Below are 72,089 nucleotides of genomic sequence, written 5' to 3'. Positions count from 1 at the left end.
TGTCTGCAGATGCTGGAAATCCCGAGCAACACACAAAATGCTGGAGAAACTCAGCGGGTTCGACAGACTCTAGGGAGGGGAATGAACAGTCGATGTTTTGTGTTGAGACCCTTCATCAGAAGATGAGGACAATAGCCGAGTGGGTTGACACAGAAGGTGCCAGATGGGGGTCTTAGCTTTAGATGACCTGATAATTATGAAACCTAAATGATAAGATGTTAACCAAATAAATCAACATATAACTGGCTGTAGTGGTGTTTTATTAAGAGATAAGCCAAAGTGTCACACCTGCCCGTTCACGCCCACCCTCACCTCCATTCGGGGTCACAAACAGTCCTCTCAGGAGAGGAAACACTCCACCTGCATAATCTACCTCTGACACACCTGCTGGGGTCATCTCTTCTGTCGGGTGCTCCTGTTGCAGCCTCTTCTACTTTGGAGAGACCCATCATAAATCAGGGGACTGCATCGTTGAGTACCTCCGCTCCATCTGCCAGAAGTGGAGCTTCCATGGCCAAATATTTTAATTTCTATTCCTGTTTCTGTTCTGACATGTTGGTCCATGGCCTCCTCTTGTGCCATGATAAGGCCACCCCCAGGGTAGAGGAGTAACACCTTGTATATTTCATCTGGGTAGCCTCAAAAGTGATGGCACGAATAACGATTTCTCCTTCCAGATACAAAAAAATTCCCACCCTCTTCCCTCTTTAGCCTCTTGCTACTTCTTACCTGTCTATCACCTCCCTCTGGGACTCCTCCTCTTTCCTTTTGTCCTTTAGTCCGCTGTCCTCTCCTAATCTTTTACCTTTCCTACCTGGCTTTACCTATCATCTTCGAGCCATCCTCCTTCTCTTTCCCCTGACCTTTTTTATTCTGGCGTCTTCCTCCTTCCTTTCCAGTCCTGAAGAAGGGTCTCAGCCCAAAATGTCAACCACTTATTCATTTCCATCGATGTTGCCTGATGTGCTGAGTTCTTCCAGCAACTTGTGTGCATTGTTTTCAATAGGATAGAATAAGATAGGTGGGGGAGTAATATGAGCATGATCCAGTAGCTCTTAGAGAGAGGAGCTTGTAGGATGATCAGTACTAGATGCTCAATAATCCTGGTTATATGGTTTTCCAAACAGGCCAAAAAGGAAAGAAGGTAGGATAACTTCATGAATCAAGGAAGGCATCAAAGCTATGTTGAGTCATGATATAGAGGTGATGAATAGCAGTGCACAGTTGGTTTGGGTTGAAATCATGAATAGCAGGCGAAGGAAGACATGGGTGGGCATAGTCTATAGTACTCAAAATGTGATCTCTTGGAAATATCTGGAGCATGTCTGAAGATAACTACACTTGTCATATGTGAATTTTATTTTGCAAATCGAGCCAAACTGGTTGGAAAAATTTGCGGCGTGCATCAGAAATGGCTTCTTGGAGCAATATATTATGTAACCCTCCCAGGAACAGGCTATTTTATATTTGGTTTTATGCAATGTGAAATAAATAATTAAAGCTCATCTGTTAAAATTCGCAGAAAGATATACCGATCACAATTTGTTACAATTCCAGATGAAGTTTGAGGCTGAACGTGGCAGAATTTAATTTTGACTTTAAAAGAAAGTGTTCATATATCAAAACAAACGAGTTTATATGGATATGGAAGTAGGAAGAAGGCGATTGAAGTAAGCAAGGGGAATCTAGAGAATGAGGCTGGTGAATTAATAATAGGAAACAAAGAAATGGCAGGTATGTTAAATTAATTTTTTACTACTGCTTTCACCATGGAGAATACTACAAATATCCCAAACTTAACAGAGGCTACTTTCAACAGGAAGGAACTTGCAAAAATTCCAATCGCAAGGAATAAAACAATTGAGAAACTCATGAGGCTGAAGGCAGACTAATCTCCAGGACCTGATGGCACACATCTAAGGGGTTTAAAGGAAGTGGCTGCACTTATAGTGTCATGGTGCCGACCATTAATTCCCCATTTTCTCCTAATTTCCTTTGATTGTGCCACAGTTCCGACCGTTAATTCCTCATTTTCTCCTAATTTCCTTTGATGATGGCACACCTGGTTTTCATCAAGACCTACAGCATAAGACCCTGGCTTTGCAACCACTAGTTACCAGATCATTGGTTTTGCCTGTGTGATAATTAACATTTCCCGGCCGCTGAGGACCGTGTGTTCTAAGTTTTGCTTCGGTACCGAGAATTACCTGTGAAACTCAGTCTCTTCGTGTCAAGGTAAGTCTTTTAAGTTTTCCCTCAGCACCGAGGTTTACCTGTGTAACTCCGCCTCTCTGTGCTAAGAAAAGTTTTGTCTACCGCTTCCCTTTCTACGCTCCGTGTCAAGATCAGTTCTGCCCGTCTCCTGCCTTCCTGCACTCACTCCTGTTTGCCGTTCAACGTTCACGCCCATGTCTGCATCCTAACTCAATCTCCATGTTTGTGTGCTGCGTTTGGGTTCGCCCCATTCTTTGCAACATATAGTGGACCCATCGATTGAAAATTGTCAAAACTTGCTAAATTTCAGGAAGCCTATGTGACTCCTGTGTTCAAAAACTGGGGAAGACAGAAGACAGGGGAAAATAGACCAATTAGTTTAACATTTATTGTAGGCAAGGTGCTAGAATTGACAATTAAAGAGGACACAACTTTTCATTTAGGAAAACCGAATATAACCAAGCCTAGTCAACATAGTTAAAAAAAACCCAGCAAATATAGAACGTTATAGCACTGATGATGTGCCACTCTTGATGCCAATTTATACTAAATGTCCACCTCTTGTGTATCATTCATATCCTCCTATTCCCTTCATATTCATGTGCCTCAGCCTCTCAAACTTTACCAAAATGCTTGCTTCCTCTGCTACTCCAAGTAACCTATTCCACCTATTTACCATTCTTTGTGTTTAAAAAAAATTGACCCTCAAGTCACCGTTAAATTCCACCCCTCCTCCCCCAATCTTAAAAGCATGTCCTCTAGTGTTTGATATTTATATCCTGGGGAAAGGATTCTGACTGTCTCTCATAATTTTTAAAAGCCTCCATCTGGTTTCCCCTCAGCTTTCGATGCCCTAAGGCTAACAACACAAGCTTATCCAAATTGTCCTTAGATCTCATTCCTTCTAGTCCAGACAGCATCCTGGTAAATCCATTCTGCAACTTCTGCACATTTTCTGCATCCTTACTACAATGAGTCAACGAGAAGCACATGCCACACTCCAAATGCAGTTTGACTAAAGTCTTATACAAGGTGCAGCATGATTTCCTCATTCTTGTGCTCAGCACCCATTCCAAAGAAGGCAAGAATGCTATATGCTTTTTGTACTGCTTCATCCACTTGAATAGCCACTTTCAGTGAACTATGGACCTGGATCCCAATATCCCTCTGTACCTCAATGTTATTAAAGGGTCTACTATAACTGTAAAATATCTCCTTTCACTTGATCCCCCGAAATGCAACACTCACACTTGTCTAAATTAAACTCCATCTTCCACTTCTCTGCCCATTTCTGTAACTGCTTTATATCCTGCTGTACTCTTTGATAGTCCCTTGCACTGTCCACAACTCCACCAATCTTGGTGTTAACTGCAAACTTACTAATCCACCTACCTACATTTTCATTCTAAATCACTGACCTACATTTTCATTCTAAATCACTGACATATATCACAATGAACAGAGGTCCCAGCACCAATCCTTGTGGAACATGGATCTTGGACCTCCAGCTGGAATAACAACCTTCCACCCCCAAGTCCTGTCTTCTATGGACAACCATTTTTGAATTCAAATTTCCAACTCGCCCTAGGTCCCATGCATTTTTATTTTCCGAATCAAACTATCATGAGGGACATTATCAAATGGCTTACTAAAGTCGATGTAAATAATGTTGACTGCCTTACCCTGTCTTTTCCTCAAAAATCTCCCTTTTCAACTCAATCAAATTTGTAAGTCATAACCTACTCTGCAGAAAACTATGCTGACTGTCCCTAAGAACGCCATGTCATTCCAAATGTGCATAATTCCTATCACCTTGTATCATCTCCAGTAGCTTTCCTATCACACATGTGAAGCTCACTGGTTTACAGTTACTTGGATCATCTCTATTTCTTGAACAAAGGTGCAACATTCACTAATCTCCAGTCCTCTGGGACCTTGCTTGTTGTTAGAGAGGACACAAGGATCTTTGTCAAAGCCTCAGCAATCTCTTTACTTTTTTTCTTTCAATATTCTAGGATATATATCATCAGACTCTAGAGAGATATCCACCTTAATGATTTTTAGTAGACTCAGCCCTTCTTCCTCATTAATGTCAAACTGTCCCAACCGTATGTCCCATTCTGCCCTCACTTTCCTCCAAATCCTGAGCACCGAGAGCTCAGCACAAGGCCTTTAAGTATAGACTTTTCATGCAGGAATGTGGCAGGCAATAATTGGCTGTCTGAGTTGTAAAGGGACAATGGCAGCTAACCATACTCTGTGGAATTGGAGCACCAAAATTTGGATGCCTGCCACTGTTCAGTTGGGACCATGACAGTGTGTCACAAAAACACAGTGACAGCTTAATGATAAAAGTATTCATTAAATAACCATTATAAACTCAAATAAATGATGTTCAGGGTCATCAAGATCTCCCACTACCTGATGCTGCTCACCGATCCAAAAGGTTCATGACAATACACTTCTGGGGGGTGAGGGTTGTAAGTTCCTTGCAGTTCAGAAGAATGAGGGTTGAGCTCATTCAAACATGTAACAGCAGAAGGTGACTTCTCAGGGTGGATGTTGAAACTTTTTCTTAAGTGGGAAAGTCACAAACAAGGGGACATACTGTGGTTGCAAAATAATGAACTGGTTATTTAAAACTACTTCACTCAGAGAGGAGTACGTCTCGGGAATTCTCTGCTCCCAAGGAAGGTATGTTCGTAGGTATTCACAACATTGTCAGGGACACCTCCCGTCTGTCCCACAATCTCATTGTCCTCCTATCATCAGGCGGAGGTACCGTAATATAAGAAGGAGGACTGTCAGGCCTTGTAACAGCTTCTTCCCCAAGGCTGTACCCCTTCCCCACATGAAGCCACCATGGTGGGCTTCACAGCTGAACAGGTGAGAAGACAGCTGAAACGTCTCAACCCAAGCAAGGCTGCAGGACCGGATGGAGTCAGTACCAGGGTGCTCAAAGCCTGTGCCCCTCAGCTATGTGGAGTACTTTGCCATGTCTTCAACCTGAGCCTGAGGCTCCGGAGGGTTCCTGTGCTGTGGAAGATGTCACGCCTTGTCCCCGTGCCGAAGACGCCGTGCCCCAGCGGCCTCAATGACTACAGACCGGTGGCATTGACCTCCCACATCATGAAGACCCTGGAGAGACTTGTTCTGGAGCTGCTCCAGCCTGTGGTTAGGTCACACTTAGATCCCCTCCAGTTCAGCTACCAGCCCCGACTAGGAGTTGAGGTTGCCATCATTTATCTGCTGAACTGTGTCTACGCCCACCTGGACAAGCCAGCGAGCACTGTGAGGGTCATGTTTTTTTGACTTCCCCAGTGCGTTCAATACCATCCGCCCTGCTCTGCTGGGAGAGAAGCTGACAGTGATGCAGGTGGATGCTTTCCTGGTGTTATGGATTCTTGATTACCTGACTGGCAGACCACAGTACGTGTGCTTGCAACACTGTGTGTCAGACAGAGTGATCAGCAGCACTGGGACTCCACAGGGGACTGTCTTGTCTCCCTTTCTCTTCACCATTTACACCTCGGACTTCAACTACTGCACAGAGTCTTGTCATCGTCAGAAGTTTTTTGATGACTCTGCCATAGTTGGATGCATCAGCAAGGGAGATGAGGTTGAGTACAGGGCTATGGTAGGAAACTTTGTCACATGGTGTGAGCAGAATTATCTGCAGCTTAATGTGAAAAAGACTAAGGAGCTGGTGGTAGACCCGAGGAGAGCTAAGGCACCGGAGACCCCTGTTTCCATCCAGGGGTTCAGTGTGGACATGGTGGAGGATTACGTATACCTGGGGATACAAATTGACAATAAACTGGACTGGTCAAAGAACACTGAGGCTGTCGACAAGAAGGGTCAGAGCCATCTCTATTTCCTGAGGAGAATAAGGTCCTTTAACATCTGTCGGACGATGCTGAGGATGTTCCACGAGTCTGTGGTGGCCAGTGTGATCATGTTTGCTGTTATGTGCTGGGGCAGCAGGTTGAGGGTAGCAGACACCAACAGAATCAACAAACTCATTCGTAAGGCCAGTGATGTTGTGGGGATGGAACTGGACTCTCTGACGGTGGTGTCTGAAAAGAGGATGCTGTCCAAGTTGCATGCCATCTTGGACAATGTCTCCCATCCACTACATAATGTACTGGTTGGGCACAGGAGTACATTCAGCCAGGGACTCATTCCACCGAGATGCAACACAGAGCGTCATAGGAATTCATCCCTGTCTGTGGCCATCAAACCTTACAACTCCTCCCTTGGAGGGTCAGACACCCTGAGCCAATAGGCTGGTCCTGGACTTATTTCCTGGCATGATTTACATATTACTATTTTAATTATTTATGGTTTTATTACTATTTATGGTGCAACTGTAATGAAAACCAATTTCTCCCGGGATCAATGAAGTATGACTGACTGTGAGACTTCTGAACACTCTGCTGTTGCAAAGTACACATTATTTATCACAGCACCAGTAACAGTAATACTGTTGTATATTTAACTAGATGTACTGTATACACACTCCATGTCAACTTGCACATCTACAGAATACTTTTTTATCTGTTAATATTATGTTCTGTACATGATTCATGTACTGTGTTTTGTACCTTGATCCCCGAGGACCAATGTTTCATTTAACTTTTCAGTATACTGCATGTGCCTACAGTTGAATGACAATAAACTTGAGCTTGAAATGGAGATAGATAAGTCTGTGTAAGATAGAATTTTTAGGAATTATGGGGAACTGGCACAGACGTTGTTTTAACGATCAATCATGATTGTCACAAAATGTAGAGTAGGCTTGTCCCAAAAGCAGAGGAGCAGAGACGATTTAGCGGTGAGCGACAGCTTTAATAATAAACTTCAAAATGACAAGCCACAAGGGGAAACAAAGATAAAAAGAGAACAAGTACCAAACACAACAAGGTAACTGAAGGTTAGGAGCAACTGATTCAATGCATGAACAAGGACGGTGGATGACCACAGGGTTTAAATAGGCTGCAGGTGATGTGTTAGAAATGAGTTGCAGGTGACTTCTATTAGCTGGATGGAATCTACATCTTCAGGCCTGATAATAGTGGAAGGTAGGGCAGGTGTGAAGGGTCTGGTAGCCTTTTCCTAATTTTATTTGCTTCTGTTCTTGAGAGTTCAAAACACTGTTTTATGTGATTCAAGTTCTGGGTTATAGTAGTCAGTTTCCAGATGACAGTCATAATTACTAGCCTGTAGTCATCAAAGGGAGTCAGCAATGCAGAAAATGTTAGACTAAGAAAAAATGTAGCTTTAGGTTAAACTTATGGTTGCAATGAACTTGTGTGTGTGTGTGTGTGTATGTATATGTGTGTGTGTAACTGATCTAATTATGAAAACAAATGATAGGATGTTAGCCAAATAAATCAACACATAATTGGCACTAGCTGTGTTTTGTTAAGTGATAAGCCAAGATAAAGTGGGAGTGACTGATATTAAGGAAGTGAAGAAAGACAGTCATGGAGAAAATGCGTTGGGTAATTTTCACAGAGTTGTTGAGGGATCAAGTGTTCAGAACACATTGGTAAAATTAAGAGTGAAATCAAGTCTTATTGAGACAAAGGAATAGATTCCTGCAGGATGAGGTTATCTTGTAGTCTGCCAAAATGCTGAGGAGAATAAGAGATAATGCAGAACCATCTTCATCAGCCAGGCAACATATACAAAATGCTGGAGGAACTCAGAGGCCAGGGGCATCTATGGAAAAGAGTATAGTCAACGTTTTGGCCAAGACCTTCAGCTAAAGCTTCTCTGCCTGAAACATCGACTGTATGCTTTTCCATTGGTGCTGCCTGGCCTGCTGAGTTCCTCCAGCATTTTGTGTGTGTGTGTGTTGTTTGGATTTCCAACATCTGCAGATTTTCTCTTGTTTATCATCACCCAGGGCATGATTTGAGGCCTGAATTAGGATGACATGGAATATTTTGAATGGTAGTAGACAACAATAAGTTTTTTCTGTGAGAAGAGAGATCTGGAAGGGATAGGCAAATGTGAGTGATGGCAAGGAGCTTTGGAATAAGTAATAAAAACGTCTAATGATGAGAAGTCACAATGTAGAGGATGAGAAAGTCATGAATCTCAGGTAGCAAAATAGAGATGGAGTTTGACAAAGTAATATTGATAACAGTCACTTCAAAGAGATCGAATATCATGAGGCACTTAGAGCAGAAGTAATAATATACGTTACAGCAATAGGCCAAGATGTAACTTGATGCTTTACTTTGCTTCTGGTTAAACATTACACAATCTGCCCCAGCTAAATATGTTGGGTATCAAAATCAACAAAACAACTTGTATTAATCTTATTCTGCTAATGAACTTGGAAAATCTCAGTGTAGCTTGTTGTAAATAAAGTGCTGATGATGTGTCATCAATATTGACAATAACATAAAAGAGGATACCAAAAGTTTTTACAGATACAAAAAGAGTAAAAGAGAGATGAGACTAGATATTGAACCACTGGAAACTGATGCTGGAGAGGTAGTAATGGGGGACAAAGAAATGATAGATGAACTTAGTAAGTTTCATTTTGCATCAGTCTTCATTTTGGAGGGCACTAGCGGTACACCAGTATTTAAAGAGTGTCGAGGCAGAAATGAGTGTAGTTGCTATTACAAAGCAGAAGGTGCTTGGGAAGCTGAAAAGTGTGAAGGCAGAAAAGTCACCTGGACAAGGTGAACTACAAATCAGGGTTCTGAAAGAGGTAGCTAAGGAGATTGTGGAGGCTTTAGTAATGAACTTTCAAGGATCACAAGATTCTGGAATGGTTCTGGAGGACTGGAAAATTGCAAATGCCACTCCACTCTTCAAGAATGGAGGGAGGTAAAAATAAAGGAAATTATAGGCCCTTGGACTTGACCTCAGTGGTTGGGAAGATGTTGGAGTTGATTATTAAGGATAAGGTCTCAGGGTTCTTAGGCGCACATGATAAAATAGGCCAAAGTCAACATGGTATTGGAACTCTTTGAGGTAATAATAGGCAGGGAAGACAAAATAGTGTCAGTGGATGTTTACTTGGATTTTCAGAAGGCTTTAACAAGGTGCTGCACATGAGGCTGCTTAACAAGTTAAGAGCCCATGGCACTATTTATAATAAATAAATAAATAAATAAATACTAGCATGGATAGAAGATTGGTTGACTAGCAAGAGGCAAATCATGGGAATAAATGGGGCCCATTCTGGTTGGCTGCCAATGACTACAGGTGTTCGGCAGAGGTCAGTGTTGGGACCATGTTTTTTCACATTATATATTAATGATTTGGATGACAGAATTGATGGCTTTGTGACCAAATTTGCAGAAAATACAAAAATAGGTGGAGGGGCAGGTAGTATTGAGGAAGCAGGGAGTATGCAGAAGGACTTAGACAGAATAGAAGAATGGGCAAAGAAGTGGCAGATGGATTACAGTGTTGGGAAGTGTACGGTCATGTACTTTGGAAGAAGGAATAGAGTGGGAGAAAATTCATAATTCAGAGGCGCAAAAGAACTTGGCAGTCCTTGTGCAGGATTCCCTGAAGGTTGACAGTTTGAAATTGCTGGTTGAGTTGATGTTAAGGAGAGCAAATGCAATGTTAGCATTCATTTCAAGAGGACTAGCATATAAGAGCAAGGAACTGTATAAAGCATTGGTCAGAGCACACCTGGAGTATTGTGGTCTGTTTTGGGTCCCGTATCAAAGGAAAGATATTCTGGCATTGGAGATGGACCAAAGGAGTTTTAAGAGAATGATTCAAGAATGGAAGTGTTAACATACAAGGTGCGTTTGATGGCTCTGAGCCAGTATTCAAAGGAGTTCAGCAAAATGAGGAGGGATCACATTGAAACCTATTGAATATTGAAAGGCCTAGATAGAGCAGATGTAGAGAAGATGTTTTCTATAGTAGGTGAGTCTAGGACCAAAGGGCACAGCCTCAGAATAGAAGGATAGCCATTTACAACAGAGGTGAGGAGGAATTTCTTTAGCTAGAGGGTGGTGAATCTGTGGAATTCATTACCACGGACAGCTGTGGAGGTCAAGTCATCAAGTATGTTTAAAGTAGAGGTTGATAGCTTTTTGCTTAGTCAGGGTGTCAAAGTTTAAGTGAAGAAGGCAGGAGAATGGGGTTCAGAAGGATAAACAATTAGCCATGCTGAAATGGCAGAGCAGACCCAGTGGGCCGAATGGCCTAATTCTTTTCCTATGTCTTATGGTCTTATAATATGAAAACACATGGTAGCCAATTTGTATCAGGTAAGCAATTTTCTTCCAAATAATATTAATTATAAAGATTAACTTAAATTGTCACATCTATGTTGAAACATCGAATCATACAGTTGCATCTATGACCAACACAGTCTGAGGCTATGCTGTGGGCAGCCGGCAATTGTCATTATGCTTCTGGTATCAACATAGTATGCCCATAATTTATTAATCTTAACTCAATATCTTTGGAATTGGGGGGAAACCAGATTACCCAGAGAAAATACAGAATGTTCAAACTCCTTAAAGAAATGGCAAGAATTAAATCCTGATCTTACTGTAAGCACTCTTAAGTGTGGTGCTAACTGCTACTCAACTGAGTTGCCTTAACATTGATCAACAATAAAAAGTTGGCCAGTTTATCAGATTTCCCTGCTCTTCTTTGTGTACAACTATTAGATCTGAATCTAATTGAGAAGGCAAAGGACTTCCAGTTTTAATGTCTCACCTTTATCATTTTAGCATTTCAGGTGTGTTGAGATATCAGCTTAGGTTTCATGTTCAAGTTTTGGAATGATAACGGATCGAAGAATAAATAATAGGACTGACATTGCCACTCCTGTCTCTACTCTACTCTGCTCTCTATACACACATAACTGTGTGACTTTTTTGGCAGGCTGCATTCATTTTTTGGAGAGACAGTGCAAGGTTTAAAAAGAGCTTAGGGCTTTTTGGAAGTTGTCAACATTGCAATCGTTGTGAGCACTCAGTTATGGGAGAAACAGTGCACGGTTTAAACAAGCTGGGAGTCTCTTGAAACTTTTTGGTTGACTGTAATCATAACACTCTGTTAGGCACTTGGCAAGGGCCAGTAAAAAGAAGCGAGGTGTAAGCGGAGCAGCCTTTGTGGGAGCGGGCCAGTGTTAGAGTGGCCAGGCTTTGGCTCAGCAGGCTTGGGCAAGAAGGGGTAAAGTTTTTTTTTCCCCCTCTTTCTTAGTCGATTAGTACATAGCTAATACACTGAGCAAGTGGCTAAGGCATTGGACTAGCTACCTGAAGGTCGTGAGTTCGAGCCCCAGCCGAGGCAACGTGTTGTGTCCTTGAGCAAGGCACTTAATCACACATTGCTCTGCGACGACACTGGTGCCAAGCTGTATGGGTCCTAATGCCCTTCCCTTGGACAACATTGGTGTCGTGGAGAGGGGAGACTTGCAGCATGGGCATCTGTTAGTCTTCCGTACAACCTTGTCCAGGCCTGTGCCCTGGAGAGTGAAGACTTTCCAGGTGCAGATCCATGGTCTCGCAAGACTAACGGATGCCTTTCAATACACTGAAATGGATCCAGGGTTAATTGGCATGTTCTTCAGGTGGGATGTGGGAACTCTGGGAGGCCTCCAGTCTCCCTGAAAACGACATCTGCATGAAGCGCATCCAGCTGCAGCTCCTTAGAGAAAGTGTTAAAGAACGAGGTGCAGCTTTGGACCATACAGGAGAATGAAGAGGTGATACATAGGTGCTACAAGGAGGTAGTTACCCCTAAGTTGCAGGAGGAAGGTACCTGGGTGATCTTCAGGAAAGGAAAATGGAATAGGCAGCCAGTGCAGAGTACCCCTGTGGCTGTTTCCCTCAATATAAGTATACCACTTTGGATATTGTTGGAGGGATGACCTGCCAGACGATGTCACAGCACATGGGTCTGTACTGAGTTGATTTCTGTGGCTCAGAAGGGAAGGGGGGAAGAAAAGGAGTGCAGTAGTCATACGGGATTCCACAGATAAAGTAAATACAGGAAATCCTGTGGAAGTGAAATAGACACCCAGGTAATATTTTGCCTCCCAGGTGCCAGGGTTATAAATGTCTCTGGTTGGGTCCTCAGTATTCTATAGGGGGCTGGTGAGCATCCAGAAGTCATGGTGTGTATTGGTACCAATGACATAGGTAGGAAAAAGGGATGGGGTCCTGAAGAGAGACTATAATGAGTTAGGTAGAAAGCTGAAAAGCAGGACCTCTAAGTTAGTAATCTCTGGTTTGCTGTCTATGTCACACATCACTGAGGGTAAGAATAGGATAATTTGGCAGATGAATTAGTGGCTGAGGAATTAGTGCAGGGAACAGGGTTTCAGATTTCTGGTTAATTGTGATCTGTTTTGGGAAGGATTAGACTGTACAAAAGCCATGGGTTACAACTCAAGTTGAGTGGGACTAATATTGTTGCCAGCAGGTTTGCAAGAATTTTTGGGGAAGGTCTAAACTAATTTGGCAGGGGGATGGGAACCAGAGTGATAGGGATGAGGTTGGGCCAATTGCTTTACATGTAGATGCAGTGTGTTTGAGGAAGGATAGGCAGATGACAGGGCAAAATTGCAATCAGTGGGATGAGTTGAGGTGTAAGATAGGGGCAAAATGGAAAATGGTGATGAATGCAGGACTGAAGGTGTTATATTTCAATGTACGCAGTATACACAATGAGGTAGATGATCTTCTAACAAAGCTAGAATTTGTCAGAAATGACATTGTGGGCATCACTGGGCTGAAAGAAGTTGGTAATTGTCAGCTTAAGATCGAAGGATAGAAATTGTCTCAAAAGTACAGGCAATTAGGCAGAAGGGGTGGGATGCCCTTTTGGAAAAAATTATATCAAATACTTAGAAAGAGGGGACTTATGATCAGAAGATGTAGAATCCTTATGAATAGAGTAAAGAAAATGACAGGGTAAAAAGATCCTGATGGGAGTTGTATACAGGCCTCCATCTTGACCATCCGAACAGTAGCCAGGATGTGGGGTACAAATTATGAGAGGAGACAGAAAAAGCATGTCAAAAAGGCAATGTTACGACAGTCATGGGCGATTTCAATATGCAGATAGATGGGAAAATCAGGTTGATGCTGGATCCCAAGAGAGGGAGTTTGCAGAATGCCTATGAGATGGCTTTTTAGAGCAGCTTGTGGTTGAGCCCAGTAGGGAAAACTGAATTCTGGATTGGGTGTTGTGTAATGAATCAGGTTTGATTAGGGAGCTTAAGGTAAAGGAAGCCTGAGGATGCAATGATCATCATATGATAGACTTCACCTTGTAGTTTGGATGGGAGATGGTAAAGTCAGATACAAAATATACTTTATTATCAAAGTATGCATATATTATACAACCTGGAGATTTGTCTCCTTCCACGCAGCCACAAAACAAGAAACCCAAAAGAACCCATTTTAAAAAAAAGACCAACAAACACCCAAAGCTCAGAGATAGAGAGAAAAAAAAACACAAAACAAGCAATCAATAAAAAGAAGCAACAACATTCAGAACTAAAGTATAGACACGAAGCCTGGAGCAGCCAGAGTAGGCCCACGATGTCAGCCTTCGCGCAGCAAAGAGCAGAACAAACGTTGTGGAGCAGCGAGCAGAACTGGCTCAAAACCTTGCCTCCAGTCCCAACACCTTGCTTTCTTCATCCATCCAGACTTTGGGTCATTCTTTGCTTCAAGACCTGGGCCCTGCCACATCAATACGCTCCGGACTTGGAACCCGCAGCCACATTCTGGCCCATATTTGACTTTTCCAAATCTTCACGGTGCTTAGGCCAATCAGACATTGCTCTCAGTTTAGGCGGACAGGCTTGGAAACTCCTCTGCTTTGCATGCCCCGACTTCGTCTCGACCATGTCTCAACTTTACTCTGCCTACTTTCCTCGGACATGCCTTGAGCTCACACTAACCTTTCCAGATACCTGGAAAATTGTAAATGTCACTCCATTCTTTAAGAAGGGAGGCAGGCAGAAGGAAGGAAATTATAGGCCAGTTAGCCTGACTTCAGTGGTTAGGAAGATGTTGGAGTCCATTATTAATGGTAAGGTTTTGGGTTACTTGGAGGCACGTGACAAAGAAGGCCAAAGTCACATGGTTTCCTTAAAAGGAAATCTTAACTGACAAATCAGTTGGAATTCCTTGAAGAAATAACAGGCATGGAAGACAAAGGAGAGTCAGTAGATGTTGTTTACTTGGATTTACAAAAGACCTTTAGCAAGGTGCTGCACATGAGGCTGCTTTCCAAGATAAGCGGCCACGGTATTACAGGAGAAATACAAGCATGGATAGGAGCTTGGCTGTCCGGCAGGACCCAAAGCATAGGAATAAAGGGGCCTCTTCTGGTTGGCTACTTGTGGTTTTACACTGGGGCCAGTGTTGGGACCACTTAATGATTTGGATGGTGGAATGATGGTTTTCTGGCACAGTTTGTGTAAGATACTAAGATAGGTGGTGGGGCAGGTAATGTTGAGGAAGCAGGGAGTATGCAGAAGGTCTTAGTCATTTGGTGCATGGGTGAACAGGTGGTCAGTGGAATATAGTGTGGAAGAGTATGGTCATGCACTTTGGTAGAAGGAATAAAAACATAGATTATTTTCTAAACAGGGAGAAAATTCAAAAATTGGAGGTGCAAGGGACTTGTGAGTCCTCGTGCGGGATTCCCTAAGGGTTAACTTGCTGGTTGAATTGGTGGTAAGGAAGGCAGTCGCAATGTTAGCATTCATTTTGAGAGGATTAGAATATAAGAGCAAGGATGTACTTGGATTTTTGTGAGCAGATTTAGGCACCTTCTCTATGAAAAGATGTGCTGGCATTGGAGAGGGTCCAGAGGAGATTCATGAGAATGAAATGAAACGGTTAACATATGAGGAGTCAAGTCATTAGGTATATTTAAAGTAGAGGTTGGCAGGTTTTTGATTAGTCAGGGCATCAAAGGTTATGGGGAGCAGGCAAGAGAATGGGTTGAGAGGAATAATAACTCAGCTATGATGGAATGGAGGAGCAAACTCAATGGGCTGAATGGCCTAATTCTGCTCCTATGTCTTATGATCTTATGGCTAAGGACCACTCCAACGCTATGTTCAAGTTTGGTGAGAACACTGCAGTTGTTGGAGAAATGACAGATAGTTACGAGTCATCTTACTGGAGCGAGATAAGTCACCTGGTTATCCTGACAAAGGGTCTCAGCCCAAAATGTTTTCTGTTTATTCCCATCCATAGTGAAATGTATGTTATCTTCTTTCTTTCCATCCTCAAGGATTCTGGACCCAGCCCCACAAGGTGGCTGCTTGCCTTCTTTTCTCAAGTTGCACAAACTAGGAAGTCCCTCACACATCGAGGTGGTAGACCACTCCATGGGTACGTGTGCAGCAATGGCACTATGGTTTAAAAATAAGTGAAGACAACTGAATGGACCCATTTTAATTTCAACTTCCCATTCCCGTTCCGATACGTCTATCAACGGCCTCCTCTACTGTCACGATGAGGTCACTCTCAGGGGGCAAGAACAACACCTTATATTCTGTCTGGGTAATCTCCAACCTGATGGCATGAACATTGATCTCCCAAACTTCCGGTAAAGCACCCCCCCCCCCCCACCCGTTCCCCGTTCACCATTCCCCATCCCCTTTTCCCTCTCTCACCTCATCTCACTGGTCTCCCTCTGGCGCTCCTCCCTCCTTTTCTTCCATGGCCTTCCACCCTCTCCTATTAGATTCCCCCCGTTCTCCAACCCTGTATCTCTTCCACCAATCAACTTTCCAGCTCTTCACTTCACCCTTCCCTCTCCCGGTTTCATCCATCACCATGTGTTTCTCCCTCCCCTCCCCCAACATTTTAACTCTACTCATCTTTTTTTTCCCCCAGTCCTGCTGAAGGGTCTCTGCCTGAAATGTTGACTGGACTGTTTTCCATAGATGCTGCCTGGCCTGCTGAATTCCTCCAGCATTTTGTACGTGTTGATTGGATTTCCAGCACTCTGCAGATTTCCTTTGTTTGCGAATGTATAGACGGTGGAGGTGAAATGTTTTGCCCTGTTCATTCTCTCATATGTATATATTATGAATAAAGTTAATTTGAAAATGAAATTACACAAGCTGTTCCTGATTAAGTTTTGGTATGTCACCGAAGAATAGTAATTTCTAGGTACATGGTGGGGAGCATTCTGACTGTTTGCATCACCTCCTGGTAAAGAGACTCCAATGCAGGGAGTTAAAAAGGGCTGTGGAGGGTTGAAGACTTATCCTGTTCCATCATGGGCAACTTCAGAAGATCCTGCCTCCAGAAGGCATCCATCATTAAGGATCCTCACTATCCAAGACATGCCCTCTTCTCACTACTCCCATCGGGGAGGAGGTAACGAAACCTGAGAGACCCATTCTCGACATTTTAGCAACAGCTTCTGTCCCTCTGCCAGCAGATTTCTGAACAGTCCATGAACCCATGAACACTTTACAATACTTAATCATTCTTTTGTAACATGCTGTCATTTTTTATGTCTTGCATTGTGCAACTGCTGCAAAACAACAACTTTCATAACCTGTGTCAGTGATAATAGAGCTGATTTTGATTCAGAAGGATTTGTTTCTTTATTGTATAATTCTCTGATTCAATCATTTTATGAAATGGGTGTAGTAGTCCTGGGTTGTTTCTCACCTTGACAAACAAAGTGTGGGTGCTATTGGGAAGTTATTATTATCTACAGAATTAAGCCAGAATAGTATTGTACCATATTCACCGTCTGCCACACCAGCCACGAGATTTGATCATCTACAGGTACAGATAATCGAAGGTCATTCCACCCTTCAATATTCAACATATACTCAGTGTCTTTTAAACTGTAAGAGCAATCTTCCCTCAGCAGAGCTCTTTTCCATTTTATATAATACCTTTTAAAAAGGTGTCAGCCTCTTAAAGGAGAATCTCTCTTGAGCAATCTACCAGACACAACAGTGCACATTGCTCTCTCTTTGCTTGCAATACTCATTGGGGTATTCAAGACAAATGGTACAAACCTGATGCCTCTTTGATGTTTATAGAAAGGTGTCAAACAAATGACCATCTAAGCAAATAAGACAAAGTAGTTTCAAAAGCAATCTTCTCTAGCCCTGTGCAAAATGTATTGGTAACAGGCAAAACATGATGCAGCTCAAGCTGTTTTTTATTGAACAGACCTGCAGCCTGACAAACTCTGAATTAGGAAGCAATCATGTCCTTGAGCCTCAATTAACTGAAAGTGGCAGCTATTTTGTTGGGTTTGCTTCAGTAATTGTGGGGGCAGCTTAAGTCTAGCTTTAGTAACAGCTAGCCAAAATGGTGGACAGATTATATACACAGGAGGGGCATGTTGGTTCAACGACAGGTTCTGTGTCAGATGCTGATTTGTGATTAGGGAACTGGAAATTTTTCTTCCTTAATCTGCAGCGCTATCTCAGCTCATTTTAGAAACCAAGTAATATAGCCTTGTGCCCACGAAAGTACTTCCTGATAAATGTGAAAAAATTCATTTCATTGATGGACCACTACTTGATTATTTAGAAACTCAGAGTGGCTCTGCACTGGGCACTCACACAATGTGTCCTGCCATCCATTAATAAAGGTCAGAGAACAGGATCTCTGTTATCAGATAACGTTTAGTAAAAATTCAGTTGTCTTGTTGGGTCATTGTTTACAGAATATGGTCTTCCTTTAGCATAAATATTCATTCCTCTTAGAGTGAGGTATGCAAACGCTGTTTTCCCATCAATTTTAAGTACAAAGTGCAGCAACTGCCCACGTTTGCTGTAAAGATTTTTTTTGCTGGGAACTATTGCAATCCATGTATTCCATAAACTCATTATAATATTCAACATATCTTGGCATTAGGTGATATAAATATTGCTGTAAATGTTGTTTCTTTTCAGTAGTATAAAGCAAAACTGCAAAATTAACTTGGCAGCAGTAATATACCAACATTTATCATCACTGCACAATGTGTTGCTTTTCTGCATTTAGGCATAATATTGTTTTCATCAGTACTTAGAAATAAATATAACTTTGGGAATCTGCATTTATAAATAGAAACACATAATACATTAAGACTCAATATATACTATTAGCCTATGAATGGTAAGTCTCCAGAATTTTTAACAACAGCTTGGTATGCAGCAAGAATAAAGTAATTTTATTAGATGGCTTATTTTGCCAGCACCCAAGTATATGATAAATACCACAAGCTTATTTGTTGTTTTTTTTAAATTTACAACAATACTGTTGAAACATCTATTAATGCTACTGGAATGTATTTGATCAATAGGGTGCAGCAATGTTTCAGGTGCTTGCCTCATGTGCAGTGACATTAGTTTTGTTTGTGTTAAGCTTGACAATTCTGAGCTGAGACATTAAGTGGGCCATTGTACTGGGGGTGGGGTGGGGTGAGCTAATACTCTTTTACTCTTACCCCTTGGGAGTCTACGAATGGATAGCTTGAAAGCTGATCCTCTGATCTCTGTTAGCCTCGAGAGCCAAATAAGGATATTTGACTTTCCTTTCCTCCCTACTGAGTGAAAATGATCTGGTGCATAACATGTCAAACAACTGGATGGAGGATTCAAGATCACTTCAGAATATAATGAGGAAAAAGTGATTTTGCTTAGGTCAGTGAGTAACATTTTTTACTTCAACAGTCACTTCGCCTCAGTGTTTAAGTTCTTAATCTTCATTTAATTATGCAAATACCATGGTAAACATTCCCTGTCTGCAGCCTTGCATGTGTAAGAGCAAACTATATTCCTGTCTTATCCATTAGAGTAGAAATACCATTATTTGTGGTGTCTGCCCACAACATATCCCTCCTGCTCTGTTTCTCCTTGCCACCTGCCCTGTGCTGTCATACCTGAAGATGTGCAGATGATCAACAGGCTAATCTCTGTTTACTTTAATTTAGCATGCTACTTGTCCAACATCCTCTGCCTGATCAGCAGAACTTCCTGCTATTGTTTTGGAATGCCAGAAGCCATTGCCTTTGTTCGATGCCATAACATCTTTTCTTTGGTGCAAGAGTCCATCCCTTGTCCTTGATGTTGCTGAAACTGTACAAGACAGATTACAACTTTGACCTTCTATTTGACTCCCCCAAGTGAGCTATCTACATCATATCCACAAAGAGCCACCTATCTCCACTCCCATAACATCACCCATACTGTTTGAATTCATTCGCTCTTCTCCCTTCTTGTTATAGTCATAGTCATACTTTATTGATCCCAGGGGAAATTGGTTTTCGTTACAGTTGCACCATAAAAAATAAGTAGTAATAAAACCATAAATAGTTAAGTAGTAATATGTAAATTATACTAGGAAATAAGTCCAGGACCAGCCTATTGGCTCAGAGTGTCTGACCCTCCAAGGGAGGAGTTGTAAAGTTTGATGGCCACAGGCAGGAATGACTTCCTATGACGCTCTGTGTTGCATCTCGGTGGAATGAGTCTCTGGCTGAATGTACTTAAGTCTGAAAGCACATACTACCAGGCTCAAGAACAACTCCTACCCCAGTTGTAAGACTATTAAATAGTTCCCTAGTTTGATAAGTTGTATTCTTGGACTCTTGACCACAATCCACCTCTTAAGATGTTGCATTTCTCTGTAGCTGTTACTCTTTATTTTGCGTTCTTTTAGTGTTTTGCCTTGTCATCTCTGAATGCACTGAATAATGATTTGATCTGTATGAGCAGTACACAAGAGAAGGTTTTCACTGTATCTGACTGCATGTGACAACAATAACTTTTGGTTTAAGATGGTGCTCACTGGTAGTTCGCAGGGCAAGAAGTTCAACTATAAACATTACTACCAACAATTTTTCTGAAGTAAAGTTGTGGTAACTATCTCCACAAACAATGAAGAAGCAAGCAGAGGCGAAGCTGATTTGGATGGATCGTGTGGGTGCATTGTGAAGCCGAAATGCAATGTGTTCAAGAAGGTGTCACAGACAGAGTTGCTATTGCTGTCGCTGTTGGAGTGAGTGACTTGGAAACAAGTCGGTACGGAAGAGTTTTGATGCTTGTCCACCTAACCCAGGTGAGAGGTTGGATTGCTGCAAATGCCGAGGTGATTTAGTGAGATCGAGAACGGCTTCAGGCTGTGCAATCCAGCTGAGTCGCTGCACTGGTTCTACCGACGCACTGCCTGGTGCTTGGATAATTTAAACGCTGGCCCAGTTAGACTGGAAAGCCTGAAGGTCAGGCCAATTTTTCTCACTCTCCCACAATGTTCATTCCCCTCTGCGGTGATGAGGCTGTGAACTGATCCAGTGACTGAGGAGGATGTGAACTGATCTAGTAGCTGTTGTCTCTGCGAGTTTTGTGCCCTTCTTGCCCTGCTGATATGATGAACTACGCCGGCTGCTCTGCGGAGTGGATCTAAGGTCTAAGGACTCAGTCTGGTTCGGAATGCTGTCGTTTGCATGATGTGTGTGTGTGTGTGTGTGTGTGTGTGAGTGTGTGAGTGTGTGAGTGTGTGTGTGTGTGTGAGTGTGTGTGTGTGTGTGTGTGTGCGCGCGTTTCTCTTTCTCTGCGCAGTGGTTATGGTCTTTCTTTTTTTTACTTGGATTCTTTGGGTTTCTTGCTTTGTGGCTTCCTGTGAGCAAACAAATCTCAAGATGTAAAATTTATACAATGTTTAATAATCAAAGGACTTTGGATCTTAATCTTTGAATACAACAATTCCAGTCTCCCAATCTACTTCGTCATAATCCTTGGACTTTATTTGACTACCTTCCTGTGCTTGTTTTGTAACTAGAATACTATATCCTGCAAACACAAGTAAAAATGCAGGTGCTGAAAATCCAAGAAGCATACACAAAATCCTGGAGGAAATCAGCAGGCCAGGTAGCATCTAGGGAAAGGATAAACAGTCAACATTTTGGGCCAAGACCCTTCAAGTCTATGAACTGCATTCATTTCTCTTTTTACTCCCTTAGTGAAATGTATGGTATATGACATGATCCATTTGGATGGTATGCAACACAAAAGCTTTACATTATATCTTGGTACATGTGACAATGATAAATGTATGCCAATGCTCCCATCCAGACCTTTGTTATCTCCAGAGTAAATTATTTCAATGCTTTCCCATATGGCCTACATTTCCCATTCTTCATAAACTCAAGGAGATCCAAAACTCTGCCACTCATGTTCAGTTTACACAGCTTTCCCTTGTTTGCTATGATTCACTGGCTCTTGCCCAGCCACACCCTGATTTCAGACTTTACAGATTTGCACCTCCCCAATTCTAATCTTGACCATGCCACCAATTTTAGAGCACTATATAAATTCAAGTTGTTACAGTGTTGCATGAAGAGAGTGCAGTATCTTCAGAGAGAGATGTAAAACTTTGATCTCCAGCTACTTACGAAATGAGCAATAAGGTCTCTATTTGAAGAAAGGTAGAGACCTTTCTACCTTTAGAAAATAGGTAGAGACTTATTTGAAGAAAGGTAAAAGTAGAAATGCTTCTGTTGCATTGGTTAATACGCCCTGTCATAGCCAAGACATTGAACATGTCAAAAAGTGCCACACACGACGAGATACAGCACAGAAACGGTCCCTTTAGCTCTTTACCTCACTGAGTCCACATCAATCATCTATTTGTATTAATCCTATATTAAGCCATTGTTTTCATTTTCCTCTCATTCGCATCAACTCCGTCCTGATCCTGTCAGTCACATACACTCTGAGGGCAATTGATAGCGGCATTTAACCTACCAGCACCAATGCTACTGGGATGTGGGAGGAAACTGGAGCACCTGGAGAAAACTCATGTGTTCACAAAGAGAATGTGAAATCTCCCCACTGACAGCACCTGAGGTCAGGACTGAACCTAAGTCTTTGGTGCTACAAAGCAGCAACTTTACCAGATGTATCTCTATGCCACCCACACCTGGTTCATTCATTCTGTTTCTCTATGTGGAATTATGCCATTTACACATTTGCTAAAGTAGCACCCGTGAACTATGAGCAACACACACAAAATGCTGGAAGGACTCCACAGGCCAAGCAGCATCTATGGAAGAAACCCTGCCGAAGGGTTTCAGCCCAAAACGTCGCCTGTACTTTCTTCCATAGATGCTGCCTGGCCTGCTGAGTCCCTCCAACATTTGTGTGTGTTGCTCAGATTTGCAACGTCTGCAGATTTTCCTTGTTTGCGATCATGAACTATGAGTTGATTTGGGGCAGATAATGAGATCAGATGTGGAGTATTAACTGGCTACAATGTGCTTTGTTAATTGTGGTAGCCAAATTTGTATAACTGTATCTTCATAAGTGTGAACGATTCCATTTGGAGTGTGCAAATGCCAATAGTTCTTCATGGGTAGGTTGGTTTCTGTGGCACGAAATGCCTTGAATTGAACAACTAACTCAAAGTGTGTGTATATTGCCTACTAATTTGTCTCGACTTTACAAAAGAAAATATAATACTGTAATTCAGTGGATCCACCCAAATGAGCATGACTTGAGCAAATTTTTCCTTCTTCAAAATAGATAAACACAGAGCCACCTTCTTTAGTACTCTACTGACTATGGTAGTTTACACAGCTGACACTGATGAGCAAATGCTGGCATTTACTTGACATTCAGCTGGAACACAAGTCTGGTTGTTCCTCTATAGACAGCTGAAAATTTTTATGGCTGATTTTGACCAAGTATCTCTACGATCTTGAGGGCTTACTTAACATTTTCAATGTGGAAAGCAGGCTGTGTCTTGTGCTGCCAACTAACATCATTGCTCTTTGCTAGCAGAGGATGACTCACATTACACTGATATGGTAGAGAACAAAGATTTAGGACTGATAGCTGTTGTTTAGACTAAGGAAGCTGAGGAAATAAAAGATCATCGGTGGAAGTTCTGGGTCCACCTTTGTGTTTGATATATTCAGATGATTTAGACCTGGATGCAAGATCATAGCATACTATAGGGCAGAAGGTTGAATTTTCTGTGCCTGTAGCAGCTGACTGAAAGACCAATCTAATTCAACTCCCCTTTTCTTTCTTCTAAACCTTGAAAAGAATCCCAGTTCGTATTTACCCAATTCTCTCTGAGAAAGTACTACGTTTGCATTTGTTCATGCCACACGTGAGAAGGCATCTGGAATATATGGAGCCATTAACAGAATGGGAAATGGCCATCAGAATGTAATTGTAGAGATATGATATAGTAAGACTGTGAAAAAACTGGAGAATGGGGGACAGGCATGATGGGAAAGAGGAGAGATTAATAGAAGCTCCCTGACCTCAGAGTATAATTCACTTTAAGTTCAAGTTCAGTTTGTTGTCATTCAGCTGTACACATGTATATCTCCAAACGCTCCTCCAGACCAAGGTGCACAACACAGTACATATAACTCACGTCCATAACACAAAGTAATATTACCACAAAAAAAACTAACAAATGTATTTATTATACAAGTTTAAAAAGTAAACAGTCTAATGCTATGGACATTTTTTGCGTGATGAAACCTAGGTGGTGGCAGCGAGTTCAGCTGTCTTACGGCTGGGGAAGAAGCTGTTTCCTATCCTAATAGGTCTTGTCCTACTGCTACAATACGTCCTGCCTGATGGTTGGGGGCCAAAGTGATTGTTAGAAGGATGGGAGGGATCATTGACAATGCGAAGGTCTTGAGTACGCAGAGCTCCTGATAGATATCTCTGATGGGTGGATGGGAAACCCCGATTATCCTCTTAGCAGACCTTGCAATCCTTTGTAGGGACATGGTCAGATGCCTTCCAATTCCTGTACCAGACGATGATGCAGCTGGTCACTCTTGATGGTGAACTTGTAAGGATTGGTTAGAATGGGGGAGAGAAGCCTCATTCACCTCAGTCTCCTCAGGAAGTGGAAATGCTGCTGTGCTTTCTTGACCAAAGAGGTATTCTTGAGTCACCAGGTGAGATTGTCCATGACAGTATACACTCCCAGAAACTTGGTGCTTCTAAAGCTCCACACAGAGGAGCTATGTGCAGTGAGGAGCAGTCTGTCTGCACCTTCCTAAAGTCCACAGTCATCTTTTTGGTTTTGTTTCAATAGTGACTCAAGTTGCTTAGTGAAATGGCAGGTGGATAAAGCCATTAAATGGTCCAAAGCATTTTGGGCCATATTAACTGGAATACATAGCACATGCAAATGAATTCCTGCAAAGTAATATTTTGTCCACATTTTTGAGCAAAGTTAAAATTATAAAGCAGGTACAGAACAGATTTACCAAGTTAACATTAGGAATGAGAAATTGCAAATGTGAGGTGAGACAGATAGTATAGCAATTTTCAGTAACACAGGGAAAGTTTGGTAGACACTGATTTTTCAGTCTGAAGATTTGAAGTGTGAACAGTAAACGACTACTGTCTTCCATTTAGGAAGACAGGGACAGAGGACCAACAGAGTTTGCTCGAGAAGTAGCTTTGAAGACTACATCATAGATATTTCCCACAAGCGATAGCTCAGATCAGGATGGCGGGGTGGAGATACATCTCCACCAAAGGAGGATAAAGTGCTCCTTCCCTCTGCTAGCCTGCGGATCACCCTTGGCAAGGTGTAGCACTGGCTTAGCCCCCCCGATCAGGGGCACATGAAGTCATGGGAGCAGGTGGTGGATTGTCATATAAGCATCTGGTGCATATCACAAGTCCTGGTTATGTAACCACTGATGACAGGCAGATAATCTCAGAAGAGTACTGATAATGGCTTGGTCTCCCACCTTGCAAAGCTACTGCTCAGAAGAAGGCACTGGCAAACTACTTTTGTAGAAAAACTTGCCAAATTCATAAGATCATGATCACCTTTGTCATATGACACAGCACATAATGTGCACGATAATAATCATACTATTATACTTTTTAGAAGGATTGGATAAGTATTTGAAATAAGTTAAAATCATTGGCAAAAGGAAGAGAGCAGGACTGAGAATTTAGTTTTAATCTATTTGAATAAAGCATGAAACCGATGGCTAAACAGCCTCTTTCTTTGCCATAAGCTAACTACTCCAGAAACACTAACAGGGAGAATAAAGTTAAATTTACTATAGTTTTACTGCGAGATTACACCATTCATTTATTTCCTCAATTTAAGCAGAACTTAGCAAAGATATAGTAGTATTGCAATGTATAGTACTCGATAATCAGGTGACAAGCTGGCTTATCATTTTCAATACCAACAGCAGTTACAGTACCTCTCAATGTTTCTTAGGAAATATCTATAGCCATCTTAAATGGTTTATTGTAGAATTTAAGCTGAAAGAGGGAAAACAAAAGAAACTGGGAGTTTTGAACTCACAGTCACCAAGAGTGGGTTAGGTTGTAAGAAAGAAGAATGAAATATAGGTTTGATGGATAAATGAATTAACATGCTGACTTCAGCTCATGAGGATTAACAGTGCGTACAACTGAAAACATTTTATTTAGCTAGGGCTGTTTACTTAAGTATACATGCTGTGGTATATACTATTCTACAGATTTCTTGAGCATGTCCGTAAGAAAACGAATCTCAGAGTTGTACATGGTGACATATATGTAGTTTGAGAGTAAAATTTACTTTGAACTTTGAATGAAATAGATGCAAATGAGCAAAGTTATACTGGGTTATAGAACCATGGAACCATAGAAACTACAGCACAGAAGCAGGCCCTTTGGCCCTTCTTGGCTGTGCCGAACCATTTTCTGCCTAGTCCCACAGACCATATCCCTCCATACACCTCCCATCCATGTATCTGTCCAATTTATTCTTAAATGTTAAAAAAGAACCCACATTTACCACCTCGTCTGGCAGCTCATTCCATACTCCCACCACTCTCTGTGTGAAGAAGCCCCCGCTAATGTTCCCTTTAAACTTTTCCCCCCTCACCCTTAACCCATGTCCTCTGGTTTTTTTCTCCCCTTGCCTCAGTGGAAAAAGCCTGCTTACATTCACTCTATTTATACCCATCATAATTTTATATACCTCTATCAAATCTCCCCTCATTCTTCTACGCTCCAGGGAATAAAGTCCTAACCTATTCAACCTTTCTCTGTAACTGAGTTTCTCAAGTCCCAGCAACATCCTTGTAAACCTTCTCTGCACTCTTTCAACCTTATTTATATCCTTCCTGTAATTTGGTGACCAAAACTGAACACATTACTCCAGATTCGGCCTCACCAATGCCTTATACAACCTCATCATAACAGTCCAGCCCTTATGCTCAATACTTTGATTAATAAAGGCCAATGTACCAAAAGCTCTCTTTACGACCCTATCTACCTGTGACGACACTTTTAGGGAATTTTGTATCTGTATTCCCAGATCCCTCTGTTCCACTGCACTCCTCAGTGCCTTACCATTTACCCTGTATGTTCTATGTTGGTTTGTCCTTCCAATGTGCAATACCTCACACTTGTCAGTATTAAACTCCATCTGCCATTTTTCAGCCCATTTTTCCAGATGGTCCAAGTCCCTCTGCAGGCTCTGAAAACCTTCCTCACTGTCTACTACTCCTCCAATCTTTGTATCATCAGCAAACTTGCTGATCCAATTTACCACATTATCATCCAGATCATTGATATAGATGACAAATAACAATGGACCCAGCACTGATCCCTGTGGCACATCACTAGTCACAGGCCTCCACTCAGAGAAGCAATTTTCTACCACCACCCTCTGGCTTCTTCCATCGAGCCAATGTCCAATCCAATTTACCACCTCTCCATGTATACCTAGTGACTGAATTTTCCTAACTAACCTCCCATGCGGGATCTTGTCAAAGGCCTTACTGAAGTCCATGTAGACAATATCCACTGCCTTCCCTTCATCCATTTTCCTGGTAACCTCCTCGAAAAACTCCAATAGATTGGTCAAACATGACTTACCACGCACAAAGCCATGTTGACTCTCCCTAATAAGCCCCTGTCTATCCAAATGCTTGTAGATTCTGTCTCTTAGTACTCCCTCCAATAACTTACCTACTACTGACGTTAAACTCACCGGCCTATAATTTCCCGGATTACTTTTCGATCCTTTTTTAAACAACGGAACAACATGAGCCACTCTCCAATCCTCCGGCACTTCACCCGTAGACAGCGACATTTTAAATATTTCTGCCAGGGCCCCCGCAATTTCAACACTAGTCTCCTTCAAGGTCCGAGGCAACACCCTGTCAGGTCCCGGGGATTTATCCACTTTGATTTTCCTCAAGACAGCAAGCACCTCCTCCTTTTCAATCTGTACAGTTGCCATGGTCTCACTACTTGATTCCCTCAATTCCATAGATTTCATGCCAGCTTCCTTAGTAAATACAGACGCAAAAAACCTATTTAAGATCTCCCCCATTTCCTTTGGTTCCGCACAAAGCCTACCACTCTGATCTTCAAGAGGACCAATTTTATCCCTTACAATCCTTTTGCTCTTAATATACTTGTAAAAGCTCTTTGGATTATCCTTCACTTTGACTGCCAAGGCAACCTCATGTCTTCTTTTTGCCCTCCTGATTTCTTTCTTAAGTATTTTCTTGCACTTCCTATACTCCTCAAATGCAGAAATATTAAGAGTGGGCATGGTTTAAAACCCATAACCTGCTCTAAAGCCTGCTATGAAAGTCAAAATAGATGAGTGGCTGTAGTTCTGGATCACAAATTCTTTATAAACTTACTGCACTGGTTATGAGATACATACGCAGCATTGTAACAGAAAATTTTGTAGAATTGTATAATGACATGTTTAAAATTAATAATTCAATGTTATTGTTTGAGACAGTTTTACACTCATCTTTAATCATTCAAAATAACCAGGAAGATTTTGCAGTCATGGTACTGCATTCAGAGTACTTGAATTAGAAATTTGCCTCCATCCACTTCATTTGGGCAGTATGTTAATATAGATTCATTTCATTTTTTTTTGCAAAGATGACATAATTGGTGCTGTAAAGACAGCTAAGAAGTCAGTCCATTTCACGAGGATTCCTGCTGAATACATCGACTCCTGACAGTTCAGGATCTGAAGTCAGCACGTGGGAATAGTGAAAGGAGCAAGCTGTAGTGAGATGAACCAACCAGAGTTTCAACTGTTTCTCAGCAGTACAGGGCGGAACCAAAAGAAAAATCATTAAAGTGTTTAAGCTCTTCAGCGGCATTCCACAGATACAGGGTGGAGAGCATTCTGACTGGTTGCATTACAGCCTGGCATGGAGGCTCCAATGCAGAGGATCACAAGAGGCTGCAGACGGCTGTCTACTCAGCCACTTCCAAATTTTGAACTATTTACTTACTCTGTAGCTTATAGTAAATTTTATGGCTTGCCGCTGCAAAGCGGCAAATTTCACAACCTACGTCTGTGATAATAATCTTGATTCTGATTCTGATTCAGTGCATCGTGGAAGGTGCATTCGAGAGCCCACGGGATTGCTTCCCTGTCAGCATTGTGGTGATTGAGGGAAAAAACCTCTTCTTTATGATTGGGGAAGAGACTTATGATTGCTGGACATAAGGAGGAGTAGCTTGTTATGAGTTATTTTAGAGGATGTCAGGGTAATATAGAAAGCTAAAACTACACATACGTCCTCACAGCCTGGAGTAGAACTGTCCCTATAAAGAAAACTGATTGGAAATTAGCTTTCCATTGATAGAATTCAGTGATCTCCTCCCTTATAAAATCTATTCCCTAGTATTCAAGTTGCTGCTCCCCGGTCTGAACACACAGGCTGTGTACAAATTGGTGCCAAATGCCTCAGGTATGAGTGAACTGTTCTTTCTTCCTTCTGCAGTAAACCTGTATTTCCCTCTGAAATGTGACATATTAAAGAAACATGAAAACCTTGCCTGTTCTGTGAACATAAAAATAAAACTGCAGATGCTAGAAATTTCAGAAAAACAGAAAATGCCAAAAACACTTAAACAGGTCAAAGAGCATCTGATTAAAGTGAAACAGTATTAACGTTTCAGACTGAATATCCTCAGAACTAGGATCTGCAATCTGAAATGTTAACTTTGTTCTTCTCCTCGATGCCGCCTAACCTGCTAAGAAATGGGATTGCTTTAATCCCATGCTGATAAATATGTCTTCATATCATCAGTACATATACACTAAAGGGTTGCAGAAAAGGATGGGGGAAAAGAGAAGAGTAAGCAATTATGATAAGGTAATGTAAAATATCTAACTTCAGAATACAATAGGGAGAGTAAGAATAATGTCACTTAAATAGGTTAAAAGTGTTTCTGGTGAACAAATTCCAGAGGTCAGATCAGAAAGTTCGAGCTGAATCCATATTATATGGATAAGTTATTTGTGACTTTGGTATTGAACCAATACAACTGATTGCTTGAAGAGATGTTACAAGATTCTTGCACGCTCATCTTGAGATCTCAGCAGTGTGAAAAAATGTTGACGATTGCATTCGGGGATTTTCTCATTCATTTCACTCAGGTGTGCTCCCAGAATACCTTTGTATGCTTGTAGATTGTACCATTAGTCAATTAGTCATACAGTTGAATGCAGCAGGAAGCCAACTGTTGCATTATATCAACCTTTGTTTTCTGTTGGTCTTTTACTGGTGGGTCTTTCATTGTGGTAGGATCAACTTTAGGTGTTAATTCCTCTTTTTATGCTTTTTCAAGGTAGCTCATAGCCACCTGGGTCACATCTGGAAATTCATCCCATCCACTGTAGTCTAGTCAGTGGCTTCAAAAAATGCATTCCAGAAATTTAGCTTAATGGACTTCGAGTCAATGGAAAGAACTTTAGAGATTCTGACCAATACAACTAAAAGTCCTCCCAACTTAATGATGTCTGATTTATGGGAGGGCTTGGGAGACCACAAGGATGGATTTGCCAGCTGCTGCAGGGATATGGGCATCAGTTGCCGTGTGGAACTCTGTTCAAGGTCACATTTCTGATTTGCAAACTTCCCAGGCTGTAAAGAGTTGTTTGCAGTGACCAGAGGAGGACCTGTATACACCACGCAGAGCACTACTGAGCGGGATACATTTCTAGGCATTGAGTTTTTCTTTCGACCAATTGTATGCACATCTTCGGAAAACCGTTTTTAGTTCCCCTATAAAAATAATTCCCTTTTGAAATGGTTTCGGTGCTGCACAAAGGGGCAAACAAACTGGACGGAGCTGAGCCCAGCAAATCTCATTTGCAGCCCAACGTGTAAGATGTGTCCCACATATATTATTAATGCAACAACATTCTGTGTAACAGCAACAGTGCAGGCAAGAAGTAGTTTCCATGGCAATAAGAAAGAGAAGGCCTAGCTAAAAATACTCTTCTCATTCTGCAATAAATATTGCATCATCTTGAGCCAAATGGTGATTGTATCAAATGGCACCTCCACAAGATTCCATCTGTGAGTTCAATGCATGTGCAATCCGTTGCCAGTCAGATTCTGTTTAGCTCCCTTCTTGGAGTAATGTTTTCTGATGGATTCAGTAATTTAATTTGAAATATGGAAACAGAGATCCTGATGCAGGCAGTGTATTTTTAACCCAGTCTTCAGCGCAACGCATCCACTTCTGTGGCTTTGTGGCTTCAGATCAGTTCCACAAAATGAACCTATAATATTGACATAGCCTTCACACCAGCAGTCCTTCTAAGTATGGATAAGCTACACGATGGAATGTGACTAAAATCACTTTGATCTATGCTGCAAACTAGAAAATTGACTGACTAAACATGACAGGATGATTCGATGTGGCTCAGTCCAGCTACAAAAGTTAGGCTGCAATGCTGTGCCTGCTATCTCCCTCTCCCACTGCCTCAAACAGTGTGGAGAAAAAGCGAAAAACAAATCATTTTTAATTTGTATACCCACCACCTCCCATCCTTGCAACTGCTGCGGTTGGAACAGCTTTGAAAGGATGATGAAGACATCATTAACAATTACATTTGTCATTATTAAGGACACAGATCTATTGCTAAGAAGTAATTGGAACTGGTCAGGCCCACCGATGGAGGGAAAAAGGCAGTAGATGTTTTGGAATGAGGCTGTTCATCAGGACAGGGCTGTCCCAGCCTGATGAGGAGCCTCAGTCTGATGGGTCGACAGTCTATTTCGCTCTATGAATGCTGCCTGACCTGCTGAGTTCCTCCAGTGTGTGTTTGTGTGTTGCTCTGGATTTCTAGCATCTACCACCTTTTTAGTGTAAGGAGATTTTACAACTTTCTCCGATTCCAGCATACTTAACTTTGTTTGTAATGAATTTCAAAATAATAAAGATGACAGAAATTTTGCTTGAACCATAGCTAAACAGTGCAAGGATGATGCTCATTATTTATCATAATTGAGACTTGGAGGAGAAAACTATTTTCCATTCTCTATTCATTGGAGTTTAAGTGGAAAATAAGTTCAGCCATGAGGTCTGGGTGATCATATATTGTCCAGCTTTCATACTCTGCCATTGCTGGAAAAGTATTGACATGCAGTAGTTGGATCAAAGTTCAGAGTTAATAGTTTGTTGGATCAGCTGAGCTCTTCAGTCCTCCCAATGGCAAACAACAGTGCTTAGACACAGTAAAACATTTTAAATCAAAAAGTTGAACTGTATGTATTAAATAATTAGTTTAACAAAAAGTAATCCTAAAATAACGATTGTCAAGATAATCTATTCTTCTGCCTGCTCTGGATCTCTTTATCGCTAACTGCTGACGGGACATCAACCGTCTCGACTTCACCGCACCTTGTCCCCATTCCAACCTCACTCCTTCGGAACGCTCTGCTCTCCACTCCCTCCGCACTAATCCTAACCTTATTATTAAACCCGCCGATAAGGGGGGTGCTGTTGTAGTCTGGCGTACTGACTTCTACCTTGCTGAGGCACAGCGACAACTCGCGGATACCTCCTCTTATTTACCCCTCGATCATGACCCCACTAAGGAGCACCAGGCGATTGACTCCCACACCATCACCGACTTTATCCGCTCAGGGGATCTCCCATCCACTGCTACCAACCTTATAGTTCCCAAACCTCGCACTTCCCGTTTCTACCTCCTACCCAAGATCCACAAACCTGCCTGTCCTGGCCGACCTATTGTCTCAGCTTGCTCCTGCCCCACCGAACTCATTTCTGCATACCTCGACACGGTTTTATCCCCCCTTGTTCAATCCCTTCCTAGCTATTCTCGTGACACTTCTCACGCTGTTAAACTTTTCAATGATTTTAAGTTCCCTGGCCCCCACTGCTTTATTTTCACCATGGATGTCCAGTCCCTATATACTTCCATCCCCCATCAGGAAGGTCTCAAAGCTCTACGCTTCTTTTTGGATTCCAGACCTAATCAGTTCCCCTCTACCACCACTCTGCTCTGTCTAGCGGAATTAGTCCTTACTCTTAATAATTTCTCCTTTGGCTCCTCCCACTTCCTCCAAACTAAAGGTGTAGCTATGGGCACCCGTATGGGTCCTAACTATGCCTGCTTTTTTGTTGGCTTTGTGGAACAATCTATGTTCCGTGCCTATTCTGGTATCTGTCCCCCACTTTTCCTTCACTACATCGACGACTGCATTGGCGCTGCTTCCTGCACGCATGCAGAACTCATTGACTTTATTAACTTTGCCTCCAACTTTCACCCTACACTCAAGTTTACCTGGTCCATTTCCGACACCTCCCTCCCCTTTCTAGAACTTTCTGTCTCTGTCTCTGGAGACAGCTTAACCACTGATGTTTACTATAAGCCTACTGACTCTCACAGCTATCTGGACTATTCCTATTCTCACCCTGTCTCTTTCAAAAACGCCATCCCCTTCTCGCAATTCCTCCATCTCCGCCGCATCTGCTCTCAGGATGAGGTTTTTCATTCTAGGACGAGGGAGATGTCTTCCTTTTTTAAAGAAAGGGGCTTCCCTTCCTCCACTATCAACTCTGCTCTTAAACGCATCTCCCCCATTTCACGTACATCTGCTCTCACTCCATCCTCCCGCCACCCCACTAGGAATAGGGTTCCCCTGGTCCTCACCTACCACCCCACCAGCCTCCGGGTCCAACATATTATTCTCCGTAACTTCCGCCACCTCCAACGGGATCCCGCCACTAAGCACATCTTTCCCTCCCCCGCTCTCTCTGCATTCTGCAGGGATCGCTCCCTACGCAACTCCCTTGTCCATTCGTCCCCCCCATCCCTCCCCACTGATCTCCCTCCTAGCACTTATCCGTGTAAGCAGAACAAGTGCTACACATGCCCTTACACTTCCTCCTTTACCACCATTCAGGGCCCCAAACAGTTCTTCCAGGTGAGGCAACACTTCACCTGTGAGTCTGCTGGGGTGATACACTGCGTCCGGTGCTCCCGATGTGGCCTTTTATATATTGGCGAGACCCGACGCAGACTGGGAGACCGCTTTGCTGAACACCTACGCTCTGTCCGCCAGAGAAAGCAGGATCTCCCAGTGGCCACACATTTTAATTCCACATCCCATTCCCATTCTGACATGTCTATCCACGGCCTCCTCTACTGTAAAGATGAAGCCACACTCAGGTTGGAGGAACAACACCTTATATTCCGACTGGGTAGCCTCCAACCTGATGGCATGAACATCGACTTCTCTAACTTCCGCTTATGTCCCACCTCCCTCTCGTACCCCATCTGTTACTTATTTTTATACACACATTCTTTCTCTCACTCTCCTTTTTCTCCTTCTGTCCCTCTGAATATACACCTTGCCCATCCTCTGGGTCCCCCCCCCTTGTCTTTCTTCCCGGACCTCCTGTCCCATGATCCTCTCATATCCCTTTTGCCTATCACCTGTCCAGCTCTCGGCTCTATCCCTCCCCCTCCTGTCTTCTCCTATCATTTTGGATCTCCCCCTCCCCCTCCAACTTTCAAATCCCTTACTCACTCTTCCTTCAGTTAGTCCTGACGAAGGGTCTCAGCCTGAAACGTCGACTGCACCTCTTCCTAGAGATGCTGCCTGGCCTGCTGCGTTCACCAGCAACTTTTATCTGTGTTGCTTGAATTTCCAGCATCTGCAGAATACCTGTTGTTTGCGTTTATTGTCAAGATAATCAACTTATAACTAGTGGCAGAACTTTTAAATGGGCACAATCTGTACCAAAGACTCTACACCAAATCTAAATGACCACTGCCCAGTGGCAGTGATGCCAATCATCAGGAGGTGCTTTGAACAGCTGGTAAAGCATCAAGTGCTTCAAACACATCAAAAGCTCCATTCCTGCCACACTGGGCACTCACAAATATGCTTACCAACAGAACCATTCTATGACAGATGCCATAGCCATCTGTCAGGCACCTGACCCTGTCACATCTACAAAACAAGGACACATGTCAGAATGCTGTTCCTGGATTTCAGTTCAGCATTCAACACTATAGTCTGACAGACCTTGGTGAGCAAACTCTTGCTCCCCAAACTAAATGCACTACTGTGCAACTGTCCTCAGATAGTCAGGATACACGTCTGGTACTCCCTCCCGATCATTATCAACACGAGTGTCCCCCAGGGTTGTGTACTGAGCCCACTGCTGTACACACTGCTCACGCATGTAGCTGCACAGCCAAATACCCGAGTAATCACACTGTCAAGTTTGCTGATGATACGACTGAGGTGGGGCTCATCACCAGCCACGGTGATGCGGCCTACAGAGAGGAGGTAAAAGAGCTTGAGGCCTGGTGTCTGGCAAATAACCTCTTCTTCAACGTCAGCAAGACAAAGGAGATGGTTATCGACTTCAGGAGAACTCACACAACTTGCACAACCTCTCATGGTCCCAGAACACATCCTACACAATCAGGAATGCTCACCAGTGCCTCTACTTTCTGAGGAGACTGAAGAGAGCTGGCCTATCCACATCAATATTCACAATGTTCTACAGATGTACATGCTATGCTTCATCATTGCAGAGTACAGAAACTGCACTGTGGTGGACAGGAAGGATCGGCAACAAGTAATCAAAACTACCCAAAGCATCACCAGCACCAGCCTATCTGACATCAAGGACATATAGTATATACAGAAAGGCACCAGAAAAAGGCCAGAAATAACATGAAAGATCTCACCCACCCTACTCATGGACTGTTTGTCCCACTCCCATCAGGAAGGAGGCTACGCAACATCCACACCAGGACTGACAGACCCAAAAGCAGTTACTTTCCCCGAGCATCAAGGCTGATCAACATCTTCAACCACAAACCCACCACCCCACACCCCCAACACCATGACTTCATCATTTCTTTTATCATTTTATGTACACAGTCCTGTGCCTAGCACCAATTTATGGACATAAAATCAATCTATATATAAACACTATCTTACGTATGTATATAAATTCTGTGTTTTTTTATTACTGTGTTTTTTTATTACTGTGTTTTTTACCTTATTGTATATTTTGTGCTGCATTGCAGCTGGAGTAACAATTATTTTGTTTTCCTTTAATACTTGTGAACTGGAAATAACATGAAGCAATCTTGAATCCTGAAAACCAGCTAGAAACTCAACTTCAGTCTCTAAATGAACAATATAGTAGTAATTGCACATTGACCTTTGCGTCTCAGAGTAAGTTCCATGGCAAGAGATCAGAAATTGAGGACAAAATACAATGGCAACTGTAAGGCTTATTTAGTGACAATAAACCAGAAGGATTTCTAGGAACTAAATATTTAGGCTCACATTAAATTTATCAAATTGGATTTTGGTTGATGGAAATTGGTTTTGGACTCTACAACTCATGTTCTTAGTATTTATTTATTTATTGACTTATTGGTTCCTTAAGGTTGTCATAGCCGGGTGAAGTAGTGGGGATAAATTCCATCTATATATTATATGCTCTCGTAGGTGTGCATCTCAAATAGCCAAGTCCAGATCCTGGCCTTAATGTATGGCCTAGCTAATAAGCAGAGTGAATCTGATTCTACTGACAGGAGAAGGGACAAAGATGGATGACAGGCATTTAAAACCAGTCACTTTGTGTAGATGGGGGCTTGTCAGCCATGGCTGACAATTCATCTAGGAGAAGGAAAACTCAGATCTCAAGCCTCCGATGCCTTGCAGCTATACCCACTCATGGGGAAAGCTTCCGGTCTAATCCCCGAAGGAAAATCCCTAAGGCAGACCAGCATTGGGTTCAATGTTGAATGGCAATTCCCAGAACACCGCTGATGCCAAACTGCAACAGCCTGTGTCGTTCCTTGGATTTTTCAGCTGCGTGGAGAGGAGGAGCCTGCTGTATAGGCAACAGCTTGCTCTCCATATCGTACTGCCCTGACTTGCATACCAGCTTTCATATCATGTGGACAGCTAGAATGTAATATCCATGGTTGAACCCAACCAGTGGAGGACCTCATATCTAGCTATTTATCTATTACTCGTTTTTTTTTATATTTACGTAGTTTGTCTTCTTTTGCACATTGGTTGTGGGAGTTTGGTGACGTCAAGGGATTCCTCCATCTCCCTGGATACACAGGGTAAAGTTAGCTGGGGTTGCAGGCAAGTGGGTCCACAACCCAGCAGTGAACTAAATGACGAGGAGTGAGGGTCATGAGTGGAGAGCCAGGGGTTAACCCAGGATGAGAGGAGTAACACTCACAACACGCTGGGGGAACTCAGCAGGTCAGGCAGCATCCGTGGAAAAGATCGGTCGACGTTTCGGGCCGGAACCCTTCGTCAGGACTGTAGAGGGAAGGGGCAGAGGCCCTATAAAGAAGGTTGGGGGAGGGTGGGATGGAGAAGGCTGGTCAGTTCTAGGTGAAAAACCAGTAAGGGGAAAGATAAAGGGGTGGGCGGGGGAGGCAGGGAGGTGATAGGCAGGAAAGGTGAAGAAAGAATACGGGAAAACACAATGGGTAGTAGAAGGAGGCGGAACCAAGAGGGAGGTGGTAGGCAGCTGGGGGAGGGGGCAGAGTGACATAGGGGTAGGGGAAGGGAGGGGGAGGGAATTACCAGAAGTTGGAGAATTCTATGTTCATACCAAGGGGCTGGAGACAACCTAGGTGGTATATGAGGTGTTGCTCCTCCAACCTGAGTTTAGCCTCATCATGGCAGTAGAGGAGGCCATGTATGGACATATCTGAATGGGAGCGGGAAGCAGAGTTGAAGTAGGTGGCTACTGGGAAATGAGAGGAGTGCTGGGCGAGTCAATCAGGAGAAATTGGATAGGGTTGAGGTGCACTCCAATGCTCAAGTGCACAGGCCAGGTGCGAGCTCTGACCATCCTAGACCGTAAGGGATATCTGTCAATGACCATGTTGTAGAAGGGGTGAGAGGCTTTGTAGGGAGTCCTAGCTGCACACACAGAGTCCGGTCCAGAAAGTTGCCTGCTAATCCAGAATCCTTCAGAGCTTCCCGTGCATGTAGAGCCAGGGTGTGGGGGAGGACAGACAAACTGAGTTGAACTATGTAGTGTGTGGTGGGGCTGGGGGGAGCTTGGCAGATAGAAGACCCCTGCTCTCTTCCCGGCGCTGTCATTTCCCAGACAGTGGGTGTTCAGTGGCTCCACAGTAAATGCACAAGTTGTTTTTCCACCGACACTCATGCTCTTGGGAGGGGGGGAGTTGTTAAAGGAAGCACTCCTCCTCACTGCCTGGATTCTGGAAGCATTGCTGATAAAAGTCTTGCAGCCTGAAGTCATTCTGACAACGGAACTGGGGTTCTGGCTGATGATCTTGAGGGTCATTCTATGACGCTTGTCAACTTGGAAAGTTCGGAGTGCTGAGGCTTTCTAGGTCGGTGGGCATCTCCTGGGTAGACAGCTCATCCTTCAAGTACTCTGAGAGGCCGTAATGGTAAAGTGGCAGCAGCACTTCTGCATCCCAGCTGCATTCTGACACAAGCCTCCTGAATTGCACATTGTAATCCAGCACCAAGCGTGGCCCTTGACCCAGCTGAAGTACTCAATCCACTGCCATCTTTCCACTTCCCAGATGATCAAAAACCCGGCGCATCTCAATAGTGAATTCCACATATTTATTGCAAGTGGGGGTTTTATTGTCCCAGTTACTGCCAGCCCAGCCATGAGAGATATAATGATAGCAATTTTGGCTTTGTCTGTAGAAAACAAAGGAGGTTGGAGCTCAAAGTGTAAGGCGCATTGGGACAGGAGGTTTGGGCACCGGAATCCAGTGCTCAGAGGGAGGAGGTTGACTGAGGCAGGGTTGTTGTATCAAGATAGAGAGTTGGAAGAGAACGGCAAGCAAATGGTAAATGGTTTGCTGCTGCTTCTGGCTCATGTGCTCATGTCAACGAAGAACTTTCTTTCAGTGAGCACACTCTGCTGGGTCAATCAATGGTTCACTCATCCTGTCTAATGAACAAACAAGCACTGTGGGTGAGAAGTGGGTTTAAATAGGCTGCAGGTGATAAGTTGGAAATGAGTGGCAGGTGACTTCTGTTAGCTGGGTGAAGACAAGAAGATCCCTATCAATACAGGTCTGACATATATGACTAGATTAAATTTTATGGGTCATAGTTCTTTACTGTTACTTTTGATTGTCAGTACCAAGAAAAGTGGTTAGTGGTCTTTTTATGTTAAATTGTAACTGAGCATTTCTGTACATTGATTTATTTATTTAACCACTGCAGTCCATAGGAAACAAATAAAGGTCATTTGATTAATACGGGTGCTTGATTGGTAGAGTAGCCTTATGTGAAGTTTAGTGTGTACAGTAAATCATAAAAAGTTATTGTTATTTCCTTCTCCTACTGACTTTTTATGCCTATCATTTTCCTGAATTAAATTCATAATAAAAAAGTGTTATTTTGTGTAAGGCTCTATGACACATGTTCGTGTAAGAACTGCATCTAGTTTGCCACCCAATGGTATGAACACTGAACACTCCGGTTTCAAGTGACTTGCACCTTCTCCATTCCTTTCTCTCTCCTCCTGATCTACTCAGCTGCTCTCACAGATCCCCTCTCTTACAAATGTAAGGGATTCTTTTTTTATGTTACTGCTAAGGTGAATAAAATGGCTTCTCTGTACTGTTAACTGCCGAGACAATGGTTCTCTACAGCAGTATGTTTGGGTTATAATTAGTGATAACAGGACTTGTATTCATTTGTTAACCAATTGGGATAGATGTTATTCCCTCTGTCTGTGTGAAAGCTGTTAGTTTGCACGGGCTTCGGGGGAGAAGGCACGAAGAGGATGAAGAGAGAAGACATAGCTTGAGGAGATGGTTGCTGGACCCGCTGGGCCTCGGCTCGGAGCGGGAGCCCAGGGGTCGACGACGAGCGAAGGAGGATCAGCGAAAGGGAATCTGTGAGCTCCAATGTTTGTGCACTGGACATGTTTATGAGATTATTGGTGCCTTTTATTTGTTTTCCTTTTCCTTTGTTACTCTACTAACCCCATACTTAAATATAAATTCTTAATCGTTTAACAGCACACTGTGGACTGAATGATATTTTGGGTTACTGATGTTACACAGGGGACACAACACATAGCATCCACACATACCTGATTACTCAGTTTGGCGGGGCCGAAGGCTGCTCCCCCAGACGGAAGTGAGTTGAATGAGTTTGAGGCTTACCAGGGGGCTGCACAAATATATGCCACCCCTCTGACCCTTAGTTTCCCAGTATCTCTCCTTTCCCCCTCCCTGTCTGTGTATCACCTGGACACTCTACATTGTCCCGCCTGCCAGCTCCTCTCCTAAACCCCCCTATTTTCCTTTTGCCAAAATCCCTCCCTCATCTCGTTCTGCTCACTACCTTCTTTTCCTACAAATTGCAAATCTGCATGAAACTTCTCAACCTCTGCCAATATTTCCTCCCCACAATACTCTCTCCACACTGGCTCCAGCTGTCCATCAACCTCTCTCACTTATGACGTGTCTGCTCCTGCCTCACTTTAACCCACCCCTCACCAAAATACCTCTGGCTATTTCCCCTTTACATTCTTAGCTCCTGACCTGAAACATCAACTATCTTTTTTCTCCACAGATGCTGTATGACTAGCTGAGTTCCTTTTGCAGTTTCTTTTCTTTTACTCCTTGTCACAGCATCTGCAGTCTTTCATATCTCTATCAATTTCTATTATTTATTGGGCTTATAGTTCAGGAAGGATGCATTTGTTATTCCCCATCACCTCAGGTAGCCTCTGGAATTTGAAATTACTTCATTCAATAATAAATCTTAAGGCCTCAATTTACTATGTACCTGTTATTGCACAATCTTACTTAAATATATAAATTAAAACCTGAAAGGAAAGTTTAGAGCATTCTCTCCCTCAGGAGGACTAGATTTGTGAACATTTTAGATTCCACCAATTAAATTAATTAATTATTTTATTAATTAGTAGATCTGAGAATTTACTTCCAGCAATTTTAATATTTTATAACAGCATATGAATATGATCAACATAATCAATCTTTGTATACATGGAATAAAATGAATTTGCATACAGTTCTTTGGATGAATCTAGAATTATAAGAATTGACCTCCAGTGTTTTTTATTTCAAGCTATCCATTTTGAGTTAGGAAGTATTAATCTTTCTATCCATGTGCATCCAATCATTCTCATTCTTGTCTTCAACCCGTTTTGAATGTGATATCTACACTTCAGTGGGTGATATTACTATTTATACAATTCAGGTCTATCATCTTTGAATTGTCCACAAGAGTTCTTTTCTCAATGTGTTCCATTATTCTTAAATTTATTTTTGGCTCTCAGATCCAGGCATTCATAGCCACTTGGCCAGATTCTGCACTAACTCTATCGACAACAGGGGTTCCCAGTCTGGGGTCCACAGATCCCTTGATTAATGGTATTGGAGCACGACATAAAAACAAAAGGTTGAGAATCCCCGATCTACAAGTTTGCAGGTGATAGCATCATGGTGGGTTGTATCTCAAATAACAATGACTCAGAGCACAGGAAGGGGATAGAGTCATGACAGCGACCTTTTCCTTAATGTCAGCAAAACAAGAGAGCTAGTTAGTGACTTTTGGAAATGGGGGTGGGGGAGATGGGGAGGGTGAGGGGCCGACATGCTCTCATCTTCATCAGTTGTGCTGAGGTTGAGATGGTTGTCAATTTCATTTGATCCAGTAGAAATTTAAGTTTTGGTTACAAATACTTTGTGACTGACCACTGTTGTTTGTCATCAGGAAGGAGTGAAGACCCCAGGTGATCCAACAGACCAACTTCAAACCTTGACTGTGAGAAGCTCAGCAAATTACAAAATCAGTGCCTGCTCCATGGACTCTATCCAAATTTCTCACTGACTTGGTAAATCAGCCAGCATAATCAAAGACTTCACCCATGCCAGACATTCTGTTTTCTCCCCCTCCCATCAGACAGAAGATACAAAAGCCTGGAAACATGTACCACCAGGATTAAGGGTAGCTTCTATGCTGCTGTTATAAGATTATTGAACAGTTCCCTAGCATGATAAAATGGATCCTTGATCTCACAATCTACCTTGTTATGACCTTGCATCTTATTATTTACCTGTACTACACTTTCGCTGCAGTTGTTACGCATTATTCTGAAATCCGTTGTTGTTTACCTTGTTCTAACTCAATAGAGTATACAATGGTTTGATCTTAATGATAGTCTGCAAGACAAGCTTCTTCACTGTACCTTGGTTCATGTGACGAGAATAAACCATTACCAATACCAATTCCAATCCAAGAAGTTACTGTATTGTATGATCAGACCCTCATATTTTTTTCCACTTATAAACCCTTTCTTTTTCCAATGACACTAGTCTCTAATGGATTTCAAGGTCAAATTTATTGTCATATGCCCCCCTGCAATGTAAAACTTACCGTGCCTATATGCACTTGTGCATGTGACAATCAACGCAATTTCATCTGCTTTTCATTAGTAGTCCTTGCTGAAACAATACTGAAAAAAAAATTACTTTTAGATGCCTGAGTGCCTCTCCATTATGCAATATTTTAGCCTTTGGCAATCTCATGAATAAGTTCTGAAAAGAGATTTTGATCTGAAATGTTAACTCTGCTTTTCATTCCACAGATGCTGCCTGACACGCTCAGGGTTTCTAGTATTTCCTGTTTTACTTCTGATTCCTAACATGTACAGTTTCTTTATATTTCCATGAATAAGTCTATTGTATCTACTACTACAATGTGCACACAAAACACGTCAAAGTATTTTATAGACACAAGAGTGAAAAAACAAAAGGCACGACTTGAAGTTATAATTTTTTTAGTCATAACAAATGAACATCAAAAGGAAAATAACGAAGTGATGATTAAACTTGTACCTTTTTGTGAAACATATCCACAAAACATTATTCTTGTTCTTAGAAATCACAGAAATTGAATTGGTGGAAACTCCTTATTTGGGAAGATTTTATGCACCATGATTCACTTCCCAGTGGGAATTAAGTACATTCTATTGATACATGATCATGCAAACTTTGCATGCTCTGTTGAATCAAAAAAATGTGGAAAATGGAAGTTCTAAATGAAGTGAAGAGATAACAAAAACAGAAGCAGAGCTTAAGTACCCAGTAGACCTTAATTATAAATACATGCTAAGAGCTGGGTCACTATCCTGTCAATAGATAGACACAGTTCTGATGAACAAAACAGATTAGTTTACTATGGCACTGAAATCAAGAATAATTAATGGAGCTGATACATATTATACGTAATTTTTTTGTATAAATCCTCTGTTTCATTACAAATGCATTTTAGTTCATAGTTTGTACTTACAATGTATACTACTCTAAGGGCTCCATTTGATTTCACACTCGTTCCATACTCAGGGCCAAATGACTCATGCTCTCATGCCATTTGTAATGAATGTTTTTGTCAGAGTGTACTGTATACATATTCAACTTGCATAAATCTACAAAGCACTCTTCCTCCTTAATATGCTTTAAATTATCCAAGAGATCTAGATTGTTCAGCATGTATTAGAAATTTAGATCGGTTCAGAGATTAAAATAGGTATTTGGCGTCGAGTTGTTGAGTTGTCCTGAAGCAATAGCAAGTGAATCTTCACATGCATATGAACTTTGTTCCCACAGCCTACATGTTTCTGTATGTGTTGTTAAATCAAGACAAAAGGCAAATTCATGGGCAGATCATCAAGTTTAAAGTGCAAAATAACAAATCACAATTTGTTTAATTAGAAGTGTCATAAAGTCTGTGATCCCAAGAGTGAATGTAATTCTTTAACTAAAATATCACCCTGCACTATCGGTCTCAATAGTTTAATTCCCAGAAAGCTTTTAAATAACATTGTTTTCCTTCCTTCATCAGATTTTCTGTGTACATTGTAGATTTGTAGAGAATGAAATTTACCTCCTTGTTTTCTTCTGCATTTTTAATCTAGCTTCATATGAGGAAATGTTCATCTTATGACCAAAACTGGACATTTTTCAAAATTACTGTGCCTCTGCCAACAACAACTTGCCTGCGTATATTTATAATTTAAAAGCATTTGTGGTAGAGATAAATAAAAAAAAAACAAAAGCCTACAACTAGATAGCCATCCAGTTGGCTGATTACTTGTTTCATTGCATGTCTGCTGCAACTGATTATGTTGAGGACTAGGAAAACAATTGTGGGCTGGAAAATTTTCTGGGCAGGATGGATAAAAGGTAGGGTTACGTAAGTAGGATTAAATGAAGTTAAAGGGAAATTATTTACCTCCTTGTTACCTCCTCTATAAGTTATTTCATTTATATAAATACTGCCTTTAAATATTCCACTCTTTTACAGAAACATATCTTTTAAGTTAATAATTAAAAACATCCCAATCAAATATTTACTCAATAACTAACAAGATAGTTTGCAAGACTAATTCTATCTGTTGAATACTTCTGTAATTATATGTTTCTTTAGGATTTGGAACTGCAATGACAAGTAGATTGTCAGTACACAATGAAACTTACATTTTAATCTGAACTATGTATATTGTAGAATATATGATTCTGACTGTATGTTTAGGAACCACATGTGTTGTGGCGTGGATGAAATCACTGGAGGGACAGAGTCACGGGTGGATACAAAGCAGCTTCTTTATTCGACACAACAAGGTACAGCAGGCATCATATGGACGGAGACACTTTCGGTAGTGGGCTCGATATTTATATGCTAAACACAAAGGCAATCTCTACTTAAAAAGTTATAGACAATGCATAGACAATGCTTCCTTTTGAAGCTACATACAAAACATCACACCTTCTGACTTCATCCTTTCCTTCTGACGCCAACATGTCTGGGTTGGTATCCACAGCCTTTAGGAACGCTAGTCAAATCCACAATACATTTATTTGATATTTTACCTGCTAACATAGAAGGCAATTCATATCTATGAAGTATGGATAATCTGTCTTCGAAACGACCTGTAAACTTCACTCTTTCATCTGCAGCGTCTGGCTAGTATCCCAATATTCACAGCTTTTAGGAAATGCATTGTTGTGAACTCAATTCACATTACTTTTTCAAATAGAAGTCTGGTGGCCAGAGTCATTTAAGTGTAAAAGAATCATCTACCCAAAAACTCACCCTAACAGTCCCTCCTCTTGGCCCTCCTGGACAAAAAATTAAATTTGTACCAGGAAAGGCCAACCTAGGAGGATCTGCTCAAATAGGGCAGCAAAAATGCCCTGTCTCAAAATTCCCCCCCAATTTTAAGTACCTCGATATCTATCCTAGCATTCCCTAATCACTACCTATTAATTGTTAAGCAGACAGGTTGTTCCAAGTCTTTAGTAATGCGGCTCCTTTCGTGTGCCTGTTGGCTCTTTGCCTACAGGCTGACTGCAGCTTAATCATATTCCTTTGTCTTCAGCCCTTTATCCTCTGGTCGCTGAAACTCTCCTTCCAGGAGCACCCACAGGCTCTCTCATCGATGTACAGGAAGGGGTTGGGGTGGCCTCTATGTAAATGTCTGCAAGGCCCTCTCCCCAGTGGCACTCCATTCCAAACCGTCTGGTCGATCACTGGCCCAACTGCTGAAAAGGGCCCAACTGCAGAAAAGGGCCCAGCTCCTCAGACTGGGGCTGACTGCTTCCAGATGCCGTATGCAGTTTGAAATGCTATCAAAGTGGTGGAACTTGCCGTCTCTGCTTTAACTCAAAAATCCCTCCCCATCTATTTCCCAATAAATTTCTATACTATGCTACAAAACTAATCATCTACCTTCAGCAACCAGCCTTCTTTACAGAGTACCATCATCATCACGCTTTAGCAGGCTATTCTTGGTTTTCCAATACATTCTCAGTGTCTTCTGCCTTTGCGTTTCCTCTGGGTATGTTTTTATCAGCTGTGCTCAGGTCTGGCATGGCCAGCTGGTTTTCCTCTCTTAGGTTCTCTGTAATTACATGGTTACTTGGTCCCCCGCTCTGTCTGTGGGAGCAACAAGAGGGTGAGTCGTATGCTTTAATCTGGGTCCAGTGTTTCCACTGGCTGCCTCGCCGAGTTTGTACACAGACACATGTATCATTGGTTAAGAGTACCGTCTGGGGTCCTACCCACTTGGGGGCAAACTCCAGCCTTTCTAGCAGCACCCTCACCATAACTTGGTCGCCGGGCTGTTGAAGGACTATCCCCTTTCCCTCTGGCTCTTTCTGATCAGCAATTTGCTGCTGTTGTTTCTCTCAGTCCTTCAACTCTTTAAGTTGGTTACAAAGGTCTTTCACATATTGGATCATTCTGTCTCTGTAAGCCCCAGGCTCCCCGCAACCCGTAATTACCCCATAAGGGAGTCGCATTGCTCACCGCATCAATAATTCATAGGGGCTGAGACCCAAAGTGCGGTTCGGGGTTGCGCGCAATCTCATCAGGATTCCTGTTAATACATCAACCCATGTCTTTCCTGTCTCAGCTATAGCTTTGGCTAACGCATTCTTGATTGTTCGGTTCATCCTTTCTACCATCCCTGAAGTCTGGGGGTGGTAGGGTATGTGGAACTGTTGTCGAATCCCTAGCAGTCGGCACATTTCCTTCATCACTTTCCCCGTGAAATGTGCTACCTGAACTGGGGTTCCCCACCTTGGGATGATTTCCTGAACTAGGATCCATGCAGCATTGTGGGCGGTGCAGTCCCTTGTTGAGAAAGCCTCTACCCACTGGGTGAAGTGATCCATAATTACTAGACAGTAGCTTTCCCCCTGCTTTTTGGCAGGGGCCCTGTGAAGTCTATCTGGATGTTTTCCCAGGGTCCCCTCGGACGAGGCTGATTTGCCAGCTGTAGCTTTCTTCCCTTACCAGGGTTATGCTGGGCACAAATGATACAACGGTGGCAGAATTTCCCAACATCTCCGCCCATCCCTGGCCAGCACCAGTCCTGCCGGAGGATTGTGATCATGCTCTGCCTTCCCTGATGCATCAGCCCATGATAAAACTTTAGTAGTATCTGTCTAATACAGGGTGAGGCCACTGTGACTCTTTCTGCCCCATGTGTCCAGTACCCATCTGGCCCATTCTTTGCTCCTTTTCTCCTCCATTTTTCCTTCTCTTCTGCCTCTACCTCTTCATATAATTTTACTAAGCTGGCTTCTGTCGTTTCCTCCTGTACACTTGCAATTTCAATTGCCTCTTGTTCCCCTGCTGCCTTATTTGCAGTAATGTCTGCCCTCGGAGGAACTGGGAAAACTTTATGTTCTGGAATGGCTGCAGTCTCTCTGAGTATCCCCTGGCGTTTTCGTTCCTTCGCTTTACCCTGACCAGCGGTCAGTGTGTCAGTTTGTATAGGGTCCTGCTTAGGCGGTTTATACAGAACGCCCCCTATTTTAACTGGTTTTATCTTTACTCAACCACAATCTTGCTTGTGTGTAGCCCACACTGCTGGGAACTGCTGACAAGGTAACCCATAGACCCCATCCGGGCTGCAGTCTCTGACGATCGGGGCAGCTGTGACTATACTAGGCAGGTTATGTATTCTGTTGGTTGTATGCATTCACTGCCCCTGACTCGTCCATATTATTTCTCCCTTTCCCGAATCTATAACAGCTCCTGCTTCCTGTAGGATGTCTATTCCAAGGATCGTGCCCTCATTATTTGGACATACCCAGGAATACACTGGACGCAGCACACCCCCGATTTCTAGTATTTGCGACTGGCTTCTTTCTGCTTTTACTGTTTTTCCTTCTACACCCCTGATATAACTGGCCTGTCCGGTTGTTGGTAAGGGTAAGTCTGTTATCAATACTGATGCCCCTGTGTCCACTAACATATTGCATTGCTGTCCCCCTAACAATGCCGCTGTGTGCATCCGCGGGTCACCAGCGCTGGCAGTGGAGCCTGCTGCCACATCTTTTTCTGCCCTAAGAGGCGCCATTACTGACTCTTTGATCTGATCGACAGTCAGAATGGTTGCTGATGAGGTGAGTAACTGGGTGTCTACCGTGACCTTCGCCTGGGTTTTCCCCCTCCCTTTTGGACACTGTCTCCAGCCATGTCCCGATAGGCCACAGCTGTAGCATTATCAACTCCTTCACTGTCTTATACGTGGTACGGCAGTCCTTTGCTAGGTGCCCTGGCTGCCGGCAAGCAGAACAAACTCTCCAGGACATCACAGCAGCTGCATCCACTATACCCACTTTACGATTTCTCTTGCCTTTACTTTGGTCCATCTCACTGGCCCACGAAACTATCGCAGAGTAGTCAGACCCCACCGTTATGCCTAAATCTAAAACTTCCTGGCTGGCTGAGCTCAGGCCTTCCTTCAGCATTTTTAGGAAGACTGGGTCATCCCTCCTTGGATTATCCAACCCGGAACACTCCTCATATGCTCGATATTTACGCTCTGCATAATCCATGGCTGTCTCGTCAGCTTTCTGAATCACTGCATTATCGTTCTCCAGCTACTCTCACCTCCCCCCAGTCGCTGCCTCACTTCTCCTCTAAAAGAGCGATATCTTTCTTCATTACTGGCGCTCCTGGTAGTTGCCCATGTACCATCCCGCACCCCCTGGGCTATCCTGTCCCACATATTCCTTGGGCACTTTGCTTCTACCAACGCGTGTATATCTTTAGGGTGTATCTGGTGAATTTCAACCATTTCCTCAAGCTTGCGTCAGAATTCTGAATTCCCACAGGCGACTTTAAGTGAGGGCAACTCAGACAAGATGCTCTGTTTCTCCCCAGGGGTGAAGGGCTTATGAATAGTCGTAATCAAGGTCAAGGGCTGGCTGGATCATCAAGGTTCTCAACCTGACGTTGCCCGACCTCAATGGGTGCCATTCTGGTCGATTTATCTGGTTAAAACCTCTCCCTGAGATATCTCCATACTAACTATATTAAAAACGGGTAGCAGTTAAACCGTATATACTTAAATCCGCAGGGTATGTATTCCACAATCTGCCACTTTTGAGCATCTGAACTCATGATGCCTGTTGTATTCCCTTGCATCACACTTGCAAACGCATACACTAAAATGCAGCTCCCTGAACGAGTATACCCGCCCCCACTCTGGCGTCTCGAACCGTACCATCGGTTACCACCTTTTGCAACTGGTGGTCCAAGTCTCACCAAGTTAACCAAGTTAACATGCAAAGATTCCTCAGTTACATAAACAAACATGCACATGCACACACTACTTTTATATCTACCAGTTCAGCTCTCCACATTCGTGATACCTCGTGTTCCCGTGTACCACCAACCGAACAGGCCCAAGGGTGAGTGTTATTTTAGAAAAATACTCACCAATGTAGACTGCTAGGAATGCTGGCCACATGACGGGTCACGAAGCATCCCACTTCCGACACCAAATGTTGTGGCGTGGATGAAATCACTGGAGGGACAGAGTCACTGGTAGATACAAGGCAGCTTCTTTATTCGACACAAGGTACAGCAGGCATCATACAGACGGAGACGCTTCCGGTAGAAAGGTCTGCTAGCCCAATGTGGGCTCGATATTTATATGCTAAACACAAAGACAATGCTTCCTTTTGAAGCTACATACAAAACATCACACCTTCTGACTTCATCCTTTCCTTCTGACGCCAACATGTCTGGTTAGTATCCATAGCCTTTAGGAATGCAAGTTAAATCCACAATACAGTTATTTGGCATTTTACCTGCTAACATAGAAGGCAATTCATATCTATGAAGTATAGATGATACTGTCTTCGAAACTACCTGTAAACTTCACACTTCCATCCGCAGCGTCTGGCTAGTATCCCAATATTCACAGTTTTTAGGAAATGCATTGTTGTGAACTCGATCCACAGTACTTTGTCAAACAGGAGACCGGTGGCCAGAGTCATTTAAGTGTAAGTGAATCATCTACCCAAAAACTCACTCTAACAACATGTATGAATTGTTGTCATATTTTGACATGTACCAAACTCAGTTGCATTTTTGTGAAAGGCTGTCCTCATTAAAGCATGTCCTCTTGTTGGATTTGTCTGGTTTGAATTATTGAGCAAGGAAACCCACAAGCACGAAATGGGTTTGAAATTTGGAATATTATTCTTTGCAGTACTAACAGCAGTAGATAATGATTCAACATGATGAGACTAGAAGGCTGAGTCTTCTGAATATATTCACGTATAGTGATGACAGGGGCAGACATGACAGATATTTCAGTTTGGACAAGCAGCAGAGGTCTTTTGTTCTCTGTTCGAATTATGTGGAACTGTCTGTAAAGGCAAACAACGTTGTTGATGTCCAGGAGAGGACAAAGAACAGAGGAAAATGACATACTGAAGGAAAAGGGGGCTTGCTTCTGATGGGAGGAGGGAGATATATGAGATTTTGGTGAGTTTACCAGACTTAAGTACCACAGTTGGCTTTCTTACAAAGACCTTGAGAAAAACCTTGGAAGGGCTCTTCAATTCAGTGTTGGTGTTGTTGAGAGAAATCAGATGAAGTAAGTTAATACAGTAGACCCTTCGTGCCAGAGGCTTTTCTGGGTTCCCGTTAGCTGGAGATGGTGCTTGAGAACGTGAGGTATCATCACTTGCTGCATGGTTCTGAAGTATAGGAAGGAAAAGAGACTACAGTAAAAGTCAATATCATTATCTTTTTTTTCTCAGTAGCTAAGTAACACATCTCTTGTGTGCATTAGAAAATCAGCAGGTCTTGTAATTCTAAAAGGCAGGAGAGTTATGTCGAAAAGTTGGCAAAGCCCGGATAGTTAGCCATGAGTAACACTTAGCCTTAAAATAAAATGGGAGGTTACCTAAAATTGGACAACTGAATATTCATGCTATTGCTTCTTACTCCATTTGTTCTTTTTTAATTTCTCCTCTCACTCTTTATCTGTCTCCAGCTATCATTCAGCTGCCAATATCTTCCAACTCCAGCCCTGCTTATCTCCCCTACCTGGCATGACCTGCTTGTCTCCTCAGTCCACAAATTGCCTCAGAATCCTACCTTAACATTCCCCTTCTCTTCTCGATGTTGCCCGTCTGACCTCTCCACTCTCAGACCAGATGCAGGGCTATGACCTCAAACATAGACAGTTTATTTTCTCCTACAGACCCTGTTTCATTTGCTGAGTTACATGCTGCTCCAGATTCCAGTATCTGCAATCTCTTGTGCATCCAATGATTCCAGGAAATGATTGAATCAAGTGGCTCGGACTGAAGGACTGTGTTTTCCAAAGGCTCAAAGCCTGGGGTAATGTGGAGATCCTGAAGCCTCCAGTGTGCATTGGCTCCATCACGTCAGACAACCAGTCATTTGGCTGGGATGCTCACATTAACAGCTCTGCTAGTAGTAGATACTTTCAGACAAGGGTTACAGGCTGTAGCTAAAATTAGTTAGCTATAGGAAACATTGATTCAATGATTGTAATGAACATCTCTGAGAAAGGAAAAGAGATCGAGAGTTTCTGTGTAGAGAATTTATTCCAGAAACTACAGGAAATATGATTTGGAAGCTAAATTGATTTGGAAGAAAATAAGCCTTCACTCAGTAATGAGCTCAAGCAGACTAACTGTGTCATCAGGCAAAGTTGGAATGTGTGTGAAGCCACATGGCTAATGCACAGCAAATGCTGGAAACATTATCAGCTCAGGAATAATGTTTAGCTAGAGCTTCCAACAAATTGTGATGGTAAAACAGTCAGACAAGGCTTCAGAGTGAAAAATTAAAATGATGTCCCTGCAGTTAGGAGAGGAACTGAAGGAGAAGACATTGCTCAAGAGAGAGTATAGTCACACTACGGACAGGGTAAGAATTTCCCAGTCTGGAAAGCTGACAACTAGAGAATAGTTGCAGAATGATTGTTTGGAGTCTGAGGAATAAAATGATGTGGGCAGGCCTCAGGAAATCTATAAGGCTCCTGATGTCGGCCTTGTATCCTGGATTACTGTAGTTATTAAATTTGGAGATGATGTGACTTCACATCAGTACTGGAATAGAGCCAAGGTGAAGAAGTGAAAGTAGAATTCATGGTTACAATGTGCAAACAAGAAGTTGCCGTCTCTAATTGCCACTGTATCAGAGCTTGTAATTGTCCTTAGAGTCACCTTGAGAAATCAGCCATCTGTGAATCAATTGCATTATAAAATATCCCAAAAATATATTTTTGATGGCTAACTAAGCCTTAGTTGGCATTTCCTTGGCTTTATATATGAATTTTGAATATATGGATTGGTATTTTCTTAGATAATCATGACAAAATATAGTTGAATTTGCAGTAATAAAAATATGCTGTGTGTCTTGCCAGTTATATTTCAGCTTCCATTACAATGCTAAATGTATCTTCCAGCTATAATCTTGTTGTCCATGAGTTGTGTTAAAAACGGTGCTCTCTTTTTCCTGGTCTGTTGTGCATGGACTCCATATTGTGATTGGCTTCTCCAATTGCTTGATGGCATCACTGTTGCTGGAGGCCAAGAATCCCTTTGAAGTGATGAAAGACAGAATGCTGGGAAAGGGATACTCTGCCAAATTGAGATTCCTGGACCTTTATGTGTAGGGTTTCTTCTTGATCAGAGGTATGTTATGTCTTTATTAGGGACCCAGAAAATCTTAGCTATAGAAACTTAAACTGTGTGCAGTAGCCTGATTCAAGGTCTTTGGAATATTACTTGGTCAACTGTTTAATTAAGTATGAGGTATTATCACAAGGAATAGAAAAGTACTCAGGTTCTAACCTCAGAATGTTGTGACAGAACAACTAATATTTGTCCAACTTAATAGATCAACCCCTGGGGTGGGATGGGTGAGGGGAATGCTGTCTTTATATACTTAAACAGTCTCAGCCTCAACTTCATACATGATAGCTGTCTTGGAATGTGACTTTAGCTAAGTTTGTAATGCTCTTTCTTCAGGTGTTGGGTTCAAAACTCATTTAGACTGACAGTTTAACACACCACTGTGGGAACATTACACCGGCAGGATTATTACTTTTTGAATCAGTTTTTGAGCCAAAGCCCTGTGCTGTCTGCATAGAAGCTTATGGTATTATAGGAAGGAGATGGAAATAAAAAGAAGTCATTTTATTATATAATGAGGAGAACCATCCTTCCAATATCATGGTCAGTACTCATCGTCTGAAGGGCCTCACTTCAATATATAAGCTACTGCTTTACTTCTTTTTGTATGTATAGGATCTCAGTGAAGATTTGGTGTTTATTTCTCCTTCATCGAAATAGTAACAGCAATAAAGAAGAGAGAAACGTCAGAATTTCCAGAGACGTGACAAAGGATGCTACATACAGAGGGCAATGGAGATTTGAAGTGAAGACAGGACCACTTGGCAGATCAGACAGCATGCCTGAAGACAGAAACCAGGTTTTAGATCATCTGAATAAAGTGACCTTTTGAAAAGTGCTGGTATTTTCTGGCAACATGTTTCTCACCTAAGTCCCAATCTATCAACTTCAACCATTCGTCCTTTCAAGCAAATCCTGATCTTTATATTTGTCATTTAAATCATTGACATTCTGTTTAAAGATTTAAGAATATTACTTTGTATGATTTAATACCATAACACCAAAAGGTATAAAAGCAAAATTAGTCAATTTGGCCCATTGACCATTTAATCATGTCTGACTTTTTTGTAACCCTATTCCCCCTCTTTCTCCCTGTAACACTTGACCTATTTATGTAGAGCCATAGAGTCATAAAGTGCCACAGTACAGAAGTAGGCTCTTCGGCCCATTTAGTCTATGCTGAACTATTATTTTCCCTAGACCCATCAACCTGTACCTGGACCATAGCCCTCTATACCCCTCTCATCTATATACCCATCCAAAATTTCTTTTAAGTGTTGCAACTGAACACGCATCCATCACTTCCGCCAACAGCTCATTCCACACTCACACCACCGTCTGATTAAAGAAACTTCCCCTCAGATTCCCTTTAAATATTTCACCTTTCGCCCTCGTGTTCTAGTCTCACCCAACCTCACTGGAAAAAGCCAGCTTGCACTTCAAACTTAAAGCTTCAAAGTAAATTTATTATCAAAGTTTGTTTTGCGTCTTGGATGTGGTTCTGGAACTGTTGGAGCCAGTGATTTACTGTTTGGGGATAGTTTGGGTGTTCCAGCATTTGGCAGTCTCTGAGAGAATTCCGGGAAGCAGAGGCAGTGTGTACGATTCCCTTGGTGGGCAGGCTGCAGGAGTCGATATTTGAGTCCATTTTGTGATTAATGCTTCCATTACTTGCTGATTAAAGCGACGAGGGAGATTGAAACATCTAGGTGAATGCAAAAGTTCCGAGATCGTTTGGGTGTTCCAGTGTTCTGCAGTCTCTGAGATGACTCTGGGAGGCAGAGGCAAAGTGCACAATCCTCTTGGCGGGCAGGCTGAGGGATGGGGTGCAAGCTAATGTTTGACTCCATTTCATCAGGTAAAGCTTCCATTGTGCACCAACCAAAGCGATAAAGGAGACTGAAACATTGAGTCGATTGCTGAAGGCGAGCACCAGCTGCTTACCTTTTGATCGCTCTGCTACTAGAGAGGGCAGAGCCTGCCGCTGTGTCCAGAGGATCTTACCCAGGTTTTCTGTGTTTCTGATTTGGACTTTGACTGTAGACTTTTTTCAGTCTTGTAGCTTTTATATTCTGTGTTTTTCACCCAATCTTTCTCGTTTTTTCGTGCGGGATTTGGGAGTCGATGTGCCCGTTCCATTTCTGTTCGTTTTATTGTGTGGGAGGATTGACTTGGGGGTTAATGTTCCTGTTCCATTAAGGGGGATTTGGGTGTTGATGATTGTGCTACCTTTCTTTTCTTTCTTGGTTTCATGGCTAACCGGAGAAACATAATTTTAGAATTGTACACTTTGATAATAAATGAACGTTTGAACCTTTGATGTCACCTTACACAACCCTGAGATTCATTTACTTCGAACATACTCAATAAATCCAATAACCATAGCAGAACCAATGAAAGAACACACCAACAGAGTGGAAAATCAGTGTGCAAAAGACAACCAGCTGTGCAAATACAAAAAGAAAAAGGAAATGATAGCAATAATAATAATAATAATAATAAATAACCAATAAATATCAAAAACATGAGATGAAGAATCCTTGAAAGTGAGTCTATATGTTTTGGGAATAGTTCAATAATGCAAGTGAAGTTGAGTGAAGGTATCCTTCCTGGTACAATTTCCTGATGGTTGAAGGGTAATAACAAGAAGTTCAAAGTTCAAAATTTCAAATTTCAAAGTACATTTATTATCAAAATATGTACACATTATACGACTTTGAGATTCATCTCTTTACATACAGCCACAAAACGTCAAACCCAAAAGAACTCATTATATAAAAAAGACCGACTGACAACCAATGTGCAGAGTGAGAGAAAAAAAGAAATTGGGCAAGCAATAAAAGTAAGCAAGTAGCATTTAGAATGAAATTGAGTCCCCAGACAAATCCCGGATCAGCCGGAGCGGGGAAGAGCAGAGTAAACCTTGTGGAGTAGCCAGCAGAACTGGCCTGTCTTGCACCTCTAGTCCCGACACCCTGACCTTTCAATCCATCTGGTGCGGCATTTAAATCATCCAAACTTCATGTTGTTCCTCACGCTCGGCCCGGGCCCTGTCGCATCGACATACTCTGGGCATGGACCCTGCCGCCACATTTCAATCCGTATCCGACCTTTCCAAGTCGGCCCAGCACTTAGATCACTCAAACCTCGCTCTCGGTTTAGGTAGATCGGCCCTGAACCTGCTCCAACTTTGCCTCGCACCGCCACGTATTGCCTCTCGACTTAGCCTCACCCTCGCTTGCCTCTTCATTGTTTGCACTGGTCATTTACCGTAATCTTTCACAGTAAAAGTGTTAAGAATAAAGTATTTAGTTGTATTCCTTGTTTTGCTAACCGCCGGTAAGTTGCCACTCCCCCTCAGCAGCACCATCTTAAACCGAGAGCATGACCTGGGTGGTGCTGGTCTCTGAAGATGGATGCTCCTGTCCTGCGACAAAGCTCTGTGTAGATGTGCTTAATGGTTGGGACGGCTCTACCCATGACGGACTGGGCCATATCCACTACTTTTTGTACGATTTTCCGTTCAAAGGCATTAATGTTTCCATATCAGACTGAGATGCAGTCAATCAATTTTCTCTCCACTGTACACCTACAGAAGTTTGTCAACATTTTATATGTCATGCTGAACCTTTGCAAACTTTTAAGAAAGTAAAGATGCTACAGCGAATTCTTCACAATTACACCTACTTGCTAGGCTCAGGACAGTTCCTCTGGAATAACATCGAGGAACTTAAAATTGCTGACGCTCTCTACTTCTGATCCCCCAATCAGAACATGCTCATGGACCTCTGGTTTCTTTCTCCTGAAGTTAATAATCAGTTCCTCAGTCTTGCTGACATTGAGTGAGAGGCTGTTGTTGTGGCATCACTCAGCCAGATCTTCTGTCTCCCTCCAATATGATGATTCATCACCACCTTTGATTTGGCCAATGACAGGGGTGTCATCAGCAAACTTAAATGTGACATTGAAGCTGTTCTTAGACACATAGTCATAAGTGTAAAGTGAGTAAAGCAGGGAGTGAAGCACACGGCCTTGTGGTGCACTTATCTGTACACCTCATACAGTAATTTTGTATACTTCTATCAAATATCCCCTCATTTTCCTGTGCTGCAAGGAATAAAGTCCTAACCTATTCAACCTTTCCCTCAAGTCCCAGCAATATCCATGAAAAGTAAATCTAAGGAGATATACCTTTGTTCAAAAAACGCTTGTATATTCAAAAAAAAATTAACTGACATAAATCTTCCATGAATTTTCTAGGTGGAAGTCATTTTGCTGGTCCCACATAAGAGCTGCCAGATTGTTCCTGCAGTGTCCCAGCGGGTGCAATGCTTGTTTGTTGCTCTTCAGCTCCGGATCATCCCTTGGGCGACCCTGAGGAAGTGACCCCCATTAGACTCGGTTCAGTCGCTCCATCACTGAGGCCCTTGCAATGAGCCACAACATGGCAGGCCAGAAAATTGACCTTTCCTTTGTTAACTAAAGCATTAAATAATTTTCATTCAAAGTTTATACATTAAACAGCATGTCGTCTCCTGAAAACCCTTTTATTTAAAAAAAAGGAGGAAGGAATTCAATGATAAGTGGTTGTGATTTCAATGGTAGAGGAAAGAAATATCCTGCCTAATTTGTAGTGGGGTGGGAGGTGTGGTTGGAAGAGGGGAAGCCGCTGAGCAAATGCAACTCAGCTTATGTGTGTAAATATTAATGTATGCGACAAAGTGTGTAGATATTTCAGTGGATATCGCATGATTTTATGCTTGTGTGTGCAAACGTGTGTATGAGTCTGTGTTTGTGATGATTTAGGGAGAGGAAGGTGCACCAGGTTGCTGCTTACACTCTAGGCTCATCCTTTGAGGAAGACATTGGTGTGTACAGAAATGTTCACTGTTCCTGTAGTAATACTTAAGGGAAGATATTTCATCCTGCAAGAGAACCAAAGCAATAGTGAGGCCTTTAAAAGGCTGTTGTTGGTCAATGGTCAACTTGCAACACAGTAGAAGCGTCAGCAGCAAGATTATTAGCAAGGAGAAGTTGACAGCAACTTCTAGAGAAATGTAGAAAACACAGTGTAATGATCAATGACTCATCGCTCTTCCAAAGGGAGAAGTGTTTTGAAATCTGCTCCAGTGTACTCTTCAGGAATCATTGATCTGGAATTATTCTCACTGTAAGATATGAAGCATGAGTTAGATTTTTACTGTGAGCTGTGGGCCAGAAAATGTTGCATTTAAACATGTGGATTGTGATTCCCTGAAAAAAAATCAAACTTGAATGGATTTAAAACAATTCCCTTCATTTAATTAAGCGATTTGTTTATGATATTTCACTTGCTTCTTTAATTTTATGTCTGTGCTGCAATTTTATTGCTCAGAAAATTAATCAAAACCTTCCTGCTTTGCCTTCTGCGAAAGCAATTCCATGGGGTTTGTTATTTGGCATGCTTGTTGGTACGAGGAATCCTCTTGAGCTGGCACCTGGCGACAAATAGGTTCGGTTTGAACAATGATGGTTGATTCCTCTCCATAGATGCTACCTGACCTGTTGAGTTCCTGTGTTTGTTTCTTGGTAAAATAAAATCTTTGCCTTCAGTATTTCTACATCTCCAAGTGCATCTTAATTTGTAGTCAGCAACTAATACTGTTTACAGAATATAGGCCACATTATAACTGGTGTTTCAGTCATTTTCGCTCTCTCATATCACTGAATTTCCATTTCATCTTCCACACAAGATTTTAAACTGAGACCCCATCTGACCTCTCAGGAAAATGAAATTGATCTCATGACACTGTTTCAGAGACATTCTCTCTGGTAACCAGGCCAGTACTTATCCCTCAACCAACATCACGAGAGCCTATATTACATTACCAGTCCTGAGGAATTATTGTGCAGGCTTGCTTCCAACTTTACAACTGCACATAGAGTATTTCATTCCTCTTCTACAGAAATGTTGGGAATGATTTGCTTGTGAATAACTCTATGTAAATGAAAGCCTCGCTTTTCCCAGTGAATCCACTGCAATAATATCTAACTGTAAACGTAAGGACTAATGCTGTTTATTTAAGAACAGTTTCACAATAGACAATAGGTGCAGGAGTAGGCCATTCGGCCCTTTGACCCAGCACCGCCATTCACTATGATCATGGCTGATCATCTACTATCAGTATCCAGTTCCTGCCTTATCCCCATGACCTTGAAATTTCTCCCTGATTTAGTCTCTCTTATCATTGAATAAGTAGTTCTTTTAGTTTTTCTGTTTGTGGAGGGTCTTCTAGAATTTTGCTTTTAGCTTAGCAGTGGAAAACTGGATTCTCAAAATACAACTGAGTGCTTGAGTCCTACTCTGGATTTTGCCTACATCCCCTTATATTTTTTGAGCAAGTTTTCAATTTGTAGTCAACTTTCTATAAACTATCTTCCATACAAACAGCAAACTCTAATGATCAAACTGCTCTCTACAGGCACATTCCCTGTCAATCAATCAGAAAACAATGTTAATGACATCTACCGATGAAGTCTGGAGATCAGATAATGCCATCTCTTTGACAGAGTGACAAAGTATGACAAAGGAGGCAACAGTGCGTGACCTACAGTGTGTGCAGATCTGCGGGGTGGAAATTAGTGACAGATCCTAATAGGTGTGAAAACAATGTGCCCAAGCCTGGTGGTTAACAAGACAGATTGTGCATAGCATTACTAATATCTGCCTACACCCCTGGTCTAAATTTAGCCTTTGTAAATGAGTCAGTTTACAAGAATGCATAGAAGAGCTTGTTATTTTTTTTTACAAAATGGGTTATCTGTTCCAACTTGCTTTTGGCTTGGTACATAACTGATTCTCTTCTCTGAACCGGGCTTGAGGCATTTACTATATTTTTACCACTGTCGGTAAACAAGCAAAACTTCAAGATGAACATACAAAGGAAGCTTTCAGAATTTAAGTTTTAGGCTGTTGAGGTTTGCCTTTAGCCTTCTGCCTGTATCATTCCTTTACTTTTGATAAAATTGCATGCAAGGATGTGACAAGGCAGTGGGTTGGGAAGGAGAATGAATTCCTTATTTCTGATTCAGGACATTTTGCAGAATTCTGTATTATGGGAGTCTGTTTACTAAATCAAACCAGACATATGGCATAAAATTTTAAAACATCAACAGTATTTCTGTGCTTTACTTCTTACATAACTAGTTTTGCAAATCAAACTTCAAAGATGTCCCAACATAATTAAAAACGTCAGCTGAACCAGAGCATAGTTGAGAATTTTCCTGATACTCTGATTAACATCTTACAGATGAATTAATTTGAAAGATCGGTATGTGTCTTCATCCCCCAGCAGTGACCGACTGTGGAGAGGAACACACTGTAAAAGAATGGTAACTGGAATTATAGTTAACGTCCTCCTGTCTGGTTGTGATTGGCTGGTGTGGGGAAGGCTGCAGGGTAACTCTCTAAATTTTTATACTCTACAAGTCACCTTCAGCTTTTCTACTATTTTATTCCTCTACATCAATTCTTTGTCTAGAGTGGATTTTGGGAGCAGCATAAAGTTTACAAAACGTTTCATGATGTCATGATGGGCACAGAATTGATTTGATACCCTTGGGTTCCTTATCATTTTAACAAAATAACTGGTAGTTTTCATGTTGGGTATCAACTCAAATTCCAAGTTCATGTCAGGTAATTAAGAAGAGTTCCAGGTTATGGCGAAAACGCCTTGTGGCAATCTGACTTTATGCAAGTTCCCTCATAAATTTGTAAACTATTTTTTAAGACAGGAAAGTTAGTTACAAAAATGGAGGTAGTTAAGGATTTATAGAATAAGGACTGCAACTAGTTAATTCAAAAGACAAGAAGTCTTCTAAAAAATGTTTACATGTTATCTCCCTGCAGCAATCAAACAGATACATGGTCTGTAAGAATGCAGGTGCTAGTTCACAGCAGGGGCCAATTAAGAGATTTGTTGTGGAAATCTCTTAAATTCATACTTATACAATATGTTTTTGAATAATATAACATAATTTATTGATATTTTATTCCAAGTTTCTGTCTGTACCCTGCCTTAATTCACCCACCTGCCTATCGTTATAGGCACCTATCACTGTTGGCTTTGGACCCCTTTTTGCCTCCATCCTGTCCCCAAACTACTTTGTTTTAATTTGGCAACCCCTCTCCTCTCGCTCAGTCTAGATAAAGGGTCTCGGCCTGAAGCATCGAGAGTCTATTTGGTGCACAGCTGCAACATACATGGTTAAAACAGGACCCCCCCGGTACAATCTTGGGTAGACTTACTCTTTGTGTTTAAGTTAGTCACAGTCAGATCCACCAACATCATGCTGGTGTCTTTCTCTGACCACCATCTATCTCAAGCTTCCTGCCAACAGGCAGACCAGAAAGCAGGCAGAGGGATGTGAAAGTCAAATGTCAAGCTGCTAACTCCAGGAAAACATCAAGAAACATTGCACAGGCAGGAGGACCACGGTTCTTCTCTTTGATTCTCTGATTTGCTAGTGGGAAGAAACAAGGGACAACATCAAGATGTTCTTCATCCTCAAAGGTGTTCAGGGAGCAAGAAAAAGACGAATTATGTCAAGTCCTGAGAGTCGTGGAACAGCTTCTCCTTCTGCAGTCGGGGGGAGAGATGCAAGAAAGAAACTCTAAGAGGCGAAAAGCTGGCAAGCAACACTCTTTGCCTCTGAATCCTCCAGAACCATATTCTGATCCAGAGCAGAATAAGACATGCTCACACATTATCTTTCAAAATGTTCACTGGAGGAGTTTGATGATCCCCAGCCTTAAGGAAGAGGGCAGCTCTGTAGCATCCTTACAGACAGACATATTGAGGATCTGTGGATCCTTCTATGCCAGTCTGTCTGAGACTGAATAACCACAGACTCTGCAACCTCCCCAAACTTCTATCCCCTATCATAAGGGTGTGAGATGATTGCAAGTGGGAGAGTCTGGATCAGCCACTGGCCCTGGAAGAGTTGATGGTCTCCATCCATGCTATCAGCTTAAACAAACTACCAGAAGAAATGGCTTTCCAGCAGAGTTGTACTTGGCTCTTTGGCATTGGATGGGCCTGGAACTTCTGGAGGTATATTACAATGTGCTTCTGGCTGGCAGCATGTTAAACTTCTTGAAGAATATTATCATTACGCTCATCAACATACAGAAGGGGGAGAGGGAGGACATCAGGAATGGGAGACCCATTTCGCTCTTGAATGTGCATTATAAATTTCTGTTCAAGGCCTGTGCAACCTGGTCCAATCTGCTTTGGAAAAGGAGATCCACCCGGACCAAACCTACACTGTATCTGGTTGAAAAATCTCTTGACAGCCTTGTGCTGTCATTGTGCTGTCATTGCCTATGTGCAGGAGTTGCCTGCCTGGTCAGTATTTGACAGGGTATCATACAGGTACATGGATGATGTTGTTGTTATATCTGGGGCCAGAACCAACACAGGAAGAGAGAGGCCATGCTCTTCAGCAACTGGCCTGACATATCTAACATCCCCTTCACTGTCAGGTCCAACTACCTGAAGATGCTGGATATCTGGTTTGGAGAGGCTGAGTCCTGTAACAAGAATTGGCTGGAGCAGATTGGGAAGATCAAGCAAGCACTATGTCTGTGGAAATTGTGTTCTTTGTCGATAACTGGAAAGAACTTGATTATCAGATGTGATGTGCTCTCAGAGAGCTCGCTGATCAATCGGTTGTTCCTGGGGACACACGCCGAAACAGGCATCAAGTGCTACTGGAAGGTCATCATCTTAGTGAAAGACTGTCTTGGTTTGCTTGAAACTTGTTAGTCTTCGAGCACAGTGAGATGTCTAGAAGGAACACTGAAGACTGACACAGTGGTCTGCCCATGGAGGGGCTGAATAAAGTGGGTAAGTTCCTTGAACAATCAATGTGCTTATTATCCAAGGGAGCCACATAAATAGTAATAATGCTATGGCATAAAAAAGTTAATACTACTGAACAATGTTCCCTCTAATTTTTAGTAGTCAATGTGCGCAAAAATCTTATGTTGTGCAATTTTTTTTTCCTGTGACAAAAGTAGGTGCGCACTGAATGCACACATGGGACAGTTTATGCAGGTTTACAAAATATTTGACATAAAACTGCTCAGAGCAACAACAAAATAACATACATATTTAAATCACACACACAAAAAATGCTGGTGAACACCGCAGGCCAGGCAGTATCTATAGGAAGAGGTGCAGTCGACGTTTCGAGCCCAGACCCTTCGTCAGGACTAACTGAAAGAAGTGATAGTAAGAGATTTGAAAGTGGGTGGGGGAGGGGAGATTCGAAATGATAGAAGGAGACGGAAGGGGGAGGGATGGAGCTAAGAGCTGGAAAGTTGATTGGCAAAAGGGATACGAGGCTGGTGAAGGGAGAGGATCATGGGTTGGGAGGCCTAGGGAGAAAGAAAGGGGGAGGGGAGCCCAGAAGATGGGCAAGGAGTTATAGTGAGAGGGACAGAGGGAGAAAAAAGAGAGAAAAAAAGGGGAAAGAAAAATAATCATAATAATAAATAATTAAATAAGGGATGTGGTACAAAGGGGAGGAGGGGCATTATCGGAAGTTAGAGAAGTCAATGTTCATGCCATCAGGCTGGAAATATTTAATTTTTAACATATTTAAGTCACTCAGTTATTTTTTCTCTCTCCTGTCTTTGGCATTTACCCATTCTTTGTAAACTCTATCTCGACTAATAGAACTTCTATCCCATTGATAGCTTTTGATTCTTATTAACATATCCAAATGACATTCACCTAAACAGTTTCTCAGCTTGTTTTTGAGTTGATTCATTAGACTAAAACCTCATTCACAGTCCGCACTAGATGCAAGAAAGGTTCCCCCAATATCCATCAACAGTGCAAGGTCGCAAAACTGTTCATTTTGAAGTACAAATGCCACCACTTGAGCAAAGTTTGAAATCGGTTTAGATTTAATTTTTTCTTGCATGGAAAATTTGAAATCATTAAACTGCCTAAATATTACAATATTTTCAGCTAGAAAATCATGATATTTTAGACATAAGGCATTAACTTGATCATCGCCGAATGTGAAGTCACAATCTGCAATTGTGGAGAAATCAAAAGCTGACCATTCTTGTATCTCAACTTTGATCTCCTCTGGGTTTGATCATTTTCGCTCTCGCTCATCTGCACTTAACCCTAATGTGTCGCACTCCTGTAACGGGTAATGATGGGTTCTGTTGCCTGAGCTTTTGTACACCATCCAAATGCAATTTACTTCCCAAACAACGCTCAAAAAGTCAAGTTTCCAAATATCATCCCACTTCTTTCCACTAGCAAATTCTCCAGCAACTTTCGCGTCACGACAATACAAACAGATAACTCCAGTTTCTGAATCATACATAAATATTTCTCGTAGCTGAACGTTCATGACCTCATGAGCTTTCGGTGTAACAGTTTCTACTATTTTGTTAAGCCATTTAACTTTAAACAAATCTGCAGTTCTTTTGGGCTTCACGCCCTTCGCTTCTTTTGAATTCGACATAGTGAATCAATATTTTTTTCCAATAAAAACTTAGTAAGCTATCTACAGGATTTGAAACAGATCTTTGTAAACTTTACGATACTAACACTGTCCGCCAAACATGGCTGCCGCCGTGATGCAGCTGTACAAACCGGAACAGGACAGGTGAGGTGACATAAATCAGTGACATACATTGTTGTATTTGAAAAACCGACTAACTAGTTAACAGAAACAGTTAGTCAAAAGATTATTTTCAATAAGTATAATTATTAACTACTATGTTATTTTAGGTAACTAACCTTTTGTGCGTACATTAATTTCCTTTGTGCGCTGGTTGAAAAACGTGTGTGTGCGCACACACGCGCACAGCTTAGAGGGAACTATGTTACTGATTGTACTGATCACAATTTTAAAAGTTTTGTACTGTTTCTTATTTTGTATACATTTATTATGAATAAAGTTTGCTTTAGTAATTAGAATTTCCCTCCACTGATGCTGACTGTCCTGCTAAAGTCCTCCAGTAATTTATGGTTTTTTATTGATACATTAAGGCCATCAAATTAAACATTGGATATGGGACATTCTGATTGTGTACTATGTAAGTACACTGGAGAAGACAAGACATAAATGTTGATGTTAGTTGACCTTAGAAATCTTTCATTTCTGGTTTCAGGAAAAATCAGTTTACAAACAGTTCTCAGGAATGGAATGCTTTTGTAACCCAGGGACAGTCTAATTATATTTTACCATTTTCTTTTATTTAGTTTCTTTAGAGATACAGAACAGAATGGGCCTTTCCAGCCCTTTGAGCCGCACTGCCCAACAACCCCAATTTAACACTAACCTAATCATGGGACTATTTATAATGACCAATTAACCTAATCACTTCAAATAATCTGCAGTTCTAGTTGTATGGAAGAAAGAAACAAGGTTAATATTCACATCATTAATTTGTTGTTTAAGGTGTTACAAAAAATTCCAGTTTGTTGAGGGAAAGTAAAAAGACATTATTATCAAGAAGGTCCTTCAGAAATTGAAAGGTCTGAAGGTAGATTAGTCACCTAGATCAGATGGTGCACACCCCAAAGTTCTGAAAGAGGTGGCTGAAGAGATTATGGAGGCATTAGTAATGATCTTTCAAGAATCAATAGATTCTGGAATGGTTCTGGAGGACCGGAAATTTGCAAAAGTGACTCCATTCTTCAAGAAGAGAGAGAGGCAGAAGAAATGAAACTATAGGCCAGTTAGTCTGACCACAGTGCTTGGGAAGACATTGGAGTCGATTATCAAGGATGAGGTCCCAGGGCACTTGGAGGGACTTGACGAAAAGGCCATAATCATCATTGCTTCCTCAAGAGAAAATCTTGCCTAACAGATTTATCAAATCTGTTGGAATTCTTTGAAGAAGCAACAAGCAGGGTAGACAAAGGAGAGATGGATGATGTTTTGTACTTGGATTCTCAGAATGGCTTTGACAAAATGCCACACATGAGGCTGCTTAACAGGCTATAAGCCCATGGTATTACAGGAAAGATTCTAGTATGGATAAATTAATGGCTGGTTGACAGGAGACAAGGAGTGGTAATAAAGGGAACAGTTTCTGACTGGCTGCCGATGGTTAGTGGTGTTCCACAGGGGGCAGTGTTGGAACCACTTCTTTTTACATTTTATGTCAATGATTTGGATGATGGAATTGATGACTTTGTTGCAAATTTTGCAGACGATATGAAAATAGGTGGAAGGACAGCTAGTTTTGAGGATGTAGAGAGGTTACAGAAGTACGTAGACAGATTAGGAGAATGGGCAAAAAAATAGCAGATGGAATATAGTGTTGGGAAGTGTATGGTCATGCACTTTGTTAAAAGAAATGAAAGGGTTGACTATTTTATAAATGGGGAGAAAATACAAAAAAACTAAGGTGCAAAGGGACTTGCGAGTCCTTGTGCAGGATTCCTTAAAGGTTAATTTGCAGGTTCAGTCTGTGGTAAGGAAGGCAAATGCAATGTTAGCATTCATTTCAAGAGGATTAGAATATAAAAGCAAGGATGTAATGTTAAGACTTTATAAAGCACTTGTGAGCAGTTTTAGGCTCCTTAATTTAGAAAGGATGTGCTGAAACTGGAGAGGATTCAAAGGAGGTTCATGAAAATGATTCCATGAACATCACTTTTTCTAACTTCTGGTAATTTTTTCCTCTCCCCTCTTCTTCCATTCTACACTCTGATTTCCCTCTTACCTCTTTGTTTTTTCTCACCTGCCTATCACCTCCCCCTGGTGCCTCTCCTTCTCTTTCTCCCATGGCCCACCCGCTTCTCCTATTAGATTCTTTCTTCTTCAGCCCTTTACATTTCCACTTATCACCTCCCAGTTTCTTATTTCAACACTTCTCCACCATCTACCTGGCTTCGTCTATCATCTTCTAGCTTGTACTTCCTCCCCTCTGCCACCTCCTTATTTTGACTTCTTCCCCCTTCCTGTCAATTCCTGATGAAAGGTCATGGCCTGAAATGTCAATTGTTGATTCATTTTCATAGATGCTGCATGACTTACTGAGTTCCTCCAGAAGTTTACAGAAAAAAAAAATTACAAGGAGACTGCTAAGACCTGAGGATCTGTGTTATAGGGAAAGGCTGAAAAAGTTAAGATTTAGTGTGCCACGGTAGTGTAGAAATTAGTGGTCACGGGAAGAACTTACCAACAGTGGCAGGAATGAACTCTGGGTTGCCTGTACTCTAAAGCACCGTGCTAACCACTACGCTCCCACGCCACATCAATGGTAGAGGAAGGGAAACATTGTTCTTTGAAGAAGGAGGACATCTCTAATGTTCTGGAAAGGAAAGTCACATCCTGGGAACAGATGGGGCAGAAATGGAGGAACTGAGTAAGGGGAATGAAGTTTTTACAGATGACATAGTGGGAAGAAGTATAGTCAAGATAGCTGTGAGAGCCAGTTGGTCAGTATGTTTAAAATTTTCTCGATACTCTTCTTTCTAATTCTTTACTTACTTTCAGAACACCAGCTTCTGTGCACAATATGGTACCTGTTATCATCAACTGGAAGTATATCCACATGGCTCTTTTCTCAAGCATGACTCAGACTACTAAAGACTCAGAAGGAGACAGCCAGTCACTTCTGTCTAGAAGTGTGCAGGCGATCACATTATGTATGGACACGGAAATCAGACGCTGACTCCTTCACATATGTGAGAGTGGTACCTAAAGCCTGCTTAAAGCTCCTTTCCGAAACTGGCTTGTCCTTAGGCTGCTGGTGTCACAGAACAATACTTGTTCAAATGCTCCAGCACCTGATTCTACCACAGCCACACCTATACTTCTTGCCTATATCTTTTTAAAACAACTCACAGATAATTATAAAAATATTAGCATATTTATTACATTTGATGGTTTTTTTATGATAAAAAGGTTCACTTATTGGGAGTTATTTCAAGATAACAATACTTCAATTAAGCGAATCTTCCAGAGGAGGCAATGCCCCGACTTTCTGTATTTGCCTCAGTCTCAACCATCAACCTTCTTCCCGCTGGCACTGCGGTATTTTTACAAAAGCAGCTAGCACTGTTTCAATTTTTATTTTGATTGATTCCTCTGTGGTAGGTTATTTCTGTGACAAATGAAATCCTGCAGTCATTCCTGGAACCCTGACTGCTCCCCCTCTATCTGTCTTCTGATGACAATTTGTGGACCATTTTGTAACTAATGGTGATATTTAAAGCAAATTGACTTAAAAATAACACTTTAAAATCTTGATTGGAAAATGAAAATGTGACCGGGTTTAATAGGATAGAGAGAGAAGAAAAAGGTTATGGTGTAGACAGTATAACATAATATAACACACCACAGGACAATAAAGGTAGGAGGGTGCAGCTTTAGGAGAGTGTTAAAAGTTTGGATGATCCCACAGGTAACTTGAAGTCAGAGGTTGAGAGGAACTGTGTGTGTGTGTGTGTGTGTGTGTGTGTGTGTATGTGTATATACTCGCGTGCTCTGGTGGATGGGAAGGAATGTAAAGGAATGGGCTCGATACGCTGTGCTTTTAAATTAATTTATAGCATCTGGTCATTTCTTGCAATATCAGCATTTCAAGCCTATACCTAGTTGCCTTCTTCAAACAAAATGGTTTCCTAATCACGCTGCTCTCAGATATTGGCCTCATTAGGTGAGAACAGTACGTTTCTTTCCCTGCGGCATCAGCGAACCAGATGGGTTCATATGACAACCCAATAGATTTGTGATCAATAATACTACTGCTTTAATGCAGGTGTTTATTTAATTAACATAAACTTCCTTTACAAGTGGTTTATGATGTAAATAGTCATTCATCAAGGTGTTGGCTGATCTCCTAAATTCGTTGACTAGATTATATTTTTAACTGTGTCCTGGCATTTACATCTGGCACAGATAAGATTGTAGAGAGTTGTTAAATGGAATAGATATTGTATCAAGCCCACAACACTGAATTTTTGAAAGCAGGGTGAGTAAATGCTTTATCTTATTAACTGGACATACTTGCAAGGATTTTTTTTATGAATTAGGTTATTTCAATTTTTATGCAGCTCAAGATGGTGCAAAGGAGAAAATAAGCAACCTTGCAGTATGTTAACACACGCAAAATGCTGTAGGAACTCAGCAGGTCAGGCAGCGTCTATGGAAATGAATAAACAGTCGATGTTTCTGGCCAAGACTCTTCTTCTGGCAGTATGGTAATTGGTTAAAGAATCCAAAATTAAGAATATTTAGAAAGATTTTATAATCCAGGATGTAATATACATCAGGTTAGAGGAAGAAGAGGCGATAGCAGTTTTCAAAGTGAATTGAAATTATAGCCAAAAAAAAGAGAAATGAAAAATTATGTAGAAAAATGTAGTGGAATAATTAGATAGCTCATCCAAAGAAGTAGCACAGACTGGAAATAAGTTACTTAGCTACTCAAGCTTGTTTGACCATACAATGAAGTTATGCTATTTTTGTGGCCCAACTCCATAAGCTCAGCTTTTCCCCGTATCCCTTCATACACTTGGTTGACAAAAATATTTCAATCTCAGAATGAAAAAAACATTGATTGGCAATTGTGGAAGGGAGTTCCAAATTTCTGTCCTCCTCCCCCTCCCCTACCCCGCCGCAGGTAAAACATTTTCTAACTTAATTCCTGAATGATCTGTCTCTTAATTTTAGATTGTAGCCACTGATTTTAGACTTGACAAACAGTGATAATATTCTCTCTTCATCCACATTGCCAGTTCCCATTATGTCCTGCTGACTTTATTTAAATTACCTATTAATCTTCTAAATTCCAAGGAGTCAATCTTTTTGCAATGGTGTAATCCCTTCCTGCGACGTTATCTTGAAATCCAGCTAGCATTCAGTTAAAGGTATGCTACACTTTCTCCAAGACCATTATACTTCTCTTAAACTGTAATGTCCGCAACTGCCTACAAATCTCCACATGAGGAATTTATGTTGCTTTATAGATAATTATTGTTAATAATTTAAGAGGAAAGCTTGAACTAGCTTGCATTTATATACCAACTAATTATATCCCACATATGTCACAAGAGCATTTGGGAGGAAGACTCCCATATGTCATGCTTTCTGAAGTAGCATTCATTTAGTGCACCATACAACAGTAATGAATGAAGAATTAAGTTGTTTGTTACAAACATGACCTCCAGCATTTTGTGTGTGTTGCTTTAAGTTGTTTGTTAGCAGTTTCAGTTGATGGATGAATGCGACAAATATGCTGGAAAGAAACTTGTTAGATACTTTGTGCCATGGAATCAAGCAGGAATATAGGAAGTGATGCGTCTTCAAGGGGACAAAGACAAGCTGAATGAGTGAGCAATAACTTTTTTCAGGTTAAATCATTTCAAAAAGGACTGATAGCTATAATTTATAAATGGTTATTGAATTTGCGAAAGGTATCTAATGATAAAATTAAAGGTGCGTGGGAATTGGAATTTCGAGAGTCACTTTCAGATAATCATTGAGATAAAATTTTTCATTTGGTAAATATCTCATCTATTTGTGCCCATCATTCCTTGATGCAGTTCAAGGTACTACATAGGGCACATATGTTAAAGGATAAATTAGCCCATATTTTTCCTAATATTAATCCTATTTGTGACAGATGTAATCTTGAGGTGGCTACTTTAACTCATATGTTTTGGTCTTGTATCAAGATAGATAACTTTTGGAAAGATGTCTTTAAAACTTTATCAAAAGCTTTGAACTTGGACCTACAACCGAATTTATTTACAGCAATTTTTGGGATCATTCCACTGGAAGCAGGATATGTTTCCGCTCAACGGATGATAGCATTTACAACTTTATTGGGTAGGAGAGCCATTTTGCTTAAATGGGAGGACTCTAATCCACCTACTGTTTTCTATTGGCTTTCCTCCATTATGTCCTGTCTAAGTTTAGAGAAAATAAGAAGTCGGACATTTGATACATCCTTTAAATTTGAAGAAAACTGACAACCCTTTATTCAATATTTTCATATGGTTTGATATATTGCTCTCCCAGTTACTCTCTCAAAACTTTGGATTTGATCAGAAAATTTTTCTTTTTTCTTACTTTACTCTCAATATGGGCTGCCCAGTTCCCCCTTTCTTTTTTTTGTTTTTTTAAATTATTTTTTGTTCTTGTTTATAGAAAATAGTGTTTTTTTCTATATATAAAATTATAAACGTTTCTTTCTCTTTTTTCTCTCTTTATGAAATGATAAGAGTATTTTATTTTTTATTATACACTATTAGATTAATACTATGTATAATCTTGATAATGTTTATCTTACCTTTTATATGAACTGATATAGATATCTGAGATAATCCTCCTCTTGTTCGTATATATATGTGCTTTTTTTAAATTAATAACAAGATTGAGAAAGAAAGTAGTAACTTGGGAAACAGAGTAAATGTGAAAAGATCTGGCACACCAGAAAAACAAAAACACTGGCATCTCTTAAGAAGTGAGAGAATGGAAAATATTGATTTTGATATAAGATCTGGGTATCTTTGACAATATCACTGGAAGCTAATAGCAAAAAACCAGGATAACAAATAGTATGTTGTCCTTAATGGCTGAGGATTTGAATACAAGAGTAAAAATATGTTATTGTAATGATATGTGACCCTGGTGAGAATACACATGGAGTATTGTCTATAAGGTTGATCTCTTTACTAAAGAAAGGATTTACTTCAACAACAGGAATTCTGCAGATGCTGGAAATTCAAGCAACACACATCAAAGTTGCTGGTGAACGCAGCAGGCCAGGCAGCATCTGTAGGAAGAGGTGCAGTTGACGTTTCAGGCCGAGACCCTTCGTCAGGACAGGATTTACTTGGAGTGTAAGAAATATCTATTATGCATGTTCCTGGGATGATGGGTTTGTTGTATGAAATGTGATGAAGTAGACACATGTTCCATTTCCTAGAAGAATGAACAATTATTTTATAAAGTTCTTAGAGCTCACAACAGGGTAGATATGGGGATGATGTCTCTTTTTTCAAAGGAACCTTGAACTCAGGGTCACAATCACAAAATAAAGGATTTTCAACTTAGGAAATGAAATGGCAAGGATGTTTTTCACTTGGTGAGTGGAGAATGATTGGAATTTTCCACCACAGATATAATGAAGGCTCAGCTGTTGATTGTACTTAAAACAGAGGTTGATGAATATCCTGATAGTAGAGGAATCACGGGACCTGGTGATAGGGAAATGGAGCTGAGGGAGAAAGTAAACAGTAATATTGTTGAATTACAGAGCAGACACGAGGGGTTGAGCCCTGCTCCTACCACTCATACAGCGTAGTAGCATAGCAATTAGCTTAATACTGTTACGGTACCAGTGATTTGCTCTCTTCATTCTAATACACAGATGACAACAGTGTTGCAGCTCTTTCAGAAAACCACCTACAACAGATTCTGACTGCCTTCAACTGTGCATACACGAAACTTGGACTTACCATCAATTCCAAGAGGACTCAGATCATCTATCAACCATCACCAATTGAGACAAATCGGATAGAACCATCAATTCAACTTGGCGAAACAACCCTGGAAAACGTGGACCACTTTCCGTATCTGGGAAGTCACCTCTCCTCCAATGTCGACCTTAATGACGAGATCCAACATCGCCTTAAATGCGCTGGAACAGCTTTTGGATGTCTCCGAACAAGAGTCTTTCAAGATTGTGACATCCAAACAGACAGCAAAATGTTAGTGTACAAATCAGTGGTAATCCCAATACTCCTGTATGCATCAGAAACCTGGACAACATACTGATGACACCTGAAGGCACTTGAGAAGGTCCATCAATGCTGTCTTCGAAACATCTTAAATATCAGCTGGGAAGATAGAAGAACCAACGTCAGAGTGCTAAATGAAACAAAAACAGCAAGCATTGAAGCCTACGTCATCAAGAACCAACCAAAATGGAGCTGTCATGTTGTTCAGATTAAAGACGAACGTCTGCCAAAACAAATCTTCTATTCCCAACTTAAAAAAGGCAAACGTAAAAGAGGCGGACAA

Source organism: Mobula hypostoma, chromosome 6 (genome assembly GCF_963921235.1).
Source record: "Mobula hypostoma chromosome 6, sMobHyp1.1, whole genome shotgun sequence".
Classification (NCBI taxonomy): domain Eukaryota; kingdom Metazoa; phylum Chordata; class Chondrichthyes; order Myliobatiformes; family Myliobatidae; genus Mobula; species Mobula hypostoma.
Note: the sequence above shows the minus strand (reverse complement) of the source record.